Source organism: Canis lupus, chromosome 20, assembly GCF_003254725.2.
Source record: "Canis lupus dingo isolate Sandy chromosome 20, ASM325472v2, whole genome shotgun sequence".
Classification (NCBI taxonomy): Eukaryota; Metazoa; Chordata; class Mammalia; order Carnivora; family Canidae; genus Canis; species Canis lupus.
In genome coordinates, this window is record NC_064262.1 from 46,598,816 (window position 1) to 46,664,816 (window position 66,001).

The window sequence follows — 66,001 nt, forward strand, 5'->3', positions numbered from 1 at the left end:
AGGCTGGGCCACCTTGGGCCACTCGTGTCACCCCCATGATCTCTGTAGCCCAGTGGGTAAGCTACCAGCCTCCATGATAAGGAGCGACACTGTTGGGGAGGGGCTTGTGCCTGCCTCAGAGACCCTCATCCCTTAGAAAGCTTGGCCTCATTAGCATGAAGTTGTTTCCAGAAATGTGGGGTGTTTCAGGCCACTTCTGGCCCACCCCCAAAGCCCCACCTCTCTGACCCACTTGGGAGATGTGGTCTTACACATATCACAACAGAATCATCCCCCACTCCGTGGTGACCACATTCCTCAAAAGTGTGAACGGACAGGCGGCCCCCAGAAGAACTCGCGGAAGAGGACTGGCAGGGGGGATATGGGGCTGGGACTACAAGGTCCCTCCTGCTTTGGTGTTAGGTCTGGACTTTTCACTGGAGGCCTCAGTCAGTGAGCAGGACTTTCATGGCCTTGTGGGGGTGGCTCTCCCAGGAGGGACCACAGGGCCTTCTCAGCTCTGGGGACATGCAGGGGTGGGGCAGCCAGGCTCTGCCAATGCTGAGCTTTATGTGTTTTCAACCATTCTATGGTCCTACAATGCTTTCATTCTTACTCACTAACTCATTGGCTCCACAAACATTGGCTGAAAGCCCCAACTGCGGGCATCGGGCACTGTGCTAGATGCTGGGGATGGAGCAGAAGACAAAACAGGCACTATCCCTGCCCTGCTGGAGCCCACAGCCCCATGCCCTTGGTTACCCCTCAAGTTTGCACGCAGCAAAGGCTTTCACAAGAGAGAAGAGCAAGGTAAAGGCTTGGGGTAGGAATAAACCTGGCACCCCTGAGGAATAGCCTGCCAACACGTCCAAAGGGTGGAAATAACCCAATGTCCACCAGTGGATGAACAGATTTTATAAAGTCTGTCCATACGATGGAATATTATTCAGCCATAAAAAAGAATGCAGCCCTCACATGTGCTACAACACGATGGATCTAGAAAACCACACTGAGCCAAAGAGGCCAGATAACAAAAGGAAAACCACAGTGTATGATTTCATTTACATGAAATGTGCAGAACAGGCCAATCCAGAAACAGAAAGACTAATGGTTGCCAGGGGCTGGGCAGGGCAGGTGGGATGGGGAGTGACTGCTCATGGGGATGGGGTGATGAAAATGTTCAAAACAGACTGTGGGGACAGCCACACAACTCTGTGAATATACCAAGGATCGCTTCATTGCACTTTGGTGGCTGGATTGTTTGGCGTGTGAATTACATCTCAATAGAGAGGTTACAAAAAAAAGTCGAGGTGTCACCTCTCCCTCCCTACAGGGGGACAACAGCCGAGGAGCCACTTCCCTGCCACCACAGCGAAGTCCTAGCGACTCTCGGAGGCTGAGTTCAAGCACCCCAGCCTGACCTGGTTGGGGGCCATGGGTGCAAAGTTGGGACAGCATGGTGCAGATACTTCCAGCTCAGAGCTGTGAGCTATGTATGTGACTTGTGCCCTGTTAAGAGATAAGATGTGAAGAGAAGTGAGTTTTTCTCTTGGGGCACAAGACAAATAGCGATGCTAATAATAACGATGACAACTGTGATGTTGGTGGCAGCTCATCTCTGAGGGCTTAGTAGACATCAATCCCAGCCTGAGATGCGCCATCTCACTGGCTCATGCCTGCTTTACAGATGAGGGGATCTAATGAGGCTCAGCCCAAAGCTGTGCTGGGGCTCAGATAGGGGTTCGGAACCCAGCACTTGACTTGGCAAACATGGGTGCCGCAGGGATCCAGATGAGAGAACCATGTGGAAGAGATGGGGTCTAATGTTGACCAGGAAGGTTCAACAGGGAACGTGGCGTCCCAGGTGGTACTGTAGGTGCGGACACCTCTCTGTTTTCCTGCAAAGTCGGGGTGGAGCTGTGGGTCGGGAAGCTTCTTCTTCTAAGTCACAGTATCATCTCAGAGTTTGGAGTAACCGACCACCTCTGCTTTGATCCTCTCTAGATCTGGGGTAGCAATGAACCTGGCACACCTCAGGTGCAGACAAGAGCCAAGCATGCAAAAGGTACTGGGTCTGGAGGCCCCACCAGCCGGGCCTGTGTTAAATTACAGGCCTCCTGAGGACCCTCAATCCAATACCCAGCCATATCCATGTATCCCATTAACTTTAACCTAGTCCAATCTCTAATTTTACAGGTGAAATTAAAACCAAGAAATACGCTATATAAAAAAAAATCTGTTAACTTTAAAATGAGCTTTAATTTGTTTTCCTTAAGTGCATTTATCGATGTAAACAGAGCATGTTAAGAGATTTCAGGGGAGAGCAGACTATTGCTGGTATGTTGGTTTTAATTGACAAAAGAAAAAACTACAACGCCAATGGCTTGGACTGACAGTAGCTTTGGGCGGGGTACGAGGGGCCGGTAGGAAAAGAGAAAGAAAGGCTCCCAGGTGACCCCCCTCTAACCTGGTTACCTGGTCCCAGTTGTACAGTCTCTACAGGAGGGCAGAGCTGTCACAACAGAACCGGGCGATGGCAGTTAGAAACCAACTCAGACTGCTCTGTGGTCAGTCTGGTGCCCCTGTGCCCCAGCCTGTGCCAGGCGCTGCCCCACGCCTCCAGCCTGTCCAGCTGGAGGTGTGCGTGAGTTCCCAATCACCTGGGTCTACCGCTGGAAATCAGAGACGGAATCACTTCATGACACTACAGATCTGAAAAAATAAAAATCTCAGCTAGAAAGGATGTCCGATTTGGAGACAGCGGGAGGGAAGAGGAGCGGTGGGGGGTGGAGGGGGGCTGCTCAAGGGCCAAGAGGCAGGTGCCCTAAGCACAGGCGGACCATGCGTGGTGGCATGTTTGGGGTCACCTGTGGCACATGTGGCATCCCCTCGGTGCTCAGGCGGGGACTACCATGAGGCCCACTGACCACGCCCGAGGCCTCGCTGGACTACAGACCAGCACCTGGCTGTGAAAAGGAAGGTGCTTCTTTCCTCAGGATTTCCGTAATTTGTGCTTCCCTTTGGTTTGGTTTGACAGTTGAGGGGGGGGGGGGGGGGGCGGGGCGGAAGAGCGGTTTTTGTCACTTGTCCAAAACTGACAGAAGAGGAGAAAGTGGGCGTCAGATGTACTAGGTGGACGCTTCGTGGGCCCGGCGTGCATCGCCTCACTCAGAGTGTAGAGCCTGGCACTCCTGGCACCCTCGCTGGCCTCTGGGGGCCTGGCTTCTGTGGTGGGGATGTGGACGGGCTTTTCGGCAGGGCTTCCGTTGTGTTGCAGGGTGATGAGGATTAAAGGCCTGGAGATGGAGGCCTGCCATGGTGGCTGATGCTGATAGCCATGCCTCACCTCCATCTTTCTCTCTGGTGACACGACGAGAGGGCCCGTTCAGCAGACATCGTGGGAAAGATACCAAATTCTTAACTTACTCCATCTCCAAAGTTGAAAAAGATCAGACAGTTACTAAAATAAACGATTTCTTAATTGTGTCTGGTGGCCATGGGCCCAGTGGCTGGCACGGCAGGGAGTATTGGAGGGGGAGGGCCCCGGCTGAGTGAGGAGGGCTCACTCAGGACAGGCACAGTCAGCTCAGCTGAGCGAGGCTCAGAGTAAGGCAGTGTTCCTCACAGAAGAACACATCGGAAAAAGCTGCTCCTCTTCTGCTGGTCTGGTGTGATTTTGACTCCCTGGTTGCTCCCTTGGGGACTGTTGCCTTCCTGAAATGGCAAAAGATTTTCTGAGGTCATGGCTGAGCATCAGCACAATGTCTCTTAACCAATCAGTCAACCCAACCAATGAACCAACCAACCATCCATCTGCCAGTCTATTTACCTATCCATTCTCCCCCATCTGTCAAACCTCTGTGACCTTCCAACCAGCCAACCAGCCAATTGTCCCTTCCAACTGACGACCCACTTTTCACAAACCCACACATCTGCTACCTGCCTCCCCTTTGCAACCATCCCATACTTGCCTGCCCATAACCCCCTATTCATCCCTTCAACATCTTTCCCATCATTTGCTCATCCCACCCATCTCAACCTCCTCTCCCTAATTCCTTTTCTCCATTCATCTACCCATCTGTGCTGAGCCCCTCCCAGTGAGGCAGCCCAGGGGCAGCAGAAAGACTGTTCCCTAGGATTGCGTTCAAGGTCACAATGCCACCCACATGTGGCTGGTCTTCACGTCCCTGTACCAAGGCTCTAGCTTACTGCCTCCTGCCTTGTCCATCTTCTGCCCCACAGCTGGTGATGTGAGCCCTAAACTCTAATTTTATCCACTCACTCCATAATGAAACCCACCCATACTCCCCCATTTTCAGGGGAATGCCCTAAATCTGTCTCCTAGCATTTGAAGCCTCTCCCTGTGATCTAGCCCCTGCCTACATTGGGAACTCTGATTCTATTTTCTCCCATTTCACCCTGGTTGCACAATCTGGTCCCCTTTTCTTTGACTAATTCCTACTCATCCTTCTGCTCTTAGGTAAAACCTGAATTTATTTAAGTAACCATCAAATGCTTATGCTGTGCTGGGTACTTTTGTGGGCACTGGGCATGTGGTGGTGCACAAAAGATCTTGCCTTTGGGAGCTCACACCGTATGGGGCAGATAGATCGCACGGGTAAACAAATAAGCAGTGATTCCCCATAGCAGCAAGTAATGAGAGACAAAATAGGCAAAGGGTGAGAAGTGTTTTTGCTGAAGTGAGGCCACGGAAAGGCCAGGGGTTGTGGTCAGAAGAATAACTGCCCCCCAGGATGTTTATGCCCTAGTCCCTGGAACCTGTGTGGATGGAAATCTGATGTGGCAGGAGGGGCTTTGCACATGTGATTGAGTTGAGATGGGGAGACTGACCTGGATCATCCAGGTGAGCCCAATCTAACCATGTAATTCCTTAAAACAGCAGAGCAACTTTTCCAGCTGTGGTCAAGAAAGAGCAGGAAGAAGGAAGCAGGGTTGGAGAGATGCTGGGTGGCTGGCTCGGAGGATGGAGGAAGGGCTCGTAAGGTGAGGCAGGTGGCAGCCTCTAGAAGCTGGACAAGGCAAGGAAGCAGGTTCTCCCCTAGGGCCCCCAGAGATGTGGGCACCTCTGCTGATACTGTGATCTTGGTCTGGTGAGACCCGTTTCAGACTTGTGACTTCCAGAACTTTTATATGTGTGTGCTGTTCAAGCTGTTAAGACCATTGGGGGAATCTGTGGTGGCAACCCCAGGACACTAATGCAGGAGGGGAGCACGTCAGGTGGAGGGGAAAGTCCAAAGGAACATGGGGGTTGCGGTTCAAGGCCGGTGTGGCTGGAGCAGACGACAGGGAAGCAGCAGGGTGCAAGGTGGGGAGGGTGACCTAGGCAGTGAGCAGGGCTGGGTGGAGGAGAGCGGGAGAACGCCAGGGATCTGGGAGTAGGGTGGACATTGGCAGAGCCTGGATTTCTAGGACACTCTCAAGAGAGAAGGCAGGGGTGGGCAGAGCCAGCCGCATCAGCGATGTAAGAGACAGGAACTTGCAACTAGTAGATGAGTAGGTTCTGGAGATATGATGCACAGCATAGTGATTACAGCCGACAAAGTTGCTAAGAGACACAATCTTAATTGTTCTCAACACAAAGAAGGAATGATAGCTAAGGGAGGTAATAAAGGTGTTAGCTAACGCTACTGTAGTAATCAGATTTCAAAATACAAACGTATTAAAAACAACATACTGTACACCTCGAACATGCATAATGTTACATGCCAATTATATTTCAATTAAGAAGACAAGACCGAGATGAAGTGGTATGGTGCATGAATATAAACAAAGGTGCCAGGAAATGAGTAGGAATTTAACTGTCAGTATTGTGCGATTCAGTTCAGACAAAGAGGACTCGCAAGGACTGTGGCTGCACCTTAGGGCTTCAGGCTCTGCTATGGAGGATACAGTGCTTCTGGAGGCAATCTACAGGCTGATGCCAAAAGCACAGGCTGAGGAAAGCAGGGTGTCATCATGACTGCTTCACATAACTGTCAGTGGGCAAGTGTCAGAAGGACCATCCAGAATCACAATTTTACTGTCATACTGACGAGAAAAGAAATGATAGAAAAACGACATGCTGTTTCTGGTCAGTGTGTTTACGTGGGCTGCTCCCTGTTTTGGTTAAAAGGCTGCTATGAAATCGGTTATATCCCTTATGACTCCATTTGCAGCACCTCAGAATGATGAAGGCATGTATTAAATCGGAGGTGAACTATTTGAGTGGCGTTTTGTGTTATACTGACACTCCTGTATGACCAGACGTAACCTGAGCAACAAATAGATGGCTTTACACTGTATCAGACGACAAGGGGAGGGAAAGGGCTGGGAAAGAGTGGCCACTGGATTGGAGGCTCTGGGTCAAGACTCACGGCAGTGTTCAGGTGCTAAACATGCCCAAGGTATATAGCCAAGTGTGTAGACATGACCAGAGGTGCCACTAGAAATGCCCAGTGCCTGGGACCGTGAAACAAAAAAGCCAGAAAATAAAAGGTTGGATAGAGAGGAATCCAGGCAGGACCCCTCAGATGCCCCAAGGCCTGGAGACCCACTGAAGGTCACAGAGCTGTCACCGGGTGGACTGAGGCTCTGGACTAGCCTTGAGAGGGCGTTCTCTCCTCACGCATGCTGTCTCCCGGATGAGACAGAAAGGGCCGTGTGTTCCCTGCTAGCCCACCGGCTAAGCAGACAGCACCTGGCATAGGGCAGCTCCGAGCCATGGAGGAAGGATGGAGCAGACCAGTGCACCTGGCTGTGGATGCCCAAACGTCTCCTGCTAAAACCCTTGCCCCTTTCCCAGAGATGCCCTACTGGGTCTGGCTGGGCCCAGATGAGTAGCATCTGCCTGGGGATGCATCACAGAGCTAAGGCCAAGTACAGCTGGCTCCATCAGGGATCCATGCAAGGATTCAAAGAGGACATACACTCACCAATTTTTTGTCCATCTTTGCTTTGATGTCTCTGGCGAGAGTGAAAAATGCCTGTGGAACAAGCATGTCATTATGTCATTAGTGCCCCTGGAGCAGGGAGCAGATAGGGGCTTGTTAGTTCCGGGCTGCCCCTGTGTAGGAGACATGGCTGGGGTTGGGGGTAGGGGTGGCCAGAGTTAGGGTAGCTCCCTGGGTGTGGGTGTCACCTGTCCAGCCCCATCTCCTGCCACTACTGGGGTACTCCTGCCAACCTGGATAGCCACCTCCCTTGAACCAATGACCTGGGATGTGGGGACTACTGTCCTTAACTGAACAGAGAGGAAACTTTGGTTCAAAGCAGTCGGTGACTTGTCTGAAGGCAGTCAGTGTCTAACTGTCAGAGCTGGAAGGATCCAGTAGGAGGACCTAGCTCCCCATCCCGGACTCCCGGGCTCTGTCCACTTCAGCCCCTGCTTCTGATGGTCAGGAACGGAGCAGAAACAAAGACAAGCCGTTCTTAGTCAAACAAGCTTCATTTGGGGCCCCTGTTGGCAGGGAGGCCTAGAAGGGGCGGTACCAGGTGAAAAGTTATCTCCTCATGCTTGACGAAGGCTCGCCCAGGCCCCTCTTGGGGCCACGTGATGTGGAAAGTTCTGCTGTGGCGGGTGACTTGGGGGTGCTAGGGAAGCCCAAAGCAGGGGGGCATATGGGTCTAGGAGACAGGAGACACTTTCCTGGGGAGGGCCCACCTGGGCTGGCTCCCAAGGGTAAAGGGGGTACGAGGAAGGTGCTGCACAGGCAGCCTGGGATGGAGAGCGGTGGGCAAGGCCCAAGCAAGCTGTGGGTGGCACACACTGGCTGGGGCTGGTAAGGAAGGACCTTTTCTGCCAGGCGTATTGGGTTGAGCTTGGGAGCAACATGGAAGATCCATTTTAGAAAGATTACTGGGGCAGTGGGATGGAGGCTTGCAGGTTAACTGCAAGGCTGGCATCGCCATGGCGAAGAGAGTGGCCTGGGCCAAGGCTCAGCCAGGGTTCCTGACTCCATCTAGGCAAGCGCCTGGGGCCTGTCTGTGAGGGTGGTGTGTCCAAGAGAACAAACTTAGAGCCAGACCTGGGCACCAGTCAGCTGGGCCTGTCTGAGCCTCAGTTTCTCTACCTACGAAACTGTGCCTGCTCCCCAGCATTGCCCAAAAGCCACTGAGCTAATACTAATACCCTAGGTGGCCAGCCAGAGTCTGCACCTGCTGATGTCACAACATGGCAGCGAGTGATTCCCCTGGGGGGCCTGGCATGTGGCACTGCCCAGAAAGTGTCTCCCGGCCAGCTGGCTGATAAGGCAGCCCGGAGCCTGAGGCAGACCCTCCCCAGGGGGTACAGCCTGTCCCTCAGCCCAGAGGGTCTGTGCTGCAGGCCCAGGACTCACGTTCTCCACATTGATGTTGGCCTTCGCACTGGTCTCCATGAACTTGATTCCATAGTCCAGGGCCAGCTGTGAGGAAGGGAGACACACACATGCACACCGGCCACCAGGCACTCACCCCCAAGCCCAACAAACCACCCTGAGTGGGTAGAAATGAAGTGTGGGGGGGTGTCTCAGGCTGTGGATCTGACCTCCTGGGCTGCTCCCACAAGTCCCCAGTGGAGAGCAGGTGGTGGATGTCCCTGGCAGGAGGATGGGGGGGCCTGGCTCAAACCACGGCTGTGTCATCTGCTCCCAGTGGTCTCAACACGTTCCCACCAGACACCATACAGGAGCAGAAGGACACCCTAGAAGCCCCTGTGCTTGCAGTCTTTAGACTGAAGCCCAGCTGGGTGAGTGCTTTCCACTCTCCCTTCCCAAGGAAAGCACCAGAATGGTGCAACCAATGTGTCCTGGTTTGCTTGGCAAAGTCCTGAGTCTCAGACCCCTGAAGTCTTGTACAAGCCAGGATGGCGGGTCACTGTATGCTCATAAAGACTGTGAAGGGGTCTCCCCCAAAGCCCACTTCACCAGCAGCAATCGGGAACCCTCCATGCAGAGAACCCTAAAATCCCAAGGTCCCTTTGCCATGCGGCACCAGGTCCAAACCAGTTGCCACACTCACCTTTTCTCCCCGTTCCTTGGAAACTTGTCTTTTGTCGTTCACATCACACTTGTTTCCGAGTATCATCTTTTCGACATCTGCAGAAGCATGCTGACAGGGAGAGGGGACGGGAGGTGAGGGACTACAGGCCAACATGCAGTTTGTCCCGAAATCAGCACTGGTGGGCGAAGACCGCAAGCATACCCTTGTACAGGTGACAAGCTGAGGCTCAGAGGGGCTGAGTGGCCTGTCCCACATCACACAGCTAACACAAGAGCAGGGTCTAGGTTCTAATACCCTGAGCAACCACATGCCTTCTGGCTGCTGATGACAGCTTCTCTATGGGCTGTGTCACCCAGGCTCCAAGGTCATCCCTGGACTCCTGGCAGGGACTAGCCTATGGGAGGCAAGCAGGGCTGGGCTATTTAGCCCTGTTCACCTCCCTCCCTTTGTGGCTCTTCTGCCGGAGGACCCTCTGCCTCCCCACCCCCCAGCTCGCTCTGTTTGGGCTCTGGAAGTGGGCCATGCCTGTCTGGGGTGCCCCCACCCCCACCCCCCTACTGCAGCCAGTCCTGGGTGCTTCCCTATCCCTTGGCACTCCCACCACTGCCCCCGGGGCCTGAACAGGGCTCCTCCTCCAACCCTTTCTCCAGAGGAGGGGCCTGTGCTTCCTGAAGGACCAGAGTGTGAGAGCTTCCTAGTGTAGCTTAGATCTGGTCTTAGTGAAATACCCTGTACTGCTCCCAGCCTAACTTCCTGTTATCTGCAAGACCCCCTTCTTCCACAAAGATCCAACATGAGCGGTCCTTGTCCTCAGCCAGGGCCCAGCCTCTTAACCAGCAAACACAGGGGTGTCAGGAGGAGGCCTGATGCCACTGCTCACAGATGCCAGCAGTGATATGACCTTTGGCCACGGCTTTATGGATGGGTGAAGTCCTCTGGCTGCATCTCAGACCTGAAGCCCCACCTAATGAGTCATCAAGAGCCTCAAGTGCCATTGTCCAAGAAGGCTTTGCAGGTGACAGCAAGCTCTATGCAAAGCTGAAGGGCAAGGGCACTGGTTGTGGGATGGGAAGGTAGGGATAGCTGCCTTCTTTTCCCTCCTTGGTTCCAGGTCTTCTTTCCCAGCCAGGTGTAGCTGTAGAGCTGCTGCCCAAACATGGTTAGCTCAAACCAGCTCATGCCCTGCTCTGTTGAAACTCAGTACAATCTGAAATGCCATCTCACAATATCCACCAAATGCAAGGGTCATGCCTATTCTAGAACCTTCCTTTTCTAGAAAGCACCAAATGCTGATGGCAATCAAGAGCTCAGATATCCCTTCTTTCCTGAGACACTGCCCAAACCCAATAGCCTGCTGGGGAAATGGGCTCTCAGGGCCACCCTATAAGGCCAGGCCCTTGTATGGACTCCAGGGTCAGCCGCCTGGGTTCCAGTCTCCATTCTGGTTATGTTCTTAGCTACGGGGCTCTTGGCAAGTGACTTCTAGTGGTCTCTGTGCCTCAGTGATCTCGTCTGTGAACTAGGCAGCTCTGGGGTGGGGACTGAGGAGACGGCATGTATGAAGCTCCTAGGCATGTGAGGAGCAGCAGGCCTTACCTCCTCAATGTTCCGAATCCAGTTCCGGATATTGTCAAAGGATTTCTCGTTGGTGATGTCATAGACCAGCATGATGCCCTAAGGGAGAGAGACATGCACGCCGGATGAGCTGTGAGCTGAGGGGGAGGCCCCCAGCAAGGTGGGATGGCCGGGACCAGCACCAACAGAACACACCCCCCACTACCTCCCTCCACTCCACCCCTGGGGCCCTTCCTTCTGCTGAACTGCAGCACCAGCTCCTCCCCAGGCTCTAGTCCTGCCTACTTAGCCACTAAGGTCCTTCACCTTACAGACCAGATCCCACCATATTCATGCTTACAGATGAGCCCTATAGGCTCCTCAGTGCCAGCAGGATAAGACTGGCCCATGCCCTGGCAGCCCTCAAGGCCCTGCCGACCTCCTAGCGTCATGTCCCACAGCTCCCTGCCCTGCATGCTGTGTTCCATGGCCCCAGCACCCACTGGGATCCCCCTTACACCCACCCTCTACTGTGCTCAGCCTCCTCCACACCCTCCCTCACCCCGCCATGCCAGAGTTTCGTCTGGGCACTCCAGCATGACCTCTCATCTGGCACCTACTATGGGCCAGGTACTGCAGTAGGGTCTCACTGAAGCTACATAGGTGCTGGTCAGATGGGTGCCAAGGTCCCCACTCTGCAGATGGAGACCCTGAAGTGGAGGGATGGCTAGGCCCACTTGTCCCATGGGAGAGCCAAGGGCACAAATGGGGGCTGAAACCTTGATGGCCTGATCTTGACACCCTTGTGCATTCTAGTGACTCCATCTAAGTGGGGGCCAGCTTGGAGCATGGGGCTGGGCAGCACTGAGGTCCCTGAGGTTCCACAGCTAATGCATGAACACCCAGGAGATAGTCCAGGGGTCTCGAGAAAGAGCGGCAGAATGAACCCACTTCCACCTTGGCCCATGATCTTACCACCATCAAGAAGGGCCAACATCCTGTTCGATACAAGGGAAGCTGAGGCACACAGAAGTGGCCTTTAAGATTGAAGCCCGGACAAGACTAACTCTGAAGAAGCTGATCACACCAGCTTCAGTTAGGAACCTCCCTGGGTCCTCATCAGGACCAAGCAATGCTGAGGGCCACCTTTGAGGCCCATGGCCCCAGCTATCCTGCCCTAGCCTGGTTTACTGCATTCCCTCATGCCACCCCCTCCAAGGGCCCAGCCATGCACCCATGACCTCTGGTGCTGGCTAAGATGTGTCTGAGGCTGCCTGAGTCTGCAGAGTAAGAACACAGGCTGTGGGTGCCAGGAGAGCAGGGTGCGTGATGATCATGAGGAGGATGTGTGACAAAACCTCAAAGACAGGGCAAGAGAACCACCAGATCCCGCATCTCAGCCAGGAACCTGAGGAGACACATGGCAGCCTCATAGCTTGCCACAACCACGGCCATAGCCAGGACCCATCAAAATGCTATCTGAGGGCCCTTTCCCAGGGCTCTCTTGGGGGGACTGAAGAGAGGCCACTTGCAGGATAACTCAAAGGAGCTTTCAGCAGCCACACTGTCTACCATCCCCTAGCCAAGGCCAGCTTGAGTAGGAGACCCTGGCATGCCATTAATCAAGCATCATGGAGGCCTCTGCCCAGTAGCTGCCCTCTGGCCATGAGGGGCAAGAAATGCCACAGGGTCCTGAGGCCTTTCCATTCATTTACCCAGGGACTGGCCCTCTGGTGGCCCAGGACTCTGGCTACCACCAGCAAGTTGATACCCCATGCCCAAGATTCCAAGGTCCCAGATATTCACCAACCAAGGGGTATAGGCAGTAGGTAAAGCTCTACCAGGAAAGAGAAGTATCTAGAAAACACAGGATCACCCTATTCTAGGTCCTCCTGGAAACTCTCCTTGGAGCCTCAATGGACCATTCTCCCAGACTGCATTGCACACAGCACCCTCATTGGGTTGTAAACTCACGATGGGACAACAAACATCAAATGTTGCCCAAGTTTGGGACCCAAGAGTCTAGTACTGTGCAGGGAAAGAACAATGGCTTCCAGGGTGGCACTGTTCTCTGAGCTGTCCTGTGAGGTTACCACTGGCCACACGTGGCTCTAGGGTAGCTAAAATGCAACTAGTGCTCCTGAGGAGTTGGACTTCTCTTTTAATCAATTTAAATTCAAAGAGCCACATGTGGTTGCTGGGTTATATATGGGTTAGCAGAGATCTAGGACTGTAAGCCACAAACTCCTACGGCTGGACAGGGCCATACAGATGGCTCAGCCCAGGGTCACCAGGGGCTGGCTGAGGATGTGGGCAATGGAGGCAGCCAATCAGTAGTGGCCCAGCCTTCTACCCTCTGCGTGAATTTAAGCAGGGCACGGAACTGAGCTGAGCCTCAGGTTCCCCATCTATAAAATGGGGATAACCGTAGCACCTATGCTCAGGGATTAATGGCCAAGACCTGGGCCCCAGCAGCTGGCCCAGGAAGGGGCTCAGTGAATGGAGCAATAGGTGGCTATTTCAGGCCAGACAGGGATGCGGCCCACCTGAGGCCACAAAGAAGAATCTCCCCTAGGACCCCAGATCCCCAAGGCCCCTGCCCCACCAAAGCACAGCAAGGTGAGAGGAAAATTGGTAAATAAATTTTAATGAGGAGGGCTAAGGTTGCAACCCATGTGACTGAGTTTCTATTATATTTCAGAAGCTGTGTAGGATACACTAAATACTTAATGCCTCCATTCATTTCTGCTGTCCACCAGTATTTCCTGAATACCCACCACACACCCAGCATGGTCCCAGGCACAAGGCATGAGGCCGTGACCAACCCATGGCCCTGCCCTCACAGAGTTTATGGGCTAGTGGGGGAACTAGGCCATCTAGGTAGTTACAGGATGGGGTATACGCTGGGAAGGGCAGTGTACAATGGGAGCTGCCCATCCATCCTCACAGCTGCCCAGAACATAGTCCTGTTCTGTGTTCTACTTTCCAAGTGAGGAAGTAGAGCTCAGAGGGTGAACCAGGGCACTGAGCCTGGTCGTAGGGGTTGGCCTCCCTCACTCTCTGGCCCGAGTGCTCAGTTCTGTACACATCATACACATGCATACACATGTGCATGACCTGCTTGAAGCCCTTGAGGGCAGGAACTCGGCCTACCTCAGGTCCTCCTCTACATGTAGCTCAGGCCTGGCCTAGAGAAGGTGCTCGGTAAAAGTACTTGAGGGGTGAGGAACAAGTCTTCCTATCATGTCACCCTGCCTCTGACCCAGGTGACAAATGCTAACGGCCAATAGCCCAGATCAAGTGAGCTCCTGGATGATCTTCAAGTTTTCAGTAGCAAATTCCATAGAGACTACGTGGGCCACGTGAACGCTCCTAAGTGTTGGGGCATGCCATCTCCAATTTCACTGACCTCACCTGGAAGAACCGGCTTCCTGGGTCTTCCCTCATTTCCAAAGAATTAGGTTTCCTTAAACCCTGCAGAAGGGGATGTATGCAGGGGTGGGGGCAGGGCACACAGTCTTTTCCTGAAACTAACCTGGGACCAAGGACCTCTAGGAAGCCTGAGCATGGGCTCCCTAGAAGCTTTGGTATCCAGGCTTTGGTATCTGAGACAGTGATGTTCATTTTGACTTAAAAAAAAAAAAGAAAAAAGAAACAAAAACCAATCCATACCATTGCGCCCCTGTAATAGGCTGTTGTGATCGTCCGAAACCGTTCTTGACCAGCTGTGTCCCTAAAGGAGAGGAAGGGATACTAGTAACAGCAAATAGGAATCACCATCACAGTGGGAACAATGGGCATTTACCCAGGATGGACACCCCGCTTTCTCACAGGTCTCACAGGTCATCTCCTGTGAGATTCACTGTCCTGCTGTGGGGCAGCAGCCTCATTCTCTGTTCTTACAGAGAAACAAACTGTGACTTGGAAGTGCTAAGGATCTGTCCTATTGGGCATAAAGTCATGTCCCCCCATGATTCCTCTGTTTCCTGGGGATTCTCCCTAGAGTTTCTAGGTCACCAAAGATCCAAGGTCAGATATCTGAAAATCCAGGGCCACATGGGTATAGGAAGGGCTGGTTACACGGCTGAAGGGCTGAGCTGGGCAATCTCACAAGGGCCCCAGAAGTACTTTTGCACTTGTTGTTGGGGTTGAGGCCAGGGAGAAAGTCCCTCATCGGTGCCGAGGTGATACCTTGGTAAGACACCCCATGCCCATCCCAGCATCTAGCAAGGAGGGTAGTCAGTGTTTGGGGTAAAGGGGACTTTACTGATTGGTGGCAGAGCCAGGTAAAGACCCAAAGCTTTTGTCTCTGGACCCAGGGTTCCTTTCACGACCCTGCACCCCCATCCTGCCCTGGGAAGGACTGCATGTCTGGACTGCACAGAAGTGCCTCCCTTGGGGCTCTGCTGACTTTCTGATGCCAACAGCAGGTGACATTAGTGGTTATGAATAGCCATTTTATTCTCAACCATGGCTCTAGTCTAGAAAAGCTTTATGAAAGTCACTAACCCCATCAAGATTGCTGAGAGCACAAGAAGGAAGGGAGGAGGAGAAGAAAGTGAAACTTCTGGCTGCTGCTAGTGTCACTTTGGACTTCAGGCACCCGAGGCTGCTGGGAGCCACGTGTTGCAGGCAGAGGTACTTCTAGGGCTTACAACTTAACTGACAAGCCTTTAGGCCTCATTCAGATTTTGACTCAGAGGTGAACACCATGAAAGCCAAGGAGGTGCACTCAGCAAGCAGGGTGATGCTTGCGCTCTCTGAGGCTGCAGTGAGGGAGACAGGCTGCAGGGAAGGTGGCTCTGTGGTCCGTCTCACCGCCTCCTCCCCACCCCCCCGCCAATAGGTGCTTGCTCAGACTGGGAGACTACACCACCCTCTCAAATAGGACTTCTCTTTAACTTTGCTCAGGGCACATACTTCCCTGTAAGTGATGTGGCTACAGGGTGGGACACCCCTCCATCTGACCAGCTCAGCTAGGCTTCCCTGGCGCCGTGGGCTATCAACCACGGTCAGCCTCAGTGACAGGGACTTACAATGCCTCTAATTTTATGTGTCACAAGAAGTCAGCTCCAGGTAAGCAGATTAGAAATGGGTCTTACCAGTGGGCCTGGCCGTGGTTTATTTTTGGTTCTGGGGTTTCAGCTCTGTTAGAGAAGTAAGGCCTGGGCTTCCCCAGGACAGAAAAGAGGAAGCGACATCTGGCCTTCTTTAGCGGGCTGATAGGCTCAAGAGGAAACGCTGGGCTGGGGAATCTTACTGTTCCACAGCCTTCACCACTGCCTGGGCAGAGGGAGTGCTGCAAGTTCAAGGGAAGCAGGCCTCCCGGAAGACTAGATCCAGCTGTGCCCACATCAGCATGTTGAGCTAACCAGGACCAGTGGCTCTGTCCCCAGAAGGTGCTGATGCAGACTCCAGGCCTCAGTAACCAGCAGGACACATGTTCTGGGGTTTCTGAAGAAAGCCTGACGTGTACAGCTGGGCACCAAGAGATAAGAGGCCATGGTCACAGAGAAGGGGAAGAGGCACCAGAGCTGCTGGTTCAAAGCACTCACGGGTTAAGGGGGTGATGGTGGCAATGACTCTTACCATATCTGTAGCTTAATTCTCTTGCCATCGAGCTCTATGGTCCTAATTTTAAAGTCAATTCCTGGAAGAAAAAAAAGGAAAAAAAAAAAGACACATCACTGTCAGCCTGTTTCCCACGCTGCATCTGAGGAGGGCACTGCCAGCATGTACAGGTAATAGCATCCACGGCTTATGGGGCACCTGGCCTGGCACCAGGCATGTGGGCTCTCCGAATCTCCCACAACAAATCTGGAGGCACCTGGAGAGCTTTTCCCTCTTGCGGCAGGGGAAGCTGAGGTTCAGAGGGCAGACAGAGCTGTCCAGAGTGAAGCCACAGGTGGCACAGCTAGCAGGCAAACCCGGGTAGGTCAGGTGCCAAAGCCTTGTTCTAGCCCCTCTCTCCACCCAGCCACCTCTCAGGAGTAGGCCTCCACAGAACGCTTTGCAAGCCAGAACCCCACACTTTCCGGCACCCAGCACCAGGCCCTGCAGGCACACAGGGCATGGAGCCCCCAGGACACCCCACAATGTCGCCCCCTCAGCCTCTGGCTTTCCCACGCGTTGGTCCTTCTCTGTGGGTGGTCCCCACCCCATCCACCTGTCAGCCTGACAAACTCTCTCCTTTAAGACTTCCTGAAAAATCACCTTCCAAGCTTTCCTGACTCTGCTTCCCCAAGTCCCCTTTCCCTATGCCCAGGGTGACCTGGTCTTCTTCAATTGCTCTCCAGGCTTCCATCCTCTCAATCCCCTCCCCAGCTTTCCAAACCACATTCAACCCTGTCACAAAGCCAACCTCTGTTCCAAATCTTCCAGTGTGTCTGCCAACGGATGGATGGATGACCCAAATGTGGTCCATCCACACTACTAGTCAGCCATGACCAAGAAAGAAGCCCTGACACACACTGCCACATTGACGAACCTTGAGAACATCACGCTGAGTGAGAGAAGCCATATGAAAGGTCACATAGTGTATGACTTCATTCTTATGAATTCTCCAGAACAGGCAAATCCAAACAGCAAGGAGATTATCCGTCGCCAGGGGTTGCAGGGGGACTGAAGATTCAGGGGGTTGACTAAGGGGCTTGGGGTTCCTTTTTGTTGTAATGAAAACGTTCCAGAATTGCCTGTGATGATGTTATTCAAACATGTGAATATATCAAAAGCCACTGACTTGTATGCTTTAAATGGGTGAACTGCATGGTTCACAAACTGTCTCTCAATACTGCTAAACAAATAAACAAAACAAAACAAAACTTCCACTGGCTTCCTACCAGCCCACTGGCCCCAAAATAAAATGAGAACAGTTGTGTGTGTGCTCTAAGGTCCTGCCACCTCTCCGCACTCAGGGCTTATGTGACTTTTCCCAAAATCCCAAGCACAACCTGGCCTCAGGGATCTCATGCTTGGTCTTCCCATTCTTGGGATGTTGTTTCCTTCACCTCCTCCAGGGAGCCTTCCTGACCATATTTACTCTCTCCTCTCGCTTTTTTTCTTCTTCATGGGCTTATTCCTGACAGTGTACATTTGTTTATTTGTTCCATGGATCTGGGAATAAAACTTGCCCATCTGAATGGCCTGTATGGAGGGCAAATAGCCCAAATCTCTGCCTGTGAAGCCTTGAGGCTGAAGCCTGGCTTGATCCCTCAGAACTGATGATGGGGATGCTAATTCCATCCCTGCCCCACCGCAGGGACTGTCCAGGCGACCACAGGGAATATCAGCCTGCACTTGAAATGTGTCCACTGGAACATAAGCTCCACGAGGGCAGGGACTCAGATGTCTAACTCATGGCTGTGTCTCCAATAACTTAGCATGGCAGAGGCCAACAACGTATTTGCTAGAAGCTGATCACCCAGTCCTTGCACACACACCTTGACTACAGGCCTTGTTACATTTGTTTCCCTGATTCATCCAAGTTATGCAGATGCAGACCGGCTGTCATGCAGTCATTCAGATGTGCAGCCCTGCTGGCAGCCAGCAGGCATTGGGGAAAGATGGCAGGACAACAGAACTAAGAGGAACGGGGTCTACATGGTGCTGCGTGGTTTACGAAGCACTTTGACGCTGTGCCATCTGTCTCCCTGAAGGAATGAGTGAATGGGACCCTGAGGAGACGTTGGAAGCTGAGCCAGGCTGTGAAGAAGCAATTCCAGGAGCCACGGGGCCAAGTTTACACCACAAATGATTGATGGAGCTTAGGAGAATAGGCTTTGGCAAAACGAAACGTGGGCAGGAAACGAACAGCCACTTAATCCCTGATCTATAAAGCAAGCCCAGAGGTACACTCAGCACCAACAGAGAATCACCTTTATCCAGTCAGTTTGTGTCTCAGGACTCAGGGGCCCAGTGCTATTCCTTCCTAAAACACTCCCCACCTCCTGTCACAGATGCACAGGGCCATATAAAATCAAGAAGCACCGTTCTACTGGCAAGGTTCCACAGCATCACTCTGTCCTCATCTCTTCCTGCATTTCATGAACACACCAAATATAATTAGGAAGTGTAAACTTTACAAGGCTAAGAATTATGAGGCCATTACTTCAAGGCCAGGATGAATTAAATTTTCTTAGAAGACAGAGACCTGCAGGAAAACTATAAATGTAATGAGAATGCCAAGGTGGGAGGAGGGAGGGATTCCGGGCTCAAGTGCGACCTGTGTCCCCAGGTGACCTGGCCCAAGTCATATCTTTGTCTGGAAGTGGAGGCCAGTCTTCTCAGAGCCCTAAAGTGCTAGACTGGGCTTTCTGGTTGAGAATTAGAAACCGAACAAAAAAGCCCAATCTCTGAATTGATCTCACTAGTGCCTGTACTGAACAGCAAGTTCCTGAGGCTGGGAAACTGAGGTCTGGGTTGAGGACGAGCCACAGCCTGCCAGGAGTTAACATCTCTTCCTGACCGGTGGGGATGGGATGCAAGGGTTGTCCCAAAGTTTGACCTTGGGGTGGTGGAAGGGGAGGAATCAGAAGCATCTGTGTCTAGGGAGGGGATGGTGTCACTGCAGGAGACATTCTGCTTCCTCCAGGCAGCCTCTGGCCATGATGACCACCTCTTATTCACTATATAGTTCTGATCCTCAACCATCCAGGGCACTGGCCAAGGCAGAAAGCATTACTCCTAAACTGAAGGAATAGGACTCAGAGAGGCTAAGTGCTGGTTCAAGGGCAAACAACAGCTGGCAAGCAGGCATGACGATTTCCAGTGCGATTCTCTCCACTCTGCATCAGGAACATAACTGTAACGTGCAGCTCCTGGAGGAGGGCAAGGATGGAATGAGCAGCTCATCACGGGGTTCAGAGAGATAAGGTGATTGGATTCAAGTTACACGGGGGTAAAGCAAAGCCTGGTGCCCAGGTTTTCCCCATTCAGAATCAACTCCTGAGCTTGGTGACCACTCTGCAGCAAGGCTGTGGAGCTCACAGGCCACGCGATTTGATCGGCGTTACTTCCAGGTCAAATGTTTTCACATGGGCAATGGCTGTTTTTGTGGCGTCGGGAGAAGTCAGCTCCACTTTTGTGGATATCAGAACTGAGAAGCAACAAGCCAATTCTGTTCAACCACAATGTGGGCTGGCCCTGTGGGAAAGGCTGTTCTGCAAAGTGACAACTGGTGTTCTGGGCCTCCAGATAGGGAAGTCAGGGCTGTCTGTGGCAGCGGCTGATTTTGGTTTGTCACTCAAGTTTTTATCTGGCATCTCCTTGGGGGTGACAGGTCCTAGGGCAGGCAGTGGTCACTCACCCTTGACACCCTCAAGTGATGGAAGTTTGGGCGGAGAAAGGCTCCAGACTCCTTCTCACCATTCCTTCTAGGAGAAATTCACCCATAGGGGAAACAGGGTCAGGGAGCCGGGCTTACCCCCTGAACATTCCAGAGGAAAGAGCAGGAGAGAGTTGGTTGAGAGTGCTGGTTCTCAGATGGACCAGCAGTGTTTGCCCTGGGGGCCAGCGCTCACATCCCTCCGGCAGGATCCTGCCTTGAGCTTTCGTGTTAGACCCACATGGATTCAAATTCCACCTCTGCCACCTGCAGACGTGACCTTGGGGGAGTCCCCCGTTTCCCTGAGCTTCAAATTCCTCATGTGAGACGGGCTCATTTAGAGCACCTAACACAGAGGACTGGAAAGTGTGATAATGCCCATAAAGCGGCTAGCACACAGTAAATGCTTAATAAGGTTCAGATGTCACAGGCCTCTTCCGATGGCCTACTCCCCAAGCCTGTTTCGCTTCTGTAAGGCGGGGACCCCAAAGGAACAGCTTCGAAGGCTGCCGTGTGAACAGAACGAGACGACCGGAGCCGGGACCCCAGCCCGAGACACATACTTCCTGACAAGCAGCCTGAGGGGTGGGGCCTCAGTCCCCCCATCTGCAAAATGGGCACTTGGTTCGCCGCCTCCCCCCGCTGCCCGGTAACCCCCGGAAGGCGGCGGAGGCGGCTGCTCTCCGCCCCTCCGGCCCCCTCGACCCTCTCAGATCCCTGGATCCGTCCGGCCCAGCCGCTCCCTCAACCCCAGCCCTTCAGGGGCGCGCCCGGCCCGGGCCTCCGGCGTCCTCCGCCGCTCCCCGGCCCCGCTACCTATGGTGGAGATGAAAGTTGAGTTGAAGGCGTCCTCGGAGAAGCGGAACAGGACACAGGTCTTCCCCACCCCCGAGTCCCCGATCAGCAGCAGCTTGAACAGGTAATCGTAGGTCTTCGCCATATTACACTCTCTCCCCGACGGGAAGTGCGGCCAGCGCCTCGCCACTGGCCGCGGGCCCCGTCCATCAGCGCCGAGCCCGCCCCCTATTGGCTCCCAGCCCGCCGCGCGTCACCGCGGCCGCCGCCCGCTCCCGCGCCCCGCCCGTCGCGGGGAGAGCTGGGGAAGGGGCGAGCGAGGCGCGGTGCCGGAAGCGGCCCGAGCGCGCCGCTCATTGGTCGGCGCTCGGGACAGGGCGGGCTCCAATTGGCCAGCCCTGAAGAGTCGGGGGCTTCAAATGCAGCCCGGCGGGGGGCGTGGCCTCCCGGGTCCCCGCCTTCTTTCCCTCTCCCCCCCCCCCCCACCTCTCCCGGCTCCGGGGCGGCCCCGCCCCCCGGCGGGAGGGGAGGGCGGGGCACGTCGCCAACGGCTCCGCGCGCCCGCGGCTCGGGGGCGGGGCTTGGGACGTGCGTACGGGGCCGGGGGGATCGTTAGGCGCCAGCAGAGGGCGCGCGCGCGGCGGGCCCTGGCTCTCCCGCCCTCACGCCTGCGCAGCCTCAGTAGGCGCTGGGAAGAACGCGGGAAGGGGCCGCGCGGGTGGCCGCGTTGTGCGGCGGCTGCGGCGTCGGGCCCCGGCGCGCGAAGGGGAAGGCAGAGCCGGGGTCGAAGCGAGGTCCCCGCGAGACGTCCTCCGGGGCCTCGGCGCTGGCCAGGGGACCGCTTGGCGCTGCCGGGCCTCCGCCACCCGAGCCGCGAGGCCCTCGGACCTAACCGGAGCCTGCCCAGAGCCCGAGCGCCGGCCGCCCCGCCGCGGATGCAGCCCCGTGAGGATGCTGGGACGTGGCTCCGAGCTTGGTGTTGGCCTGCCCGAGTGGTCCGCACTGGGAAAACAACACCAGGTGGCCCCACTCCGACCCGCCGGCTTGGTACTGGGCTTCCCGCCCGTTGATGGGTTAGAAAACCGAGCTTCAGTGATTTCCCCAGGCTCCCGAATGGGGAACCGGGCCCGAGCTCAGACGCGCAGGCTTGGGAAGCCCGAGATGACCTGCGGGTCGGAGGTGGGCCGCGCCGTCGGGGGGTGCGGGCATCTACACTCGGATCTGGATCCGGGCGCGGCGGGGGGGGGGGGGCCGAGGGGGGAGCTTCCAGCGGAGCCGCCGCCCACCCTCCTTGCGGGTGTCTCCCGTCGCCCACGCCTGGCCCCCTCTGGGTGCTGCTCCTCGGATTGTGTCGCAGTCCCCGGGGTCCCCGCGTGTGCTTTAGGCGTTGCCGGTGGTCCCAGGTCTGCTGGCACCCTGGGGCAGCTCGTTCACTCTCCGTACAGGTGATTCTTTGAGGAAATCCATCCCCCAGCCATCCACCAGCCGCTTTCTTGGATTTGGCCCAGGGACTTCGACCTGTCTGGCAACTGAACATGGCAACTTCTACTCCAACGGGCCTGGCCCGAATTGCCTTATGAGTGAAGCCGAAGTCATCCTTGACCCTGCTCTTTCATCGTCTCCCATCTTGGTTCTAAGTAGTTGTTGAACCTTGCTCCTCTCTCCACCCGCCTCCCTGATGATTCTGTTTTCTGATCCAGATTTCCCTCCGCAGTGTACTCCTCCTAAGGCACCTGTCAGTGCCCCCCACTCAGGGTCTGTCAGGATCAGGTCTTCACACTCTGCTCCTAAGCTCTCCCTGCGTTCCACAATACACTTCACGGGATCTGGAACTCCGGGAGATCCGAGATCGGTTTAACAAACCCAGAACACTTCTTTATGTAGCGAGGCACCTGATTGACTGGAACAGTAGTATCCTGAGATTAGGTTGCAGCCCAAGGCGATGGGCAAGAGGGGGGAGAAGGAACTTCTGTCTAGTAATGGTAGGGCCCTTAGAGAAGGCAATTATACTTTAGTCATTGACATTCTCCGCATCTACCATCTAAACAAGGTCACAGGGACGCCTGGGTGGCTCAGTGGTTGAGCTGCTGCCTTTGGCTCAGGGTGTGATCCCCGAGTCCCAGGATCGAGTCCTGCATTGGGCTCTCCCCTGCCTGTGTCTCTGCCTCTCTCTCTCTCAGGTCTCTCATGAATAAATAAATAAAATATTAAAAAAAATAAGCTCACAGCAGCAGCTAAATGTTAATACTCAACATCAAGGAGATGTTTTTAATTGTACTTGGTGGCAAAAAAAAAAATGGTTTGCATACCACATTAGTTTTTTAAAGGCTTTCATTTCTCTTTTTGATTCCCTACCCCACTTCCCCAAGATCAGATCTTGAGGCAGATAGCAGAACAATTCAGGTAGTGAAACTGCAGTCATCTTTTGACACTTTTCTTTTTCAGGTCACCTGCCAGCTGGTCAGCTGTCTTAAGATTACTTCCTCCAGATCACTTCTTCCTTTTCATTCCACGGCAAGCACCATCTGGGGTTAATGGAGACATCTCCCTAACTGGCCTTACTGCCCACTGGTCTGCTCCCACTCTTGTCCTCCTTGAAAATAGACTAAGTGAATTTTCCTAATGTGTTTCTTTGTTGATTAGTCTTTAACAGCTCTCCTCCTGACCAAAGTTTTAAGTTCAGGCTTTCTTCAGTATGGACCCAGCTTACCTACTTCTTTCCTTTATATATGCAGGCAGGCCTTGTGCTTTCCTGACTCAACAGGGACCATTTTCCCTGCTCCTGTCTCATCCTAGTAAAATCCTAGTTATTCTTCACAGCCTGGCTCAGGCATGACTGGGTCTAACAAAGGATAGGGGCTTTTGAATTACTGAGGCAAAGTGCTCTCCTGAATGTAGAGATCATAATCCCCATATGAAGTCATTGTATAAAGCAAGGAACGTTTGTTAATAATCTTGGCACAGTTATCTTTCCCTCCCATCCCATTAACACTCATTGAACCAGAGTACCTTCCACGTCACCCCCCCCCCAAATACATTCTAAAGTTCACACAAATTATAGTTTATGTAAAAATTTATTTGACCAAAATGTAGAAAAAGTGATACTATTACATATGATACAGTTGCAAGAATCTAAATGAAAAGTGGGTTTTATTCAATTGCACAATTTGCTAGTGTACCTTTGGGTAGTGTGATGCTTAATAAATAGGAGTGAGGGGCAGAGGATTTGGATAAGCTAGAAGCAGGGTAATTTTGTCAGCATTGTAAACTTGAGTTGGCCCCCACACTGCTGGGGAATGTGGAATGTTTCAGCTCTGAGATGTTAATCAAGAAAGCAGAAATTACAACAAAGCCAAAATGTGCAGCCCTGCCTACAAAATACTCCATATCCAGTTTAATCAGGAGTTTCTTCTTGGTCTTTTATTAACTTGGTCCTGAAGAAGGAATTAAAGTCCTACATAACTAAATCTTCAGTTTGCCATTCCTGAAGTTTAAAGGAGATGAAACTAGGCCAATTACTTTATCTCTACTTTGCTGTCAGAAAGGCCCCCTTCTGCCCAATATTTGTTAACAACTACTCAGTTATTGATGGCTAGTGGTCTTCCTGATAGGACTTCTCGAAATAAGACTGACTTCTACCCACACTTATTCCTGCTGAATAGACGGTCTCAGATCAGAGCAGACAAGCATGGGTCATTATTGGAATAAGCTATCTGCTCCTCAGAGACCAACTTTAGAATGAGAGGAACATGTAGAAGAGCGTAACATCAAGGATCTATCCAGAAAATATTTGGGTAATTATTATGATTATTTCCTAAGTATTCTCATGCTGACTGCTCAGAGAATGTTTGTTCTGCATGGTGGAGTGTGGGAAAGAGCCAAGATGATTAGGTTAATCTTTCTATGGTTTATGAATTCCCACAAAGCCAGCCCCCTCCCCCTGGCTTTTCACACCGCCCCCCCCCCCCCCCCCCCCCGGGAAATCCCTACCCATATTTTAATGTGATGGTCCCTGGATACCTGTCGTGTGACACAGTGGCCCAGAAGATTATATATTCCTTGGCCTTTTAAATTGACCCTTGACTAGATACTGGAGTTGTTTTTGAAAGTGTAGGGTTGTCTATTCTCCCAGGAACCAAATGCCCTCAGTCTTAAGAGAGTATGGTCAATATGAAATACCCTGCCTACCTTATGAATAAATGCAACTTAAGGATAAAAATAGAGCTGAAAAAGCTGGTGCCGTTTGAAAAAAAGGAAGGAATTTGATTTAACTGGTGCTCAAAGCTTCTCTGATACAAAATATTTGGTCATGTATTCGTAATTTGCTTGACATTTCCAGCAAAGCGAAGATTCAATAGCAAAAGAAACTTCTTACAAGAAAAGAGAAAGACACGGAGCTCTGGAGTTTCTGTTGGAACAAGACTCTTCTGTTTTGGTTATATACAGTTAAGTTCGTTTAGTGTCTGATCCAGTGTCTGATGTAAGCCCACATTCTCTTCCTTGGCCTGGGCAAGTTTTTCTGGTAAAGATTAAGAGTGGGGGGGAAAATAAATTAATAAGCATCTTTGTTAAGGAAAAAAAGTTTCTAAACTCCACAAACTGTCAAAGTCAGAGCAGAGAAAGTACTTTACATTTTACTTACAGTAGTATACCATGGGATAATAGAGATCAAGCTTCAAAAATATGGGAGTCAGAGTTGTAAGATAAAATACACAGTCTTCAATTAAATTTGAATTTCAAGTAAACAAATAATTTGTTAGTACCAGTATATCCCAAATGTTGCGTGAAATATACTTATGCTAAAAAACTATTCATTGCCTATCTGAAATTCAAATTTAACTGGGTGTCCTATGTTTCCATTTGTTAAATCTGGCAATCTAGAGTTAGAACACCTGCACTTAAACTCCAGCTGTGCTACTGGAATGCGCCATTTAACCTTGCTAACTCTCAGTTTCCCCATCTGTCAAGGATAACAATAGCAATACAGGGCATGGGGATTAGCATAAGGAAAAACAATGAGCACTTCAGAACTGAAGAAGGGTTACACAAACATAAGACTTTAGTCCTAGATATGGGAAACTACATTTCCCCCCCTAGTGCCAGTTAGTTAGCCTTTGGTAGGAAATTATAATCCTGAACCTGATTTTCCTTTGGAGGTTTTGGGAGCGGCCATTTAAATTCCAGGCAAAACTGTGTTACTCTTATCTGTGTCCATAGCAATATATATAGTCAAACCCTAGATAAATGCAACATGCCTCAAAATCTAAGACTATAGGTGAGTTGCTACGTGACTGAGCTGACAAATTTTTAAACACTGAAAAAGTAAGGTGCCCTGTAGAGCTATGCATGACAGTGATCATGACAGAACTGGTTTGCAATGAGTGATGGCTGATAACAGACTAGGCCAAGAATCATTAAAATACTGTAGGAAAGCAAAATGCCTCAACCGTGATAGGATCAGCTTGGAAATTTTCAGAAAGGAAAAAGAAAATGACTGCAACGATGGCAGTCTTTCAACTAGAACTGCTGAACCTTTCATCTGATGCAGTTAAAAACATCACGTTGCTATGATTGGGGCGAATTCTGTCAGAGAAACATACAGCGAGTGCCGTGGGCCTGACTAACATGGATGGACAGTGCCCACTCCGTGTGAGCCAGTTTCTCCACAATCTCACCTAACCCTCAGTAACTGAGCTACCACTTTTGCAGAAAAGCTAAGCAGCTTGTTGAAGACCCTCAAATGGCAGGGCTGAGATTCAAACCCAGGTCTCTCCACTACAAATCCTGACCTCCCTTCACCTTGCCACTTGGGATTCCCTGGCAGCCACTCTGTATTAGGTGTGAGATAAAAATGACTTTCTCTTAAAGTATCAATTGCCCTTGAGAAGTGTGACAGGCTCGTAGACTGTCAACGGGTAGTGGCTGATCTCCACAGCCCAAATCTCTGTAAATGAAGTTCCACTTAGGCACTTAGTTAAGCAGAATGACTGGATAAGCAGGGCTGCAGTTATTTCAAAGGGTGGAGGCTACATACATTTGGAAAAATCCCAGGAACAAATATACAGAGTGAACAAACAACACCCACCCCTACATAGTCTAACCTTTCCACGAGCGTAAGTATGTCAGTGTGTGAGGGGAATGGCTTATGGAAAAGCTCAGGGTGGATAACAGGAAACCAGGGAGCGGCTGGGGGTGAAAGGCTATACAGTTTAAGGGGAGATGGATTTTGGAGGGATGATTATGAAGAATTGGGACAGAGGTTCCCACCTGGATAAGAAATTCTAGGATGAGGGATAAGCTATAGTGACCAAAAAAAACTGATGATCTAATTGGAGATGTTCATTCTACTCCCAGGTTCAAGGGGGAGTCTAGAAGACAAGCTGGGACATCAAGATGGCAGGGTTTCTGAGATAATTTATGGTGGTGTGGATGGGGTGCAGAGAAATGGATAAAATATTTAAAATTTGGATTTTTGTGGAAAAATCTATGAGCTTTCGGTTACTATATGCATGGTCTCTTCATGCCCATAGGCTAACTTTATGAGTTCTCACCAAACCAAACCAAGGTTCCTGCTTTGAGTTAAATTAAGGATGAGAAGATAGATGTTAGCATCTCAGGCAACTTTGTTTGGAACTCGGGAATGAATCATCTCTTTCTGTCTGGCTTTCCAGCAGCTTCCACCCCCTTTCCCTGCTAATGGGATACACTTTCATTCCTTGTGTAGTTGTTTTCTATTTTTTTTTTTTTTTTTTTGTAGTTGTTTTTTAAGGGCAAGGGACAGAGGTGAGGCTCACTGGTGAACTTCCTGGCAGGACAGAGGGCTGGGTAGATGTTCCATGCACAGTGAGGACACAGGGAAACCTGGACACCACTCTCAAAACACAGAGAAAACAAATGCGAAAAGGAAGAAATAAGGAGACCAGAATGCCGTTGCCGCTTTATGAATCCGTAGGTCAAACCCCATTCAAGAGTAGCTTCTTTTTAGACGCAAGCCTGCCAGTTTTTGCGAGTTCTGCTGACTCTACCCAGCTGCTTAAGAGGCTGGATGAGTCTCCATTCAAAAACAATTTCTATTTAAGGAAAAACTGCTATTGGCATGCAGATATAGTTAGCTAGTGCATATTTGAGAGCTCATGCCAAATTGGCTCTTGTTTCCATACAGGCAGAAAAGAATCATGTGGGCACCATTTTCCTTTTGAAATGAGCTCTTCATTCGAACCACCCACTTTCTGTTGTAGCCATCGTCAAGGGCCTCACAGCTACGGTTCAAAAGCGGCAAGTGAAGAAAATGAAAATGAGGGCCTGGGCATGAGGAACGCCTGTCTTTATTTCAGTCACACAGTCACAGACACAGCAGAGGAAAGCTTGAAAGACCAAACCAGGAGGCAGGAAACAGGCTTCTAGAAGCCCACGGGAAGCGTAGGCATCACAGTGAGAAGGCCAACTTCGGTATTGCTAGGACAGAGGGTGGCACCCCAGCTCCCTCTTAGAGAGAGGTCATGTCGTTGAGAGCATGGTCCAGTTCCTCGCTGATAGCTTTGTACTTGAGCTTCTGAGCGTATAGCTCGTCTAGAGGGTGGAGGTCCCCAGGGAGAGAGTTCGGAAGAAGAGGTACAGGGAACAGAACGCGAGGGTCGGAATGGAGTGCCATAGATGAACAATGAGAGGAAGGGAAAAAAAAAGTGAGAAAACAAAGCATGAACTAGAAGAAAGTTTCGTCCTATGTAAAACAAATGAAGCAGCCAAAGATCAATGGAGTGGTTTCTAAGTGATTTGAGGCTCTGGGGGATTAGCCATAATGAGCCTTTAACAGAATGGGGCTCAAAATGGACACAGCTTCTACACCCCAGGTTATTTCCGACTTTCAGTGACATCAGCCAGACCAAAGGTTATACTTTGGGGGGTATTTTCACTTATACGGAAGCCTCACCTCCCAAACCAAACACTGGGACACGTGGTCTGAGGAAGAAGTTTGGCACCCTTTCTGGGTGGGACAGATAGTTTTAGGATGTTCTGTCTGAATCCCAAGATGCTAGAATTTCCCAGTTATTTTATGAAAAACACAGGACAGAATTCTCTCTCTCTCTCTCTTTTTTTTTTTTTTAGTTGGAACTCTTCAAGAGATTCTGGGATATGTGGGCACCAGACTTGCAGACTGGAGTCTTTTTTTTCAGTCTACATTCTCTGTATTTCCATTTTCTCATATTGTGATAAGCTCTGAGCTCTCTGGGAGAGAGCTTCTGTAAAAATGAAAGGCATTTAAAAAATGCAAGGCGTCTTTCAGGAATGAGCAAATTGAAGGAAATTCTGAAGACGTTTAAAACAAAATCAGCCATATTTGGGTCTCTGTATTCACATGTGGCACCAATTAAGCAAAGAGATTTTTTTACTCATTGAAAAATGGAAACCCAGGTCTGAATTTAACTTGCGCTGTCCTGTTCCAGTGCTCCAGATTTCCAGAATGTGCTGTCACTCCGCACTTCACTTTCCCAGGATGAACAAAGCCCAGCTCAACCCCTCCCACCTATCAGCAGACTGTCACGAAGTGGGAGGCAGAACAAACATAATTAGGTAGTAGCTTCATACCTTCCAGGTCATCAATTGTCTTTTCCAGTTTTGCAACCGTTCTCTCTGCAAATTCAGCACGGGTCTCAGCCTAGAAGGAAGGAAAGGAGTCACTATGATTGCTTCAGGACTAGCCGCGAGACGAACTTGAACTAGCTGAGTATGATCATGCTCACCTCTTTCAGTTTGTCGGACAAAAGTTTGATTTCTTCTTCATATTTATCCTCCTTTTCAGAATACTGTGTGAGAAACCAAAACAGTACTTTAAAAGAAAAAAAAAAGTACCAAAAAAAAAAAAAAAAGCATAGAAGAATATAGGTTCTCTATTCCTTGGAGAAAAGCATGTACTTGAAGCACTATGGACATGCCCAAGAAGCAAAGTGGACGCAGCATCTTTTCAGGTAGAAAAAAAATGTGTACAAAACTCAAGAGAAAAAAACAACAAAACTCAAGAGAATTTGTCGAGGAGCCCTCTGGGATGGGACTGAGCTGAAGGCCTGGGCTGGATAACTTGAGTTGACATTGTGATGAAGTTGGAGCAGATGGCTGAATGGAAATACAAGCCACAGAGAGCCCTCCACAGCTGGCCTAATTGATGTTTCCAACCCCACTCCCCACCAGCTTTCCCAAACACGTTCTGTGCACTCTCCAGGCTCCCAGCCTTGGGCCCCCCAAACCCCAAAGCATAGGATGTTCCTTTCCCTGTGACTACCTGTCAGAAATTATTCTTGTCTTACAAGGTTCAATTCGGATGTAGTATCAGCTAATCTTTATAGCTGCTCACTACGTTGTTAGATATACTCGATCCCATTTTACAGATGAGTAAAGAGTCACAGAGAGGTTAAGTAGTTTGTTTAGGGTCACATGGCTATGAGGTGACCATACCACGACTGGAACCTGACTCTGGAATTTGAGCTCCTGGCCTTCATCATGCTTTATAGCCCTTTTAAATGTCACCTCCTCATGACACATTCCCCAACTTCCCAAGGTCCCTTTGTTAAAGTCCCTTTATTACTGGGGTCAGAGTCTACTCAACTACAGTCTGAGGCCTTGAAGAGTAGAAGCTATATTACTACTGTAACATCTACCCCCCATGGCCCAGGACAGCATTTAGCATGCACACATGAGCTACAACTGCTCATCAACTCTCCTGGTATCCCTGTTAATACTAATGACACAACTCTAAAACAAGACAGACATAGTCCCTGTCCCTAAGACTTACAACCTAGCAAAGAAGGCATGTAATTAATTATGACAAATGTGATCAACCATCATGATAGGAAAAGAAGTATGTGGGGCTATACAGCCGAGAAACCCCTAACCTAGAGGTTCAGTGCAACTGGAGGGCAGTAGGAGGGCAGGAGACTGAGGAAGTGAGGACAGCGAATTCATAGGGCAGGCCATGGAGGAGTACGTACAGTGTTCCTCGTATGGTTCTATCCTGTAATGACTGCTTTGGGTATGGTTTCAACCTAAAGAGCCCAATTCCACCTCTCATATCTGCTGCTCAATCTTTTAGAGTGTTATTTCTGAGGATCCAAGGGATTCATGAGAGTGAAGCTCTGTATACAATCTTGCTCAGATCTCCCTAAAAGGAGCCTGACCAGGTACGAATCCCATAGTCCATCTCCACCTCACAGAAAGTGGAGATAAAAGATGGTGCAAAGACCCTACTGAAGGAAATCTAACCACCGGACAGTTCTTTCTATGGGGGAAAAACCTTGTTTCTGGGCACCAAAGCTACTGTTAGGAAATACAGGTTAGACCCCTGATACCCTGGCATACTCCCAAGCATCATGGGAGAAGAAAAAAGTCCAATGAATCACCAATGCCAAGCCAACCACCAACCTTTTCAGATGCAGCCTCGAGTGACTTCAGATTGTTAGTGACATTCTTGAGTTCTTCTTCTAGGTCACCACATTTACTGTGCAAAGACAAAGAAGTTTTATGTCCCATCCTCCCTAGCAAGGCAATTCCCCTGAAAGCTTTCAAAAAGAGGAATCCACGCTGCCTAGGGCCCCCAGAAGGAATGCGGGGGAAAAATGTTAATGGCTTTTTTCAGAGCTATAGTGCTGTGCACTTATCAAAACCCTATCATGCCTGGCAAAGGCGCAGCAGGCCGAGGAATATTTGGAAGGTTTGTAAAGCACTCCTGGGCTCTCGCCAAGGGTGAGGCAACAGGGACTTGTGAAATCTATGATTGATGAGGCTAACTCCGGAAGGTGTAGGAATGAAATGGAGTGCAGGAGGCTGAGATACAGCAATCAGTTTGCACCCAACACTCCAGGAGGCAAGCTCTGAATGGATTTGCGAAACTAGATCCTCTCTCTCAGCACTGCAGGATGCTCCACTGGGCTGAACTCCTCACAGAAAGCCAAGGGGAGAGGCTTTTTGTTTGTTCAGAGCTTGCAGGACCTGTGGTCAGCTTCTCACCTCCACACCCCCCAACCCCAGGAATGTGTCACAGGCAAACAATGACATCAAGAACAAGGCAGTGAAACGCTGACAAATCAGCCTTCCATAGGTAAGTGTTCTCTTAAGAAGGCACAGCCTCCTGAGCTATCCTTTCTGGGAAAATGGGACTTCCAGGTTTCTCTGCTACTGCCTTGCTCACTTCTATTTCCCAATACCTTTGTGGGAAGAGTCAACACATAGGCAGCACTTTCCAGGGCAGCAAGAACAAAAAGACACTCTCTGTTAGCCAGGGAGGCCCGGAGGAGGGGCCGAGCTACGACTCCCAGCTGCCCATCCAAGTGAGCAGAGGCCTTACCGAGTCAGTCAATTTCCTACCTGACAAACTCCCTCCCACTGTGCCCTAGGAGCCCAGCTGGGTCCCTCTCTGTCCCGCTCTACCACTCACAGTTCAGACACCTCGGCACGCTCCTCCGCCCTCTCCAGCTCGCCTTCCAGGATGACCAATTTACGAGCCACCTGCAGACAGAAAGGATCAACTGAGACCCCCAACATCCATGTCCACTAGGATGCCCCCTGCCACCGCCCTCATAGACAGCAAGGCTTCATCCAGATCATCTGCGAAGATGTGGGCCCCAGAAGTGAGGCAGACGTCGGGGAAGCCGACTACCGAGGCCGGCAGGAAAGCAACTGAGCTTTCGTGGTCTGAAGATCTCGGATTCCCAATTTGAGCCAAACCGTACTAAAACACCCGGTAGCGAGACAAAAAGTGATCTGATCAATTGGTTTCCCTACTAAGGAAGACAAGTGTCACACAATTCCCCGGGCCTTTCTGGCATTGTGGAAGATAGTTTCCTAGCCAAGTGGCTATCTCTGGAAGAACAGATGTGGACACAGAAGGACAGCTGAACTAACCAAAAGCTTCCTTTGGCGGCCCCAGGGCTCTCCCTATCGCAGATCCATTTCCTCCCCACTTCCTGCTGCTGCCATCTGCCAGCCCCACTCACCTCCTCATACTTGCGGTCGGCCTCCTCAGCGATGTGCTTGGCCTCTTTGAGCTGCATCTCCTGAATCTCCATCTTCTCCTCATCTTTCATGGCCCGGTTTTCTATCACCTTCATTCCTCTGCAAGGAGCAAGCTTGTCATTACTTTCACAGGTTACCGCTCATCATACAGCTGCATACATCTGCTCATCCAAATACCCCTCTGACATCTATCTACCAAGAACCATGCTCTAAAGAGTACATTGAAAAGCGGTTCTCATTCACTTCCCCTTTGCCCTCAACTTCATGAATGCCCTATGAGGGACACCATCCCCACTTTACGGAGGAAGAAGCTGAGGCATAGGCCAAGTAAGTTGCTCAAGGTTGTGTAGCTAGTAAGTGGCAGAGCTGGGATTCCAACTCCAGTGATCTGGCTCCAGGGTCCATACTCCCATCCTATACAGCCTCTCACTGACTAGTAACAAGAGGTACTTATGTGCCAACAGTTACCACAATGTGATGAGGTCTGGGACAGCCTTGCTGTGGGAATGATGAGTTCTACCGCACGGGGGGCAGAGGTGTGTTATGTGTCATGGAAGCCTTTCCAGAAGAGAATACAGGGAAGCAGAGGATGGTTTCAAAAACAATGAATGGAAACCAGAAAGATGAAGGGAGTACAGTGGGAAGACCAGGTCAGAGGCAGATGCCCACAAAGGGAAGGGTGAGAAGGACCTGAACTGAAGTGGATACATCCAGTCTGGAAAGGACAGTGTCCTGGGACAGCTGGGAATGTACCGCACAGCTTGGTGACTATGAACTGAGCTCACTGGCCTGCACTGCTTGGAGTGTACTACTTAAGATCAGATACCTCCAAAGAGGCCAACCCAGGATAATGTACTGACGTGTGTCACGCCTGCCCTGAGCGGAGGACCATACAGGTCTTGCTGTTCAATAAAGACTTCCATTTGGGCTGTCACTAGTGTTCCTAACTCACTGTCAAGACGTCTTCACATCTGTGCTAAGCCTTAACCTCAGCATCCAAGCAAGCTTGGGAAACCTTTGCAGCACTGGAGAGATCAAAGTGACTTGCCCAATATGAAGTAAGCAGCAGTGGAAAAGACCTGAATCTCAATCCTCTGGTTCCCAAGTATAGAATTCTTTCTACCATAACCAGCAGCCTCCTAACAAGGGTGTCACCAAAGGTCTCTGGTGATAGGAAACAGATAAGTGAGGGGCCCTCCCAGGCTCTCTGGGTTTGGTGAGGTCCTGGAAGTGAGACACCTGGCCAGCCTGGTCTGCCTATGAACATGGGCAACAGCTAACCCAGGCCCCAGGCACAGCTATGAGCAACCTGTGACCAGATCCTCCATACTTTTTGGTGGCTGAAGCAGAGTCTCCACTGGGGTGTATGCCCTCCCCTGACACAGGCCACTCCACTGCCTGGGGAAGAAATTTCCTACATGGGCAACTGGCAAAGTCAATCTCCAAGACTCCCCAGTTGGTTCTGAGTCTCCAGTTTATGGTTACAACAGCATAATCAAAAATTAATCCTTTGGAGGGGTTTATACCAGGAACCCACAGTGGATGGGTGAAATGAGAATCCTGGTGTGATCGTGTGGTAGATACACAATGACCAGTGGCCCAGCCCACACCATCACCACACAAGGAACCCATTTACCACCACACAGAGACGGCTGCTTCTGTGAATTACACAATCTGCCCTCAGTCCTCCAGAGCCTGCACCAAGGAACGCAGAATTATCCTGCTCTGGAGGACGGAGTAACCTTTTGGAGGCCCAAATGTAGAGGGCATGCCACAGAGGTGAGGGACACTGTCAGTTCCAAGTACGTTAATGGTGCTGGTTTGCATGTGTCCTTGACACACAGTTGTCACTGCCCAGCAATCTAAAGCCTGCCTGATGGGAGGGTGTTAACAATCCATCCATCCATATGGCCCATTTCAAGTTTTCACCTCCCTTCCCCCTCTCCCATTCCCCGGGGAACTTGGTATCCTGAGAACACCAGTGAGATGCACTGGCTCTCAGAAAACACACGAAATAGCCCTCTGCAAACTGGTGGCCAGTGACAGTCATACTTGTAGGCTTACATCTACCCATTTTTAAATCTTCTCTGCCGGTTTTGAGTTTTCTTCATAATCACCCCAATGACAAACACTTCTATATAGCATGGCAGCCCACAAGGCACTGTCGTGCCTTCCTATGTGTGTGCACATGAGCACGTCCATGTTGTCTCCTTCAGTTGCACCCCGGCTCTAGGTGGTGAGCCACATAGCACAATCCCCACTTCTGAGAAGCAAACACTGATGCCGCCAGGTCTAAAGTGTCCTTACCTCTCGCTCTCATCCGCAGCCTTTTCTGCCTCTTCCAGCTTCTGCAGGGCTGTGGCCAGCCGTTCCTGAGCCCTGTCCAGCTCCTCCTCCACCAGCTGGATGCGTCGATTGAGAGCTGCTACATCCCCTTCGGCCTGGGGAGGTCAGAGGTGCAGCCGGGTTAAGAAGGAAAAGGCCAGCCCGGCAGCAGGGAGTCCCCAGCTCACATGGCACTCTTCCCTTGGTTGACAGGCTCCCCTCTACCCCCAAAGCCCACCCGGGAATGCAGGCAGTAAGGAATTCACACTCTCCTCTGGAGAATGTGAATTTTCCATTATGATCTCCCCCGAAAACATCCGGGAACATCCACCACTCAAGGACAAAGATGTGTATCTCAGTATAGGACAGGCAGTCAAGTCAACGCAGAAGAGTGACAAGTGTACCCCATGCTGTGAGAAGACAGCGCTGGCTGGCCTCTCTGGGATTCCCAGAGACTAAGGCCACCAGTGCCCTGGCTCACCCTGTCATATAAGGAGCTCCTCCGCTCCCTGTCACCTCCATGGTAAGAGGCATGCAAGAGCATGGAAGCCTCAGTTCAACATTGGCCATGCAACATGGGAGAGGTGGGTGACACCATCAGAACACCACCCTGAACTAGGTCTGGCCCAGAGATAAAGGGACAAAAAAATCTAAGTAAGGAAAGAGAACTCGGTTACAGGCACAGAAGGGATGTCGGAACAGTGATACCGGCTTTTCAAGGTATTTTCACCTACGAGGAAGGTAATATGGCAGCATACATAAAAATAGGAACTCCAGACTCAAAGAGCCCTGGGTCAGAATCCCTTGTTTGGCCAATTTGTAGCCATGTGGCATTGGGCAGGTTGCTTCACTGCTCTGAGCCTCCCCCGTCCCAACACCACAAATACCTGTCACTGAGGGTGTGGCATCGCACCTGGTGTGTGGGAAGTCCTATGATTTCACCTCATTTAATCCTCCAGTGTTTTACAACGGGGAAAGTGAGAGGTCCAACTACGTGCAGTCAGAACTGGTGAGAAATGGCCTCAGGAACCCCAGCCCACGGCTCTTCCCTGGCTGAACCTGTTTATACCCTGCGGAGTCCCGTGGGGGCTTCGAGGGCAGCCACCCGCAGCAAGAAATATTGAAGAGTTGGTGAAATTTGACTCAACCAAGAGGAAATGTGGGAAGCTACACTGGCTGCTTCATATCAAGGCAATCTCTGAAGTGGGGAAGGCCATAAAAATTAGTAGGAAACTGCTCCCTCCCCTAACCCCCTGAATTTATAAGCCAAAAAAAAAAAAAAAAAGTGAAAGAATGAGGCCAGAGATGCTGAAAAACGCAGAGATTCAGGAAACTTTCCTCAGCTCCAGATTCTTAGCAGCAGATGGAGGGCATACTCCCACAGGTGTTTCTGATTGCAACTTCCTATGAAACACCAATTTGGAGAATACATTAAAACCACCAATGAACTATTTTAAGAAATTCACCCACTTCTTCCAAGGAGTGGGTGCCTTTTATTCTTTTTAATAACATGAATCTTAATTCCTTCAGCAATGGGGGCGGGTATTAATCTTTTTTCCCTCAATAGTTGTTAGTACTCCAAAAACCAACACCACAACCTAATTCCAGAACATGTTCATCAACCCCTCCCCCCCAAAGAAACACCATCCGCATTAGCAAAGTATTGATTTTTAAAATCATACAAATGTGCTCTATTCATGAGTTGTCTCTTAAAAATTAAAGTGAGACTTTCCTGATGTGGGGAGCTCTGAATCCTGAAAATCATGCATTTGGCACATTTTCAACTGTCCGGGATTCAAAGAATGCTGATCCACACAACTATATACATGCAGACATATATATGTATTTTTGAAAAACTGCTAGTCACTGCTAGTCATTTTGGGCTCCACCCCTTCCTGCAATCAAAGCTTCTACACTCTACAAAGGATTTCCCTTATAAGGTAAAAGAGGCTTGCTAGATACATGTGGCAAGGGAACAGGAAGATGTCGGTTAATCACACAAAAATCTAAACGAAACCAGCTGTTGGGAGGCAGACCCAGAAGTCTGCCACACGCCGGCTCTTGGCTTTCTCCACAAGAGACTGAGAAACCTTTTATTTTTTGCCCTCCCCTCTGGGCTCAGTTCCTTTGCCCAAGAACTTTCTTCAGACTTCCCCGTCCTGATCAAGAGGAGCATGCTTTGAAAAGCAAACTTTTGAAGAAATCCACAACTTTCCAAAAACATCTTTCCTCCCAACTGGACGGTCCTACTCCTCAATCTTGGCTCGAGGCTGAGGGCCATTTTTAAGCAGGAGTAATTGTCCTCCAGCGAGATGACTTGGGATGAGATCAGAGGGAGGGTTCTGCTGGTTACTTGTGTGAAAGAGGCCAAAGCAGCTACTGTTTGAGGTTTGCACCAGGTTTCTGAGGCCTCCTCACGCCAGAGCTACCCTGACAGGACGAAAGGCTTCCACTCAGGCCAACACTCAGGCGGTGTGGGGCTCTCCTCCAGACTTGTCAATACCCGGGGCACCTTTTCCACTTCTGGGGTCCGCACCCTTGAGCCTTGAAACTCCAGCTTTCGGGGGCCCTGGGCTTCCACCCTCTCCCCCAACTTTCTTGCACACCTAGGTCTCTTTTTCCCAGCAAACTCTTATGCTATAATCATAAATGCTCAACTTCCATTTTGAAGCCTGCCCCGCCGGGTGATTGCTTCCCCGTCCTGCTCGCACAACGAACCCCCTCTGCAATGCTACCAGCCAGCCTGATTTGTACCCATCACACCCATTAGACTGAGCTCTTCTGAGGTGACAGGGAGGGCTGGAAAGACTGCCCTGCCCAGGAACTGAACACCTACTATGTGCCGTTCCTCCCGGACCCTCCCAACCATCCTAGGGGGCCAGCATTAGGGTCACCGCTGCTTTACGGATGGGGAGGCACGCTCCCAGGGGTTAAGGACAAGTGGTAGGAGATGGATGGCGTTAGAATCCCGACGCCTCCCCAGCCCCGGGAGTTGCCACCATCGGTCCAGCCCCGAGGGGCAGTCGGAGGCAGGAGGGAGGGCGGAGAGAGCCCTCCTCCTACAGCCCCATTATCTGTCTCAGGCCCCACGGCGAGGATCTGGGGCACACCAAACCGTCTTGGGTCGAGGGCCCCCGAGCTAACATCCCTAAGATCTTCTGGAGAAAGGCGGGGTCCCGCGGCCGGTCGCTCGGCTGCCGGGACCAGGCGGGGAGGGAAAGGCCGGCGGCTCCGGGCTGCACTTCCGCCCCCCGCCGGGAGCAGACACGTCGCCGCCGCGCCCCGGGAACAGCTGGGAAAGTTCAGCTGGAGCCGGGAAGCCGCGTAAGGGGGAGAAAGTGCGACGCCCCCCACCCCCACCCCAGTCCGGGCCGGCTCGTCCAGCCCAGACAATGGAAGCTCAATGTTTCCACTCTCACTTCCCGCTCCAAGGTCCAGCCGCCGGCCGCCTCCACCCCCCGCCCAGGACCCCGGCGCCAGCCCGGAGTCGCACGGCAGCGCGGCGCCCCCACCCCCCTCCCCACTCCGGGATCCTGCGTCCTCCTCGGCCCCATCCCCCCATTACCCGCTCGGCCGGCCACGCCCGATCCGGATGCGGCGCCCCCTCCCCCGTCCCAGGCTCGGGGAGGAGGATGACTGCGGAGGAAGGGGGGTCTCAGCGGCCGGCCCGGGGAAGGGGGTGCAAGTCGGCGATCCGGGAGCTGCCAGGCCAGAGGGCTGATGGGGGGGGGGGGGGGCACCGGGTAGTGGCCGCCGAGCGCAGGCGGGGAGCGCGGGAAGCGAGCGGCGCAGAGAGAAGGGGGGGAGCGCGCGCTGGGCCGGGGGCGCCGGGGGTGCCGGGGGTGCCGGGGGCGCGGGGGGTGCCGGGGGCGCCCGGGCGCGGGCTCTCACTTTCTCGCGCCGCTCGCGCTCGCCGTCCAGCTCCCGCTGCAGGCCCTGCGCGCGGTCCTCCGCCTCGTCCGCCTGCTGCTGCAGGGCCTGGATCTTGCGTTTCACCGCCTCCAGGGAGTTGAGGCCGGCCATGGCGCGGAGGCGCGGAGGCGCGGAGGCGCACGCAGCGGGCGGCGGGCAGCGGCGGGCGCTCGGCTCGGCTCGGCTCGGCTCCGGCGAAAGCTGCACCAGCCGCGCCCCGGCCCCCGAGCCTTTGCCTGCGCGGGGGCCGCCCCCGCCTCTCCCCGCCCCCGGCCCGGCCGCCGTCGGGGCGATGAGGTCACCCGGCCCGGCCGCCGACGTCAGCACCGCTGGGGGAGGGCCTGACGTCGGCACCGCTGGCCACAGCTGCTGGAAAGTGCCCCTTTTCGGGACTTATTTGGAGAAAGCGCCGGGAGGCACCGCCTTCTCCTCCTCCTCCTCCTCCTCCTCCTCCTCCTCTTCCTCCGGCGCTGCCCGCCCGCCTGCCCGGCCCGGCCCGGGCCCGGGGCTCCCGCCTGGCCCAGCCGCCGGTGCCCCCACCACTGCGCACGTACGTCGGAGGCTTTCTTCTCCGTCAGCTCCAGCTTCTCCTGGGCGTCCTTCAGGTTCTCGGAGTATTTGTCCAGCTCATCCTCCGTCCCCTTCAGCTTCTTCTGGAGGTGCGTCAGCTCCTCTTCCACCTGGGGACAGACGGGGGACGTGTCAGCCTGGGGCCACGCGCCCGAGGCGCAGGGCCGTCTCCCTCAGTCACCAGGGCCCTCAGTCTGGGCCTCAGTTGCCTCAGCTGCAAAACGGGGATAGGGATACAGTGCCCCACTCCAGTGCTACCTGTTAGTATGGTTTTCACCTCCTCCCCATCTCTTGGGACCAGCTGCGCTTATCTTTTCGGGAGTCCTGGATACTCTTTCAGAATCGCTTACAGATTTTGCGAAATGAGTACCGGAAACACACTTCCCAGAAACACACATCCGATTTTACATCCCAGTTTCAGGGATGCCGACTGCTGGTGGCCCTGAGGTAGGCAGCAGTAGGAGTCTCCTACTCTGGGCCTAGACCATCCTCCGAACCCCAGCCTGCCCCCCTCTAGTTCGGCCTCCTACATTGGCAGCCAGAGGAAATTTCTAATTGTATGTTTGCCCTCCCCCTGCCTACAACTGCCATGGCTCCCCGTTGTCCAGGAGAGGAATTCTCAGACTTTCTCACAAAATACCCTGAAGGGTTGGGACCCCTGGAGGGCTCAGTAAGTTAAGCCTCGGGTTCTTGATTTTGGCTCAGGTCATGCTCTCAGGATTGTGAACTCGGGGAGGTGAGATGGAGCCGCTAGTCCAGTTGGCACTGGGCGTGGAGCCTGCTTAAGATTCTCCCTCTCCCTGTACCTCTGCCCCTTGCCTTCACCCCCACCCGGTGCTTTCTCTCTCTCTCTCTCTCTGTCTCTCAAGAAAAAAACCGAAATACTCTGAAAGATTGAAGGACTCAGGCCTGCCCCACTCCTGTACTTGGGGGCTTGGCTAGAAGAGGGATGCTCCTCAAAGACCACTTTCTTCCAAGGCTAAGGTTAAATCTTTAAAATTATTGCACATCTGGCTTGTGTTCATTTAATGCAAATGTCCCCCACATTCCTCAAATTTTTGGTTCTTTGTTTATCCTGGGAGCCTTGTCCCTTTCTTGGCACCCCAGTTTGAAAAGTTCACGTCTATGGGATACAAACCACAGACCCTCCATCTCCATCACCCTCCACCACACCAGTCACGAGTCCGCTCCGGAAGCCTTCTCTGTCACCTCTAGGCTGCACCTCCCTCCCTAACTCTGGTCCATGGTGGTCAGTCCAGCTCATAATTTGATCTGACTTATGTTTGACCCCCTCGTCCAGTCCATGCTCCCAGGGTGGGCCAGCAGCCGTCTCTGGGCCCTGCTTCATCGTCAGCTTCCTCTTCCCAGCAAGAAGCCCAGAGAGGTGGAGTGACTCTCTAGGTCACACAGCACAGAATTTGAACCCACTCTGGACAGGCCCTTATGCCAGGCCTGATTTCCTGCATCTCTTTCTGACTTCTTTTCTCTAACTTCCCGAAGAAAGTATGTTATAAAAGCTGATTTGGCTTCTAGGTCAAGCTCTGAATCTGATCTGGGTTACACATTCACCCCTGAGATGATATGTGAAATGTGCCAGATGCTTTATGTGTGTGTGCCCATGCAAATTCCCTCTCTCTCTCTCTCTCTCTTTTAGATTTATTTTAGAGAGAGAGAGAGAGCACAAGTGAGAGGGGTAAAAGGAGAAGGAGAGAGAATCTCAAGCAGATTCCATGCTGAGAGTATAGCCCAATGAGCTTGATCTCACAACTCTGAGAACACAACCTGAGCCAAAACCAAGAGTCAGACGCGTAACCAACTGTGCCACGCAGGTGCCCCCATGCAAATTCTCAAAAGGCCCCTGTCCCATCTTCAAGGCCACCAAATGTCCTACTGCTGAGTTAGGAAATGGGGAGTGGAGGCTCAGAAGAGGAGGGTGACAGCAACTTAGGCCTATGTCAGTCTCCACAGGGCCTGATCTTGACCTTCAGGCAATAAGCCCAGAAGCCTGGCTCCAAATCCCAGCTGTATGACCTCTGTCCCCTTTTCTGGCCTCAGTCTTCTCATCTGCAAAATGGAAGCCTTGACATGGTAGTCTCTGAGAGCTTAGCACTCCTGTAAAACTTCTGGCTTGACTGAGAAAATGAGCCAGCATGACCCAGCATTCACCTGACTTCCTCCTGGAAGGATCTGTGGGGTGCAACATTTACTAGGTGCCAGCTATGTGCCCAGCATAGCACTCTCTTAATGTGACAGAGTGAGAGCAAGTTCTGCAGCTTTGGGCTCATCCAGGTGGAAAGATGGTTGGGTTTTTCATGACATTTTCGAGCCGGGTTTGGATAACAAGGAGTGGGGACCGCGATAACGTGGGTAGGGGGCTATGAAGTGTTTAGAAAGTACCAGGCCCACTACATGTACTGTCTCACTGAAGCTGCATGTCACAGAAGGGTAAACTGAGTCCTAGCATGAGGAAGGGACTTGCCCTGGGCCATACAGATAGGGGACTTGAACTCTTGGCAGACTGATTCCAAAGCTGGTTCACTTGACTTCTAGGTGATGCATGCCTACTGCCCAGCACACCCTCTTCCACTCCCAGCGCCAATGTCTCCTCCCCTGGGAGGCCTGCCCTGCCGCCCTGGGCAGAGCCTCACCACCCCCTTGGACCATCCCAGTCCCTGTCCTGCCCTCTGGTCCAGCCCTGACTGCTGAGGCAAGGGGCGTCCCTCCATATTTGGCTCCATCTCTCCCAGCTTGGGCCCCTCCAGAGTTGGGCAGAGCTCAGGTCACGCTGAGCCCCTGAGCCGAGCCCCAGCATCACTCAGCGTGGGGGCTGGGCCGAGTGCTCACCAAGGCAGTCCAGAGGAAGTTTGCAGGATGAATCAATGACACACCCCAAACCCTTCAGTGGTTGGAGCCAGGTAGAAAAAAATCAGTAAGACTGACAAATCAGGTTCCTTTCCCTCGTCCGATTTCTAAGCATGAAGCGTGTGCTGGTGTATGGCACCTTGCGGGGAGGGTAGCCTTGCCCTGGCTCTGGAAGGTCTCCGACAAGTCACTTCCTTCTGTGGGCCTCAGTTTCCCTGCCGGTAAAATGGTTAAGAAGGTCACAGAATTCACACCTTAGTCCTTGTAAATGGAGCCCTAGGACAGGGCTGAGGCAGGATGTGGGGTCAAAGGCCAGTTGTGGCGGATGTCACTGCCCTGGGAGGGGAGCGAGCAGGAAACGGGGAGGGCTGGGCCTCCTGGTCCTGTTCCCACACTGGACAAACAGGACCTAGAATGGAGATTTTGCTGCAGGGTCCTCAAGGGGCAGGCTGACCCCAGGACCCACACCCTGCCCCCCTGAAGTATAAGGCACTCTAGGTAAATCAAGTCCGTCATTGCCTCCTGCCTCTGTTCCCAGGCAGGACAGGCCATCAGGCCCCTTAGGAATATGGCCTCTGCTTTGGGCTTCTGGAATCTTGGGTTCCATGCCTGGCCATCAGAAAGTAGCCTGTGCCCCCATTTCACAGATAAGAACACTGAAGGTTCAGAGAGGGGCAGCAATGTGTCCTGAGTCAAAGTTAGAAGACCCAGCCTGGATGCGACCACAAGTCCACCCCAGTGGGTGGCTTTGTGGAAAAACAAGAACAGAATGAAAATCCGGCTGGAGGCCACAGAACCTGTCCCTGCCTTTTGGCCGTGCAGCTGGCTGGAGGCATTGAGAAGCCTTCAATTTTGAATTTGTGTCTGCCTTGGGAGATTATGCTGTATCAGTCACTCACACCTTAGTGAACATTAGAGCCAGAAACTTGCCTTTCTCTGAACCCCTAGCTAAACCTCTCTCTCATGGCAAGGGCTAAATGACGGATGGAAGCAAGCAGCTCAGGACTGGTGGGAGAAGGGTGTCTGTCAGGGAGGGGAACCAGGAGGGAGGAAGGGAGTATAGCAGGGAGTGCTGGGGTGGGGCTGGCCTTTGTGAATGTGTCACAGGCTCTTAGGGAAGCCCGGGATCACTGGGGGATGGGGGAGGCCCAAAGGGGAAGTAGGGCAGGGCAGGAAATAATCCTGCATTTATTGAGTGCTTACTCTGTGCCAGGCACCAGGACAAGTGCTCCACCTGCAGTCACCTCTAATCCTTCCGTGGCCGTAAGGGAAGCACCATTGTCACTTTCCTGTCTCAAATGTGGGGCCACTGAGGCACAGACCAGCGAAGGCCTTTTGCTCCACGGTGCCCAGTGACCTAGTTGAACAGAGCCAGGCTGAGCTCAGAGCCTGCCCTTTTTACCTGCCAAGCTGGCCTGGCGTCTGGACTAGGCAGGGCTAGGCACATAGTGTCACTGTCCTGGGTGGCTCCTGGGACTTATCTGAGACCTTGATGCTCCTGAGGGCTGGGTCGTTGATGGTGGGGGAGTGGGGGAGCCCTGTGGGGGGCAGGGTGCTGCGGAGAGAGCAGCACTCCCTGTCTCCTCTTACTGGCTGATCCACCACCCAGCCCCCGACAGCTGACATCTGCTCTGCTCCAGGCCGTGGCCTTGGGACTGCCCAGCCCAGGCCTCTGTCCACTCGCTGCATTGGCTCCCTGGTGTACCCTATGGCCAGAGTCTTCTGGAAAGCTTGTCTCCAGAGCTCTAGGTCCACGGCCTCCACCTGCCACTGGCACCCTCACCTTTCCCGTCTGGGCTCCCAGCAGGGACAGCCCGGGCACCTGAGATGCACAGAGATGCATCGAGATCCTCAGGTTCACCCCTAAATCTCCAACCATCCCAGGCCCCAGATTCTCTCTCAGTTGCCCCAGCAGCTAGACATAGCTGGCCCCACCACACACCCATACTCGGCCGCCCTTCCTACACAGTCACACCTGGGACTGTCCTGACATGGGGACAAGGTGACGCACACTCACACATAGCTCCCCACTGCCCTCTTCACCACTACACATGCCCATGCACGCGCGCACACACACACACTCTGACAGCAATCACCCCAACAAGCACACACATGCCAATACAAATACAGTCACCTCGACACACACATACTCCCTGATACACACACATTCCATTACCGTCATGTCAACTTTGGCACAGGCACACACACAGCCAGCCTCTGCCCGCTGTGTCAACTTTGGCGCACACACACGCACACACAAACCCATGGCAATACCACCACCAACGCCCTCACAGACTCACGAACACATCCAAACTCTTCTCATACCCACCTTCCGACAACCACACGCTCATGCCTCTGTCTGCACGTACTGATTGTCACAGATGCATTTACTCCTCCACACTCTCTCCAGCCAAAACACACACACTCACACCCCACTTGTGCACACCCCACCTGTGCACACACGGAAGTGCCCAAACGCACAAATACACTCTCACACATGACATCAATCAACCACCCCTTCTACTACACACAACCCCACACACTCACACTCTTATCCCAACACACCTACATGCGCACTCCAGCTTGCATACTCCTCCAGCATGCACAAATACCCCTCCCTTGCCCGTGTGTGCATTCACTCTCACTTTGCTTGCCCCGGCCCTGCTAGGGTATCGTCACCTCTCTCTCCCATAAATAAAGATTTTATTTATCAGGGACCCTGGGAAGACAATGGTCCCCTCACTCTTGGCCAGAGCATCACCCCCTGTCCCTGCCGTGACTCTAGGCACTAAGGATTCTGAGATTCCCACTTGGGGTCCCAGAGCCTGGCCTCCGGGACCAGGAGCAGCCCAGAGAGGGCACTGGGTAGCCAGACCCGGCCCAGCAGATGGCACCTCACCTGCTTGCACTTTTCCTCCGCAGCTTTCTTATCCGACTCCGCCTGCTCGGCCCGGTCGATGGCATTCTCCTTGTCCAGCTTCAGCATCTGCATCTTCTTCTTGATGGCCTCCATGGCTGGGCGGTGGGGCGCGGGCACAGAGGACTCTGCGGAGGGGGCTGCGCTGCGGGCCGGGGCGAGTGAGCAGCCGGGCGGGGGTGAGGCCCTTATAGGCTCCCGGGCGCACCGCCCCGCTGCCGGGCGAGTCCTGGAGGAGGCCCAAGCCCAGGCCGCCGGGCCAGCCGCCACTCGCTTGCTCAGGAGGACTTGGCCAGCTCACCCGCCGCCCCACAGCCCTCGCCTTATTTGGGCCTAGGATTTTCTCAAAGGAAAAAAAAAAGAAAAGAAAAAGCCCGACCCGTTTCCATTTTTAACCTGGTGACACAGGTCCCTTGTGGGCGTGCGGGCACAGCGCTGGCTCAGGAGGACCCTGGCAACCTATCGGCCGGCCTCAATTTGCCCACCTGTGCTGGGGAGCACAGAAGAGGGCTTGCTTGTGGGTGCAGGGTAGGGGCGAGGTAGGGTGGGGAGGCGCCTGTCCCCCTTCTCTGCTCTGGTCCTGCCTCCAGGTGTTGGGAGTTAGAACTCCATCCCATTTCCCACTGCTCTGGGGGCTCCCTGGGTTATCCCCTTCTATCTGGCAAGTCTCTGACTCATCATCTTCTCCCCTGGTCTCCTTTCCAATGAGCGTCTCTATGTCTCTCTCTGTCTCTGTGTCTCTCCACCCCGTGTTTGTTCATTTCCCTGTCTCCCCATCTCTCGTGGTCTTGTTCTCTCGGATTCTCTCTGTATCTCTTTGTCTTTGTCTCTCTATCCCTTCAGATTCTTCCCTTGTCCTTCTGTCTTCTCCTGTGTCTGTCTCTCTGTCATCAACCCTGCCCCTGTGGGCCAGCATCACCAGCGTGAGATTGACCTGCATCATGCCTTGGAAATTCTTGGAGGCCAAGGCCAGCCCAGACCAGGCCCTGATGCCCTCCTTAGATGGCACCACCCTCGCTTCCCCGCTCAGTGTCCGTCTGTGGCTCCCCAGCACCACTGGAACAGGAGGTGGCCTTAGCTCATCTTGTCACCCAGACTCCTACCCACTGCTCTCTCCCCAGTACTGCTTCCCAGGCGGGGTTGTGGTTTCCCCACCTCCAGGCCTTTGTAGGTAGGAGTACCCTCCCGCACCTCGTTGCGCTTTTCCTCTGTCCTCCAACAATCTGCCTTCAGAAAGGTGTATTCACTCCTTTTTTCATGCGATGAACACTGAGAGCCTTTCACGTTTCAGAATGTGGCACCTCCTACTGTTGTTCTGTTGCCTGTGTGTGCACAGTACGTTGTTCTGTTGTCAGTTCTGGACTGTGAGCTGCTTTGGGGCGGGCCTGTGCCTCAGCCTTGTCTGTGGGTGTCCTCTAGGAGATCAGAGAACTCTTGTTAATTAAAGTGAACCGTTACCCCTATGCATTCACATACCACTGCCCGTACCCCATACTTCTCCACTAGGAAATTCTATTCATCCTTTATTTTTTTTTCCTAAAGATTTTATTTATTTGGGAGAAAGAGCATGAGACAGAGTGAACAAGCAGAGCGGGGTGGGGGTGGAGGGGAGAGGGAGAAGCAGGCTCTCCGCCTGAGCAAGGAGCCCAATGTGGGGCTTGACCCCAGGACCCTGAGATCATGACTTGAGCTGGAGGCAGACGCTTAACTGGCTGAGCCACCCAGGTGCCCCTCTATTCATCCTTTAAAGTCCAGATCAGATGGCTCCTCCTCCAGAAAGCCCTCCTGGACACCTAGACAGAGCCCTGGACCCCTATGCCACCCACCATCAAAGCTTCCATGTGGGATGACATAGGACTGAGGCTTCTGTGTTTCCTGCCCAAGACCACAGAAGGAGTGGGATAAGGAAGGACTGGGCAGTGGCCAGCATCGCTGGGGAGCACGGGTGTCAGGCCCAGATATAGAGTCCCTGCTTCTCTCTGCCCATCTTAAGCCAGCTTCCTTTTTTTGTCACATTGAGAAGTCCTGTCCCTCCCCCACCAGCATTGGGGCCCAAACAGTAGCAAACTGAACATTCTGGAACCTTTCTCATACTCCAAGGACATTGGCTTCTCCCCATGTTCAGGAATCAAGAGGACTCAGCCCAGATCCCTCCCCAACTCTGTCTCCATCTCTCTCCCATACCCCACCCCTCCCAACGTCCTGGCTGCACAGACCTGGTTTCCTCTTATGATACAAACAGATCATCATAATTGCGTCTTGGAGAATGTCAGTGATGATTGAAAGACTTGGGATAGATAATGACGTGCCATGCTGAGTACTCCACTCAAAGCAACTCACTTCAGTCCTCTGAACCCTGGGAGGTAGAAGACTGTATTTATTCCCATTTACAGAGGAGGAAGCCTGAGACCCAGAGTCGCCCACCCAGGGTCACCCATCTTGTGAATGGCCGAGCTGGAACCGGACCCAGATGCCTCTAGACAGAGTTGGAGGGAGATCCTAAGATGCCCTGCCCCCATGTCTTTCTGTGCCCTTCTCCTATCCTCTGACTGTCTCAGACCGAGTTATCAGAGGTCATCTCCCTCCTCCCTCCACCCCACCCCTCACCCCACCCCCTACCCCACCACCGCCTCCTGGGAGTCCCCGAGACCAGCCTTACCACAGGTGGTGTAGCTAATTCCAGGCCTGACACTACTGGCTCAGGAAAGGGATCCCTCCCTCAGGAGCTGCTGGCTAGCTCGGTGGCCTTGTAGGGTAGACCCTCGTCACTGGAATGTCCTTTTGCTCAGGGAGCTCCCCGAGGGGGAATCTGATACTGGGTAGGGGAGAAAGAGTCCGGGAATGGTGTTAGAGCCCAACTAGGCTGCCCTGCAGCCTTGGGACTTGTGCCCTCTCTGCGTGTCTGCTCCAGGGACACCCGAGGAGTGATGACCAGGGCTGGAAAGGGTCATCCAGGGTTCCTGGGGGGCTGGCCCAGCTGTCCAGGCTGTGGGGCATGTGGGGCCTTTACAGCTCAGAAGGAGTCAACTCCTGCCCCCGCCCCCAACAATGGGTTTTGTGGATGCTGGTGAGCGTCGAGTGACCAGCTGCCATCCTGGCTACCTCACAGCCGTGAAACTTGGGATCATTTATTGAGCATTTACTATGTGCCAGACACTATATGGGCTTTGAAGACATGGCAGTGGACCGGACTCAATCCAGGGGGAGAGATGACCAACAACTACAAATAGATATGGAATTCATTATAATAGGGCAAACTGCTGCCTTAGGTTGGACTCCCCCAGAAGGAGATGCTGAGGCAAGAATTCGAGGGCAAACAATTTATTTTGGAGGCAACCCAAGGAAACATGGGTAGAGGGTAGGAAAGTGAGACAGAGAAGGGAAGGAGGCCAGTAAAGGCTGCCCTACTGAAGCCGGTTACTTCTCTGGACAATAGGGTGCAGTCCCCCAGGAGACCTCTGGCAGTGCAGCACAGAACACTCCTCAGAGTCCTAGGGGTTGATGGGGGTGGGCAATAGTGGTGGGGGTCATGGGGGTGGGGGTGAAAAATGGGTATTTATCCACCAATCCCCAACCTCCTTGGTTGAAAGTAGCTAATGTGTGGAGGTGGGTGCCCTTGCATGGGGCGCCTTCCCCCTCCCCCACTCCCATGCAGGTGCAGGAAGGAGGCCTTCCATGCCAGCGGGGATAGTGGGAGCCCAGGGTGCCTAGGTAGGCACTGAGCATGTCTGATAAAATGTTAATGGTGTGTGCAGCATGGGGGACCTGACTGGTCTTGGATGGAAGTAAGGAAAGCCTTCCCTGGGGAGGTGGCAATTGAAGTAAGGTCTGAAGGAGGATGGAGAGGTGGGGTGGTAGAAACAGGTGTTGCATACATAAAGACCACAGGTGAGAAGGTCTGACAGGAGGGGAGTATGCCTTGACTGGAGAGACAGGTGGGAAGAGTGTGGTAGGTGGGAAATGAGCCCTCAAACATCAGATGGCCGAGGAGAGTATGGGGGGGCCCTGATGTGTCTCCTGGAGTTTGAGGCATGCAGAAAGACCGAGAGGGCCAGGATGAACTTAGTATTGGTGGAAAAGAGCAAAGGTCTCATCTTATACCCTCTGGAGTCTTTCTCATTGGATAATAATATGACAACAATGATAATCAAAATGGCACTGGCAAAGATGACCCAGAGTCTATACCGGGTGGGTCACATGCAGTGTGTGTGTGTGGTATTTGTGTGAGGGGAGATTTATTGACCCTTTATCCAGACCCTTGTGTAGTAAGAACCTGGAGTCCCCTCCACAGGGACGCTGCTCACCAGTCACACAGAAAGCACATGGTAAAGCCAAGATTCGAACTGAAGTCTGACTGATTCCCTGGGACCTGAAACCACCACCACTCCAGCCCTACTGCCCTGTTTATTAAGTCAGTGTGGGGAGGAGGGAGCAAAGGTCCCTGTGTCCTCCCAGAAATCTCTGAGACAGACTCCAAGGGAACTGTGTGGGTTACAGAGCTTGCCCACAAATGCCAAAAAACAGGCATGACCACAAGCTCTGTGGCATTGTCATGATAATTAATAATAATTATAGTTAACACCGACGTGGCTCTCAATCTGCTCACACTCTTCTAAGTGCCTTGCATATGTAAGCTCACATATTAATTTTCACATAACCTTATAAGAGCTATTACCATTATATAGCAGGAGAAACTGGAGCACAGAAAGGTCAAGTCCTTGTTCAAGGCCACACAGCTAAAAAGTAACAGAACCAGGATTTGAAGCCAGACTGTCTGGCTCTAGAGTCTATTCACTGAACCACTACACTGTACCCTGGGCAGCCTTCTGTGCTCCCAGACATCTAATGGGTAAAGACCAGGGCTGCTGCTGACCCCAGCTTCCAGCCCCAGTTACCCTTACAGACAATGGTCACCACCCATTGGGTGTCACTGCTACTGCTATTGAGAAACAACTCTCTGAGGCTTTGGCATTTCTATACAGCTCACAAGCAGTGGTGTGGGCAACATTTTTTTCTGGCTATCTTTTCAAGGATGTTTGTATAGCAAACAGCCACAGAAGACAGAGAATTTCTTACTGCAGAGCAGAGGGCAGGTTTGTTTACTGTCCATATAAAAAAGATAATGCCTCCCTCTGAGATATAAGTAGGGCAGGTTTGTCTGTAATCTACTGGAAAGGACTGGGATTTGTCAGCTTGGAGTTCCTCAGCTGTAGTAAAACACAATTTGCATCCAGTGGCTATCTGGGTTCACCCACGTGGTCTCTGTGGGACTTAGGAGGAACCAGGACAAATAGGAAGTTCATGCTGCCTGCACCACAAGTAATAAAGTCTTCTGTCTCTGACCCTGGAGACTTGTGTCTTCTGCAGGCATCCATATCGGTGGCCGGTTAAATTGCCAACTTGCAAGTAAGGTGAAATCCCAGACCCTTCATAGTTCTTGATACCTATTTGCTTTCTCTGATGTCACCTGTCACCAAGGTGTCTCCCATGAGATCCTGGAATAGCATGTTGAGGTCTCATCTCTGCTGCTGCCTTTCTGAGCTAGTGTAGAATGGGGCAATGAAGAATTAAAGCATGCCATCTTTTTAAGGCTTAGTTCTCAATCTTGGCACTATTGACATTTGGGTCCAGATCATTCTCCATAGTTCAAGGCTGTTGTGTGCAGTGGATGTGGAGCAGCATCCCTGGTCTCCACCCATTAGATGCCATTAGCACCCCACCCCCAGTCATGACAAACCAAAAATGTTCCCATACATTGCCAAATGTCCCCTGGGAGAGAGGGGGCAGTCTAAATTGTCCTCCTTGTTGAGGACCACTCCTTCTAGGAAGGACCAACATCTTGAGCATCCAGCAAAGCTGCCTTCTTTGACTTAGGAAGTCTGGTTTTTTTTTCTTTTTTTTTTTTTTTGAGGAATCCCTCTATACTCCCACATTATATGGAAATGATTCCTGAAATACCCTTAGTTTGAACATTGGCATATCAAAATTCCTGGGACCTTGAATGAATGGATGATAAAAAGTAACCATAGGGGTCGCCTGGGTGGCTCAGTGGTTGAGCAGCTGCCTTCGGCTCAGGTCATGATCCCAGGGTCCTGGGATCAAACCCTGGGTCAGGCTCCCTGCTCAGTGGGGAGTCTTCTTCTTCTCTCTCTCTCTCTCTCTCTCTCCTTCCCTCCGCCCCTCCTCACTGTTGGTTCTCTCTCTCTCAAATAAATACAATCTTAAAAAAAAAAAGTGACAACAGCAGTGTGAACCCATGTTCACAGCAGCATCATTCACCAAAGCCAACAGCTGGAAGCAACCCGCGTGTCCATTGACAGATGAATGGATAAACAAACGTGGCACATCTATACAATGGATTATTCAGTCTTCAAAAGGAAGGAAATTCACAGGCTACAGCATGCATGAACCTTGAAAACGTCATGCAGGGTGAAAGAAGCCAGTCACAAAAGCATAAATGCGGTTTGACCCCACTTATAGGAGGTCCCTAGAAGAGTCAGATTCATAGAGACAGGAAGAGGATGGTGGGCGCCAGGGGCTGGGGGAGGGAATGAGAAGTCAGTGTTTAATGGGAACAGAATTCCAGTTTTGCAAGACGAGAAGAGTTCTGGGGATGGATGGTGGTGATGGTTGCACAACCATGTGAATGTGCTCAGTGCTACTGAACTGTACACTTAAAAATGATGAAGATGGTAAATTTCCTGTTTCATGTATTTTTCTATAATTTTAAAAAGTAACAAAAATAACAATAACATTTGTTGAAAACCTACTATGTACCAGGCACTGAGTGTTTTAGATGCACTATCTCAGGGTTTACAAGCTTCAGTCACTCCTACAACACCTCTGCCTTTATCTGCATGTCTTATTTTGGGTTTCCCAAAAAGTAGACCCCAAAACAAGGACTTGTGGGAGATGATCCTAGAAGCCTGTTGAGAGAATGGAGAAAGGAGACAGGGAGAGGAGGTTCATTCACGAGTAAGCCACTTCTATGAGCAACTGGGCATTGGTTCCTCTTGGGATCTTCTGAGCAACTTCTGACCTTTACTCCACAGACAGTTTAGAGTCACTTAACTGAAGATCAGGAAACAAGGGGGAGTTGCCTACCAACTGTTGACCATCACTGGCTGATGTTTACCCTCTAGGCATTGATGCCCTAGAGCTCCTGGTCTGCCCCAAGGTGGTGAACACTCTGTTGGAAATCGTAGGCATGTAATGGGAACCATGTGACAGGTGAACTATGGGTGGGTTGAAGGAATATAGGGAAGGAGCCATCTCCAGTCTGCTAAGGCCATATCTGTGTACCAAAGGTACTACTATGTACTTGATTTTTTTTTTTTCTGTAAGTCTATCATTTTAAAAAGTCTCAAGAGGATTAGTGTGGTCCCTGTGAGCTTCCACCAGGCATACTATGATGAAGGCTAAAACGCAGAAGGTGACAGTACAACGCATCATTTTCAGATACTTGTGAAAGAGATTTTGGATTCAGGAGTGGCTTTATAAGCAAGTGAATGTGTGGACAGAGGGCTACATGATTGGTTTTGATGAGTATAGGGACCTTGTAGTAGATGATTCAAAGAGATTCATTCTAAAACAAAATCAAGGGACACCTGGGCGGCTCAGGGGTTAAGCATCTGCCTTCAGCTCAGGTCGTGATCCTGGAGTCCCGGAATTGAGTGCCACATCAGGGTCCCTGCGTGGAGCCTGCTTCTCCCTCTGGCTATGTCTCTGCCTCTCTCTGTGTGTGTCTAGCATAAATAAATAAATAAATAAATAAATAAATAAATAAATAAATAAAATCTTTAAAAAAAAGAGTCAAGAGAACAACTGATTTGGATCATGCTAAAAGGAGATGATATTATTCGGCTCCAAATGAAATGATCAGGGGTACCTGGCTGGCTCAGTGAGCAGAGCATGCGACTCTTGATGTTGGGATCATGTGTGCAAGCCCCACGTTGGGTGTAGAGATGACTTAAAATAAATACTACTTAAAAAAAAAATGACCAACGAAGTGAGAAATTGTTGAAGAGACAATAGTTTGGTTTTTTTTAGGTGTCCTTTGTTAGGAGTATAGTTCTAAGGCCTTTGTTCATGTTGTTACCCTTATTGTTATTACCAGATGACAATAAATGCTGTAGGATTGTTTTTATTTAAAAAAAAAACCCTCAGATAACTTCTTTGGCCTCATCCTAATGTAAACTTGAGGTACTAATTTGTTTTAAAAGTGAGGTGCTGCTATAGCAGTTGATGACATTATCTTAATGGCTGAGTTGTGAGGACACAGGGTTTCAGGCTAGAAAGCTGGGTATCCTCTTTAGGTCAAAGGCAAGGTGAAACTATAATTGTTGAGAATTTGAAAGATCAGTCAAATGGTTATGAAGTTTGCATCTCTAGATGAAGAGATTAGGAGGAACAAGAAATCACTGTGAGTTCTTGGCTCCTTGCCAATTTTTGCAAAGTGTTACTAGAAAGATGTGGACTTGGGGGAATGAGCATTAGCCTACAGAGGCATAAAAGTCCATAGCTGAGAGTCCTCAAAGGGTTGGAGAAGCCCCAGAATCCTGATTTCTGAAACAGTGGTATGTGGGGCTTTGCCTTCTGCAGGGTGAATGGCTGACTTAAGCCTTTAAGTGCTGAGGCATCCATTTCAAAAGATGTCCATTTTTTTAAAAAAAGTGTATTTCAATCCAAATTTATTTACCAACAAAACAGGGGATGGGCTAGACTTGGCCCATAGGCTGTAGCTTGCTGAGTCTTGTCCTAATTCAGATTGTTATGTTTGCTTGCTTGTTTTTTGTTTGTTTGTTTGTTTGTTTTTTAGTTTCAGGTGTATAATATAATGATTCGATATTTGTATATATTGTGAAGGACCACAATAAGTCTAGTTAATATCTACCACCACACATAGGTATACTACTTTTTCTTGTGAAGATAATTTTTAAGACCTATTCTCTTAGAGACTTTCAGATATACAATACAGTTAACTACAGTCACCACACTGGATACTTTGCTTGATGACTATATTATAGCTAGAAGTTTGTACCTCTGACATCCTTCACCCACTTTCCCTATCACTCTCCCTCACCCTCTGGCAACCATCAATCAGTCCTCTGAATCTAGGAATTTTTTTCTTTTTTGTTTGTTTTGTTTTAGACTCCACATATAAGTGAGATCAAACAGTATTTGTTTTTCTTTACCTGACTCATTTCACTTAGCATAATGCCCTCAGGCCATTCATGCTGTCGCAAATGGCAGGATTTCCTTTTTTTTCATGGCCAAATAATTCATCCATCCTGAAGAAATGTATTGCCATCAGTATGACACGGCTACTAGCAGAACAACCAGGTGAGGAATTAGGGCACCCTCACCATGAAGTTTGTCTTTTAGAAAGCTCTGAATAATCTTGGTAACTAACCTCTTGAGAGACCCCACTTTTCCCTCCCCACTCCCTAATTCCTGCTCTTATGCTTAACTTTAAAGACATTTTTTTTAAGTTTTTAAATGTATTTTTTTAGTAATCTCTGTACCCAGTATGGGGCTCAAACCCACAACTCCGAGATCAAAAGTTGCATACTCCACTGACTGAGTCAGTCAGGTACCTTTACTCTAATGCTTAACTTAGCCAATACAGAGTGAACCCTTGAAACCCTGGACACGTCATCCAAGGACCCTAGTAAATGCAGAGGCCGAGGTTTGTGCTCTGTCTCCCCACAACCTTGCTGCACGGCCCCCAGATGTGCTGTGTACCTTCTAGGAAAATCAGTAATAAATATTTTTTCAAAGTTCCCTGGTGTTTGTTACTGAGGTGCATCCCACAGCCATAATAAGAACCAGGAAGGCTGGTTCGACCACGATATTGACTCTGGAAGGGAAATGTCTGTGGGAACTCCCACAAATAACACAGGCCAGGTGAGGGCCTCAGGCATTCCTAGCCAGAGCATCACTATTAGTAGGCTGAGACCAGCACACCATTCCACTCAAGACCTTTGTTTCAAATGACCTCAAGTAGCAAACATTAACATGATAGACAAACCTGAGTAAATCAAGGAATGCAAAAATTCTGTCCAGGAAAGACCTTTGGGTGTGGTTACTGAACTCAAAGCAAACTTGGCCTCCTAAATATTCTAGAGAATTCCTTGGAAATCAAGAGCCCAGCCTATGCCTTTTTGAGCCTTAAAACAAACCAATTTGCTCTAATTTGCACCAGAAGAATCAATCTATGATGGCTGCAGAGTTTCTAAGAAAGGCATCAACTTCTATGTTGACTTTAAATGTGGTCATTCATTAAAGGCATTCGAATTGGCAAAAAAGAAGTCAAACTCTCCCTCTTCGCCGAAGACATGATACTCTACATAGAAAACCCAAAAGCCTCCACCCCAAGATTGCTAGAACTCATACAGCAAATTGGCAGTGTGGCAGGATACAAAATCAATGCCCAGAAGTCAGTGGCATTTCTATACACTAACAATGAGACTGAAGAAAGAAATTAAGGAGTCAATCCTATTTACAATTGCACCCAATGGCATAAGATACCTAGGAATAAACCTAACCAAAGAGGTAAAGGATCTATACCCTCAAAACTATAGAACACTTCTGAAAGAAATGGAGGAAGACACAAAGAGATGGAAAAATATTCCATGCTCATGGATTGGCAGAATATATATTGTGAAAATGTCAATGTTATGTTACCCAGGGCAATTTACACATTTAATGCAATCCCTATCAAAATACCATGGACTTTCTTCAGAGAGTTAGAACAAATTATTTTAAGGTTTGTGTGGAATCAGAAAAGACCCCAAATAGCCAGGGGAATTTTAAAAAAGAAAACCATAGCTGGGGGCATCACCATGCCAGATTTCAGGTTGTACTACAAAGCTGTGGTCATCAAGACAGTGTGGTACTGGCACAAAAACAGACACATAGATCAATGGAACAGAATAGAGAATCCAGAAGTGGACCCTCAACTTTATGGTCAACTAATATTTGATAAAAGAGGAAAGACTATCCACTGGAAGAAAGACAGTCTCTTCAATAAATGGTGCTGGGAAAATTGGACATCCACATGCAGAAGAATGAAACTAGACCACTCTCTTGCACCATACACAAAGATAAACTCAAAATGGATGAAAGATCTAAATATGAGACAAGATTCCATCAAAATCCTAGAGGAGAACACAGGCAACACCCTTTTTGAACTCGGCCACAGTAACTTCTTGCAAGATACATCCAGGAAGGCAAAAGAAACAAAAGCAAAAATGAACTACTGGGACTTCATCAAGATAAGAAGCTTTTGCATAGCAAAGGATACAGTCAACAAAACTAAAAGACAACCTACAGAATGAGAGAAGATATTTGCAAATGACGTATCAGATAAAGGGCTAGTATCCAAGATCTATAAAGAACTTATTAAACTCAACACCAAAGAAACAAACAATCCAATCATGAAATGGGCAAAAGACATGAGCAGAATCTCACAGAGGAAGACATAGACATGGCCAACACGCACATGAGAACATGCTCCGCATCACTTGCCATCAGGGAAATACAAATCAAAACCACAATGAGATACCACCTCACACCAGTGTGAATGGAGAAAATTAACAAGGCAGGAAACCACAAATGTTGGAGAGTATGCGGAGAAAAGGGAACCCTCCTGCACTGTTGGTGGGAATGTGATCTGGTGCAGCCACCCTGGAAAACTGTGGAGGTTCCTCAAAGAGTTAAAAATAGACCTGCCCTACGACCCAGCAATTGCACTGTTGAGGATTTACCCCAAAGATACAGATGCAATGAAACGCCGGGACACCTGCACCCCGATGTTTCTAGCAGCAATGTCCACAATAGCCAAACTGTGGAAGGACCCTCGGTGTCCATCGAAAGATGAATGGATAAAGAAGATGTGGTTTATGTATACAATGGAATATTACTCAGCCATTAGAAATGACAAAAACCCACCATTTGCTTCAACGTGGATGGAACTGGAGGGTATTATGCTGAGTGAAATGAGTCAATCGGAGAAGGACAAACATTATATGGTCTCATTCATTTGGGGAATATAAATAATAGTGAAAGGGAATAGAAGGGAAGGGAGAAGAAATGGGTAGGAAATATCAGAAAGGGAGACAGAACATAAAGACTCTTAACTCTGGGAAACGAACTAGGGGTGGTGGAAGGGGAGGAGGGCGGGGGGTGGGGGTGAATGGGTGACGGGCACTGAGGGGGGCACTTGACGGGATGAGCACTGGGTGTTATTCTGTATGTTGACAAATTGAACACCAATAAAAAATAAATTTATTATTGAAAAAAATAAATGTGGTCATGGAGGGTAATGGAGAAGGTGACAAACCCAGAGATCAGAGTGAGCAACAGACAATGGAAACTCCCCCCAGCTAGCCCAAGAACATGTTCAGGTTCACAGGCAGGGAATTCTTTTTTGTTGTACTTTTAAAAAAATTTTTTTATTTATTTATGATAGTCACAGAGAGAGAGAGGCAGAGACATAGGCAGAGGGAGAAGCAGGCTCCATGCACCGGGAGCCCGATGTGGGATTCGATCCCGGGTCTCCAGGATCACTCCCTGGGCCAAAGGCAGGCGCCAAACCGCTGCGCCACCCAGAGATCCCTTTTTTTGTTGTTGTTGTACTTTTTTTTTTTTTAATTTTTATTTATTTATGATAGTCACACAGAGAGAGAGAGAGAGAGAGAGAGAGAGAGAGGCAGAGACACAGGCAGAGGGAGAAGCAGGCTCCATCAGGCAGGGAATTCTTAAATAAATCCTGCCCCATGAGACTTGATCATTATAATGGAGTAGCAGGTGGGTCTTACATTATATATTGGGTGAGGGGAGGCCAGATAAATGGACTTTTAGTTTCCAAATTATTGGATCACTGGGAAACATTCCACTGCGGTGAAGAAGGCTGTGTATCAGCCAGAGATTTTGACTGAGTTGAATGCATCAGTGAGATGGGACTTCAGGCTGTCTTCAAGGTGGGGTGGTAAGTAGATTCTCTGGGTGAGGATAAGCCTGTATGCATGTAATTGATGGCTAGAGGGATGGAAAGTGGACTGCTAATCTGGACAAAAATCTACTCTCTCTCTCTTCTGTAGTAACAGAATCACAGCCTGGCAACCTGTACCACACTTCCTGGCCTCTCTTGCAGCTAGGTGTAGCCTGGCATGGGATGTGAGAAGTATTTGGCACTTTGAGATTGAGTGCTTGCCTCCCCTGTGCTCTCTGATTCTTTTTTTTTTTTTTTGTAATAATATTGTAATAACGATTTCTGGGAAATGGGCCAGAAATGACATGGGGAACTTGCATCTGTGAATGATTTAAAGCAGAGTCACCGACTGACCTAGAACACCAACTGGTACATAAGAGAAAAATGAACTTTTACCTTACTTAAGCCATATTCCTTTCTAGTCCTTTTTTTTTAAGCAAATGTTATGGGTTGAATTAATTCCCTCCTCAAATTCATATCTTAAGTCCTAATCCCCAGTATTTCTGAATTTGAGCTTATTTGGAAATAGGATTGTTGCATTAAAATGATGATTAAAATGATGTCATACTACACTAGGTTGGGCTCCTAATCCCAAAGAACTGGTGTCTTTATGAAAAGCTGACAATTGGAGATAGACATGCATGCAAGGAGGATGCCACATAGAGATGAAGCATGATGTGCAAGTCTTGGGACACCAAAGCTAGCCAGCAAAGCACCAATTCCCACCAGCTAGGGAGAGTCTCCCTCATAGCCTCAGAAGGAATCAACCTACCAACACCTTGATTTTGAACTTCTGGTCTCCTCCGGAACTGTGGGACAACAAATTTCTGTGTAAGACACCTTGGTTTTGGGTTTTTATTTTGTTTTGTTTTTATAGAATCCCCAGGAAACTAATACAGCACATTCGCTATTCATCCTAACAAATACAGAGACTGGTATCTGAAGTGAGATGCTGACATCACAAGAATGAAAAATTAGTTGCATGAGCTGAGTGGTCTGGTGGTAAGGATACAAATATTTCATCCCCAGGGGATCCCTGCATGGCTCAGTGGTTTGGTGCCTGCCTTGGGCCAAGGGCATGGTCCTGGAGTCCCAGGATCAAGTCCCCCATTGGGCTTCCTGCATGGAGTCTGCTTCTCTCTCTGCCTGGGTCTTTGCTTCTCTCTCTCTCTGTCTCTCTCTCTCTCTCTGTGTGTGTGTGTCTCTCATGAATAAATAAATAAAATCTTCTGGAAAGCTGGAGCTGGAGACCCTTGTATGCCATGAATATCTGGTAATACCATCACTGGTGATAACTTGGGAAGTAGATCCTATATGTTCACTGAGCCCATGTTTCTAGACTGATTGGAAAAAGCTAGAATATCAGTGTGAGTTGCCTGCTTCTTGCTGCTTGAAGGAAGGAATAACAAGAAAGAGATGATCATAGACAAGAACTGGCCACATTTCAAAGTCAGAAACAACACGGGTTGTCTAACAACAAGATTAGAAGAGCCAACAGCTTCCTTTCTTTCAAAACAGTATAAATAAGGATCTTACCTCCTGCCCAAAGCTATTGTTTCAGACGACCATCAACTGAGTGACAAAAAAAAAGGTAATTCAAGGAAGCAGATATTGCAAAATCAATAAACACAAGAACTCTGGCTAGGAAACCCCATCAGATAGGTTGCCTAGCAATGAACTAAGTAGAGACAAGTAGACCAGATGTCTACTCTAAGTTTTTTGAAGGAACTATGTTGTTGAAACAAATGAGTTCAGTTTGCAAAATCATATGACTTTTTGAGCCTCTGCATTTGCATCTTTTTATAATAGCAGATTAGCCTGAATCTTAACCAAAGTGGGGCTTGTATCCTGGTCTCTCTAGTTTGCTGAGCACTTCCTTTTAATTGTGATGTGTTCTTCAGGTTGCAGTGTGAGTGCTACAGGGGTCAGCGATTTTGTTTGTTCCCTGCTGGACCCTCAGCCCTTAGAGAGTGTCTACACTGTAGTAGATGTTCAAGGAATAATTGTTGGAAGAATTAGGCAATAAACAGGAGTGAATAAGAAGGAAACATCTAAGATTGGGACTGTGGAGGGAAATTTCATACAGACGGGCCCTGGATTAGGGCACTCAAACATCTCAGTGCTGTGGTCACTGACTAAAAACTGGCTTCCTATTGATGAGGGCCCCCAAAGCCCCCTTCATGTCACTGTTGCGTAGGCTGTAGATGAAGGGGTTCAGCATGGGAGTGACCACGGTGTACATCACCGCAGCGGCTGTGTCCTTCTGGGCCGTGTGGGAGGACATTGGGCTGAAATAAACCCCAATGAGTGTCCCGTAGAATAGGGACACCACAGACAGATGAGAGCCACAGGTGGAGAAAGCTTTCTGCTTGCCTCTGGTGGAAGGGATCCTTAGCACCGTGGCAAAGATGCGTATGTAGGAGACCAAGATGCCCACAAAGGGTGTGATGATGGGTAGGGCGCCCACAGTGTACACCATTATATTATTGAGAAAGATGTCAGAGCAGGCCAACTTCAGCAGAGGGCTGAGGTCACAAAAGAAATGGGGAACCCGGTTGTGGGTGCAGAATGAGAGGCGAGTCAGTAATACAGTGTGGGTTAGGGCATTCCCGAAGGCTGCAGTCCAGGATGCAGCCACCAGGAATCCACAGAGCTGTGGCGTTACAGATGTGGTGTAGTGCAGAGGGTGACAGATGGCCACATAGCGGTCATAGGCCATGGCAGCCAGCAGGAAGCTATCGATGCCAGCAAACCAGATGAAGAAGAACATCTGGGTCAGGCAGCCCGCATAAGGGATCCCTTTGTGTCCTGATACGTGGTTGGCTAGCATCTTGGGAATGGTGGTGGAGGTGAAGCAAATGTCCACAAAGGCCAAGTTAGCCAGGAAGAAGTACATGGGCGTGTGGAGTCGGGGGTCAGTGGCGATAGCCAGGATGATGAGCAGGTTTCCCAGCCCCGTGACCAGGTACATAGTCAGGAAGATTATGAACAGCAGCTGCTGTTGCTTGGGGTTCTCTGAAAGGCCCAGGAGCAGGAACTCAGTGACTGACGTGAGATTTGCATCTTCCATGGCCATCCTGGATCAATCAGAAAGGAAACCCAAGGGTTTCCTTGGAAACCTTGCACTGCACCCGAATTTCATCCTCTCTTGTTAGTTCAGACATTCATCAATTCATCCCACTCTTTCCTGCAACGGGACCCCACCCACTCACCCTCCTACCTGTTTGCTGGGATATTTCCGTCAGTGAACACAGCATTCACTCTCCACAACCCACCTGCAGGCTGGGTGGACAGCTGCCACACACTCAGACCATTTCTCACCCTCAATCCCTACACCTCTATGCCGCAGGGTGTCATCTGGGTACAGTAGCGAGCGCAGCCTGTACTCGGGGTAGTGTGGAAATGTGGGCATTAACATCCCCAGGAGTGACTTATATCTGGCAAAGGACCTGTTCTTGTTAGGTGGCTCCCCTGGCTTCATCACTCCCCAGTAAGGCCGTTCTGAAGTGTGTTCTCTTGGGGATCCATAGAGATTCATCCCTTAGCTGCCCCACATGGGAATCTGCCCATCTGTCTCTCTTTCCCAAAGCTCTTTGGATCTCCTGGGATCACCTCCTAAACATACTATCTGTACTCAAGTCCTTAACTCAGAGAGGACCTGCTTTGGGGAGGATCCAAGGTAAGACTCAAGGATTCCAGAATTTCTTCCGTCCTTGAGAATGGAAGAATGCCATCCTTCCATTCTTTATTCCTAATAGCCCTCCAGCTTCTGCCCCCTTTCTCTGCTTCCCTGAACCTCAATATAGCTCAAAAATATTGCCTGTCCTTGCATGTCAAGAGCAACCATGACCTGCTATCACCACTCCATGGCTAGTATGCAGCCAGTATGTGCCAGTATAGTTGTCCATTTGCAAAATATAGAAGTATTGGGCACAGGCTAGAACTCTTATAGTACTTCCAAAGAATAGTAAAATTGACAACACTAATTATAAAATAAACTCAGTATTTCAAGCTCATTGTTGTCAAAATTTGGAATGAACTTTGATACACCAGAAACATCTGAAGTTTTTGCAAAACTTTTGCCAGTTTGGCCACCATCACTGTGAGAAGCTTGGTCTTGTGCTTACAAAATGCTCTGCCCTATAGGAGAGGGACCAGTTTGTCAGTATTCTCAAAGCTGAGGTTGGCTCTGGTTTTAGATAGTTAAGGTTTTCTTCAGTGTTTACATTTGTGCATTATAATTTTTGCATAAGTGTGCAATGTTTGGATAATGATCAAATCAAGTTTACAATAAAACATTAAAGGAAAGGATCCAGAATGAAAAGGCACAGAGCTTGGATTTTTTAGTGTTCCTATTAAATATTATGAGCAGGGGGCCCTGGGTGGCTCAGTTGGTTAAGTGTCTGCCTTAGGCTCAGATCGTTTTCCCGGGTCCTGAAATTGAGCCCTCTTTTGGGCTTCCTGCCCAAAGGGGAGTTTGCTTCTCTCTACCACTCTCTCTCTCCCTCTCTTTCTCCCTTTCTCTCTCTCTCCCAAATAAATAATTTTAAAGATCATTTCAAAAATATATATCGTGAACAGTACTCTGCTGAATTTGTGGGAGAACAGAGGAGGAATGTTAGTCACAGTGAATTGTAGCCTTGCAACATCTGATGCTAGAAGAAGTCCAAACAACCTGAAACAGTTTTGCTTCTGCGTAAGGCTCACTGTAAAATATGACAACTCATTTATATTTTTTGCAAACAATTATTTAACGACAAAAATATGTGTAGTTTATAGTAACAGGTGAAAGAAATAACTGTTTCCAAGTACTGCTCACAAGCTATTCACTGAGGTTGGAAATGCTGATACCTAATGATTTCATCTGAATGGCACTCGTGTTTAGTTCATTTGGGGTTCAAATAAAGAAAATTTGTTATAGTCAATCATGAAAGATGTAAAGAATGTCGTTATTAAGTGTCACACTAAAAAACACTGGAATAATAAAAAGCTACTAGAAAAAACTTTTATGTCAAAGTATGTTGGTAAAGCAGACATAAAGCATTTAGAAAGCAATATGCCTTTTAACATACTCTGATGTATGGTTGAATGTAACTGAGACTTTCCAGATATGAAATAATTAGTAAAACATCAAAAATCATACTGTCAAAATGGGCACAACACCACCATTCAGACTCGTGGATTTGCTTGTGGAAAAACCCATTTCCTGAAAAGAGAACAATTTTGGTAAACAATTACTCAACTAGGAAAAACCTCAACCATGATCAATTTCACTACAGGAGTTTTTCATAATTTACTTTAAAAAGTGAAATTATATATATATAATAATGATATAATGTAAGTCCAGAGTTTCAGGCAAAATATGCAGAACTTTCTGAATGTTTTAATTTGGTATCATTCAAATCTCTTTGTTCAGCTTTTTCTGGATGATACAGAGAAGATACAACTAAAACGGAGCACTTTAAATATGCCTCTTAAAACTTTACATATGGCACCATGCGTCCAATAAACACACAGAGAATAAAGCAATGTACCTGAAGAGCTGGGGATTGAAATAGCCAAAATTGGAATTGTATATGGACACAAATGACAACCTGAGGACCTCAGTCTGCAAGGAATAGCCTGGCAATTGTATCGGGTCTTGTAAATTCTTCTCAGTAATAATTGTGGGAAAGGAGCCAGCACTTAGTAAATAAAGGTGTATTTTTTGGTTTGCTTTTAGTTTTCAAGAGTTGCCTTTAATAGGAGTCTCTCTCTCTCTTTTTTTTTTAAAGATTTATTTATTTATTCTTTCAGAGAGAGCGAAGAGAGAGGCAGAGACAGGCAGAGGGAGAAGCAGGCTCCATGCAGGAAGCCTGATGTGGGACTCAATCCTGGGTCTCCAGGATCACACCCCAGGCTGCAGGCAGCGCTAAACCGCTGCGCCACCAGGGCTGCCCTAATAGGAGTCTCTCTTAACTCTGGGAAACGAGCTAGGGGTGGTGGAAGGGGAGGTGGCAGGGGTGGGGGTGACTGGGTGACGGGCACTGAGGGAGGCACTTGATGGGATGAGCACTGGGTGTTATTCTATATGTTGGCAAATTGAACACCAATAAAAATAAGTTTATAAAATAAAATAAAATATTTCAAGAAAAAAAAAGAGTTGCCTTTAATAAATGCAATTCTAGGGGCACCTGAGTGGCTCAGCTGATTGTATCTGACTTCGGTTCGGGTCAGGATCTTAGGGTCTGGGGTTGAGCCTTGCCTGGGGCCCTGCTCAGCAGGGGATCTGCTTGTCCCTCTGCCCCCCCCCAACTCATGCTCTTGCTCTCTCTCTCAAATAAATTAATTACTTAAATTAAATAAATGCAATTCTAACAGTGTCATCAACATTTATCTGGTTTTATAAGAAAGGAACGATTGGGTTATTAAAGCTGATGATAATTTGATATGTAAAAAGGACTGAACACCTGAAAATAACTGAAAAAAAACCCCTCTGAGACAGAAGTGTGAGATATTACAGGAATGAAGATACGTAGGACACTCTCTGAAATTCAACAAAATAAGTATCGATCCCCAGGTGTGGGGGTTGGGAGACTATACGGGGTTCACAACTAAATTTTATTAAATTGAATTTGTTGTTTGATGACAAGAGTAAAAATAAATCCATTTATTGACTCCAAAGTGTGGACCAAAGTATACTTGTGAAGATCTGCGGGACAAATATTAATAAAATCAAGCTTTTCAAATAAATAAGACAATTAAACATTGCTAAAGCTTTATCACATGGAGAGGTATTGAATATATAAAAATCTCAGACGGGGTTATGAGAGATAGGACTCTGCTTTCTTAAATAGTTTGTTCAGGAGAAGGTGAGAGAGGACTTTTAGCACCTTGAACAACAGTATTGAGGTTAAGAGAAAATCTCAGTGTTGGAAACTGCAAGTGACCTAACGGCCATCACCTTGAACTGTCCCTCCCTCCATCTTTCTGTCCTCATCTCTGATTTCACCTCCTACTCTACATTGCACTCATTCTGGTGTCATGATGGTTCTTGAACAAGCCAGGCAGGCTCCTGCCTCAGGACTTTTGCACTGTCTGTTCCCTCTGCTTAGAACATTCTTTTCCCCAGATATCCACATGGCTCTACTTTCCACTTCGGGCCCCTAAAATAACATCTTCATTGAGCTGGCAGGAGTAGCTCCTACAGAGGTAAACTAGATCTTGTCCTTCACATAGCACCCTCCTCTCCATAATATGTAAAGTACAATTCCAACTGCTGGTGCAGCTGCTATGGAAGTCAATGTGGAGATTTCTTGAAAACCAAACAGGAAATGAAAACAATATCTGGGAGCTATCTGCAATCCCACGTTCATCGCTGCATTATTCACAGTACATGAGTTATACAAACACCCCAAGTGTCTGTAGGTGGATGAAGGGTCAAGAAAATATAGCATATACACGACTGGATTATTGTTCAGCCACAGGAAAGAAGGAAATCCTGCCATTTGTGGCAACAAGGATGGACCAAGAGGACTTTGTGCTGAGATGAGCCAGGCAGAAAAAGACAAATACTGCATGGTATCTCTTATGTGCAGAATCTAAACCAAAATAATGGAACAAGACAACTCTTACAAGGTAATCCCCTGCGGACCTCCCCAATTTCTACTTATGGCACTGTCCTCCAGCCACACAGATGTGTCCAGGTTTGGCCCTTCCTCTAAACCCATGCATTTGTTGTTTCCTCTGCTTTGAGCACTCTGCCTTTAAAAAGCCATTCTAGATGTCGGGACCCACCTCAAATCCTTCC

The 66,001-nt window shown here is 50.1% G+C and overlaps 4 protein-coding genes across 8 annotated transcripts; 1 reads left to right on the forward strand and 3 right to left on the reverse strand.

The window, feature by feature from the left end:
- Positions 1–2,218: 2,218 nt before the first annotated feature.
- Positions 2,219–20,820, reverse strand: RAB8A (RAB8A, member RAS oncogene family). The gene is made up of 8 exons (XM_025457886.3): positions 20,651–20,820; positions 16,102–16,162; positions 14,185–14,245; positions 10,555–10,632; positions 8,977–9,066; positions 8,316–8,381; positions 6,912–6,962; positions 2,219–3,693 (listed from the first exon to the last, which is right to left on the reverse strand). The coding sequence occupies exons 1-8, from the start codon at positions 20,772–20,774 to the stop codon at positions 3,601–3,603; spliced, it is 624 nt and encodes a 207-aa protein (XP_025313671.1). The 5' UTR covers positions 20,775–20,820; the 3' UTR covers positions 2,219–3,600.
- Positions 20,821–21,048: 228 nt separating this feature from the next.
- LOC112666674 (translation initiation factor IF-2-like) lies at positions 21,049–23,252 on the forward strand. The gene is made up of 3 exons (XM_049098211.1): positions 21,049–21,574; positions 22,075–22,259; positions 23,075–23,252. The coding sequence occupies exons 1-3, from the start codon at positions 21,049–21,051 to the stop codon at positions 23,162–23,164; spliced, it is 801 nt and encodes a 266-aa protein (XP_048954168.1). The 3' UTR covers positions 23,165–23,252.
- A 432-nt stretch (positions 23,253–23,684) lies between these two features.
- Positions 23,685–45,493, reverse strand: TPM4 (tropomyosin 4). 5 transcript variants are annotated; one of them, XM_025457881.3, is made up of 9 exons: positions 45,201–45,379; positions 39,424–39,549; positions 34,940–35,073; positions 32,614–32,731; positions 32,055–32,125; positions 31,043–31,118; positions 29,371–29,433; positions 29,216–29,285; positions 23,685–25,148 (listed from the first exon to the last, which is right to left on the reverse strand). In XM_025457881.3, the coding sequence occupies exons 1-9, from the start codon at positions 45,312–45,314 to the stop codon at positions 25,066–25,068; spliced, it is 855 nt and encodes a 284-aa protein (XP_025313666.1). In that variant the 5' UTR covers positions 45,315–45,379; the 3' UTR covers positions 23,685–25,065. The 5 variants fall into 5 exon arrangements, with proteins under 5 accessions (XP_025313666.1, XP_025313668.1, XP_048954149.1 ...); XM_025457882.3 differs by lacking the exon at positions 23,685–25,148 and adding an exon at positions 27,937–28,198 and having other exon boundaries at positions 45,201–45,493; XM_025457883.3 differs by lacking the exons at positions 39,424–39,549; positions 45,201–45,379 and adding an exon at positions 38,849–39,122.
- Positions 45,494–60,340: 14,847 nt separating this feature from the next.
- Positions 60,341–61,282, reverse strand: LOC112666951 (olfactory receptor 1361-like). Its single transcript, XM_025458420.1, has one exon. The coding sequence runs from the start codon at positions 61,280–61,282 to the stop codon at positions 60,341–60,343; it is 942 nt and encodes a 313-aa protein (XP_025314205.1).
- Between the last annotated feature and the right edge of the window lie 4,719 nt (positions 61,283–66,001).

Excerpts from the sequence above, each read along its gene's own strand:
- TPM4 (XM_025457881.3), bottom strand. The coding sequence starts at position 45,314 with ATGGAGGCCATCAAGAAGAAGATGCAGATGCTGAAGCTGGACAAGGAG. Across the intron at positions 31,119-32,054 it reads CGTGCCGAGGTGTCTGAACT|TAAATGTGGTGACCTAGAAG; the intron begins GTGAGTGGTAGA and ends GTCTTTGCACAG. Across the intron at positions 25,149-29,215 it reads GACAATTGATGACCTGGAAG|AAAAACTTGCCCAGGCCAAG; the intron begins GTATGAAGCTAC and ends AATCTTTACCAG.
- RAB8A (XM_025457886.3), bottom strand. The coding sequence starts at position 20,774 with ATGGCGAAGACCTACGATTACCTGTTCAAGCTGCTGCTGATCGGGGAC. Across the intron at positions 16,163-20,650 it reads AACTTTCATCTCCACCATAG|GAATTGACTTTAAAATTAGG; the intron begins GTAGCGGGGCCG and ends TTTTTCTTCCAG. Across the intron at positions 8,382-8,976 it reads CCAAGGAACGGGGAGAAAAG|CTGGCCCTGGACTATGGAAT; the intron begins GTGAGTGTGGCA and ends CCTTCCTCACAG.
- LOC112666674 (XM_049098211.1), top strand. The coding sequence starts at position 21,049 with ATGCAGCCCGGCGGGGGGCGTGGCCTCCCGGGTCCCCGCCTTCTTTCC. Across the intron at positions 21,575-22,074 it reads CCCGCCGCGGATGCAGCCCC|GTGATTCTTTGAGGAAATCC; the intron begins GTGAGGATGCTG and ends CTCTCCGTACAG. Across the intron at positions 22,260-23,074 it reads TTTCATCGTCTCCCATCTTG|GTCACCTGCCAGCTGGTCAG; the intron begins GTTCTAAGTAGT and ends TTTCTTTTTCAG.
- LOC112666951 (XM_025458420.1), bottom strand. The coding sequence starts at position 61,282 with ATGGAAGATGCAAATCTCACGTCAGTCACTGAGTTCCTGCTCCTGGGC.